Here is a 72089-nt window from a genome sequence, read left to right on the forward strand (position 1 = left end):
CGCAGGTACCTACTGAGTGCGAGTGACGAGTGCCGAGTGATGAGTGACTGTGAGGAAAGAGTGACTGTGAGGTTGGAGTGAATGGGAGGACTGAGTGAGTGTTACTCTGAGAGGATGTATTACTTTAATTATTTGCTGCATTTCAGCTGTCATATATCACTATTTTGGAAATTTTGGAAAACATTATTTTCTATTTCGGTCAACCTTGATATGAAATTTCAGTGAAATCTAAAATGTTGAGCTGAGAACATGCCTACTCTTTTATATTGAAAAGTATTGTATTTGGACTTAGCTGAGAAGATCGTCACTACTTTCAGTTCTTTATTTATTATTGTTACTTAGTGAGTTGGTTGTACTCATACTACACCCTGCACTTCGTGTGCAGATCCAGTCGATCTCGGATACATTGGGTGTTGATTCTTTCGCACAGTCGATTTTTTCGGAGATTCAGAGGTAGCTGCCATGTTTTGCAGACCTTGTCTCTCTTTTCCTATTCTTTTGTTATTGTATTTGGTCTCGAATTATTATTATAGACCGGATTTTTTCCAGACTTGTAATGTATAGATGCTCATGTACTCAGTGATACCAGGTTTTGGGTATGTATTTATTTCTAATGTTTGTGGAATTTACTCTTAAACTTAATTTTTATGTTTTCAGTATTTAAAAGAAATTGTGGGTTATTGATGTGGTCGGCTTTTATAGTATCGAGATAGGCGTCATCACGACGGGTGATATTTTGGGTCGTGACACCAACTCCAATCTTTTACGTTTCGAACATGGATAAGATGCAAAGACATAGTCCACCTTTCTCTCCCAATTGAGGTAGGCATTCAGACCATGAATTCCTTCAAAAAAGAATGGTATCGATATATTATAGTTTTTAAGGATCAAACTGTCACGACCCAAAATTAACCCATGTCGTGATGGCGCCTATCGTGGAACTAGGCAAGCCGACGCATTTCCAAAACAAACCGATATTTTCATTTTAAAGATAATTTCAAGGTTATTTGACATAAAACCTCCATTAAAAGAGTTCAAATCAAAGAAAAAAACAGAAGTGCGGAAAAGAAAAGCCCGACATCGGGGTGTCACTAGTCATGAGCATCTACTACAATCTGTCTAACAATATCAAGGCTAACCCAGCCTGAAAAAATAGCTAAATACAACTAGAGGAAGACAAGAGGGAGAAGAGCAGGGGCTGCGATCGCCAAACAGCTACCATGCTATCTCCAAGAAAATCTGCAACCAGAACACTCAATAACCGCTACCGTATCCAGCTACACCTGAATCTGCACACAAGGTGCAGGGAGTAACGTGAGTACGCCAACTCAGTAAGTAACAACATTAAATAAAGACTAAGCAGTAGTGACAAGCAATAAAGCATATAACGTTCATATCAGGAAATCTCAGTAAAATACCACATGCTTTTAAAAATCAGGATTTGAATCAAATTATCTAGTTTAAACCCAATTCCAGTAAAAATCATTTAAAGACATTTTTTTTTTCCAACAGTTTTTCAAACAACGGCTCAATGCAAAGGTGATCAAAAATGATGAAATCATGAACAACCCCTCAAGCAAAACATCACTCATATACAGCCCCTCGGGCAAACCTCACAGTCACTCGTGTCACTCGGTTTATACCTCACAATCACTCATGCCTCCTAGTCACTCAGCACTCGACACTCGCACTTAGTAGGTACCTGCGCTCACTGGGGGTGTGTACAGACTCCGGAGGGGCTCCTTCAACCCAAGCGCTATAATCTGCACGGACAACTTACGTGCTATAATAATAAAGTATGCTGCAGTCGGGCAGCCCCGATCCACACTCATTCTCACAATCAGGCCCTCGGCCGATATCAAACATAAATATGCTGTAGACGGGCAGCCCCGATCCACACTCATCCTCACAAATCAGGCCCTCGGCCTCACTCAGTCATAAACCTCTCAAGCCACTCGGGCATTTTAGTAAAACAGGGCATTCGGCCCAAAATATTTATATGCATCAAAATAAAGTCATAAAATTGAGTTATGGAGTAAACAAGTATAAACATGACTGGGTATAGATTTTCAATCGAAAATAATGAGAGGATGGTAAGAAACATCCCCTAAGGGTCCAAACAGCATTGGCGCAAGGCCCAAACATGGCATTCAGCCCAATTTATAGAAATTCTTTCTAAAACATATAAGTATCAAATGGTTTCAACAAAGTATGCAACTTTACAGTTGCTACAGGACCGACCAAGTCACAATTCCCCAACAGTGCATGCCCACACGCCCGTCACCTAGCATGTGCGTCACTAAAAATAGTAGAATGATACAAAATTCGGGGTTTCATACCCTCAGGACCAGATTTAAGAATGACATAACAGAGGTATTCCAATTTTCAGAATCGGATTCCGACCCTGATATCAAAAAGTCACCCCCCGGTCAAACTTCTCAAAAATAAAACTTTCGGCATTTCAAGCCTAATTCCTCTACGGACTTTCAAATAATATTCCGGACATGCTCCTAAGCCCAAAATTACCATACGGAGATATTAGAATCATCAAAATTCAAATCCGAGGTTGTTTACACATAGGTCCATATCCGATCCACTTTTCTAACTTAAAATTTTTAGTTATGAGACTAAGTGTCTCATTTCACTCCGAGTTCCTTCCAGACTAGAACCAACTAACCCAATATAACATAATATAGCTGAATAACACAAAAAGAAGTTGGAATGGAGAAAACAGGGTTATAACTCTCGAAACGACCGGCCGGGTCGTTACATCCTCCCCCTCTTAAACATCTGTTCTTCCTCGAACGGGTGTAGAAACATACCTGGAGTCTCGAATAGGAGTGGATATCTGTTCCACATTTCCCGCTCGGTCTCCCAGGTGGCCTCCTCCACAGGCTGACCTCTCCATTGCACCTTCACTGAAGCTATATCCTTTGACCTCAACCTTCGAACCTGCCGATCCAAAATAGTCACCGGCTCCACATCATAAGTCATATAACCCTCCAACTGAACCGTGCTGAAATCCAAAACATGGGATGGATCTCCAATATACTTCCGGAGCATGGAAACATGAAACACTGGATGCACACTTGACAAGCTGGGTGGCAAGGCAAGCTTATAAGCCACCTCCCCTATTCTCTGAAGCACTTAAAAGGCCAAATGAACAAAGACACATCACGGACCTTCCTATCCGCGTAGCTCTTCTGCCTAGACTGCGCCGTGCGAAGCTGCTCCTGAATCAATTTCACCTTATCTAATGCGTCCTGAACTAAGTCTGGACCTAAGAGCCTAGCCTCACCCGGCTCAAACCATCCAACCGGAGATCTATATCTCCTCCCATACAAAGCCTCGTACGGAGCCAAATGAATGCTCGACTGATAACTGTTGTTATATGCAAACTCCGCGAGTGGCAGAAACCGGTCCCATGAACCCCCAAAGTCAATGACACAAGCACGCAACATGTCCTCCAATATCTGAATAGTGCGCTCGGACTGCCCATCCGTCTGAGGGTGAAAGGTTGTGCTCAACTCAACCTGAGTACCCAACTCTCGCTGCACGGCCCTCCAAAACTGCGATGTGAACTGAGTACCCCTATCTGAAATGATAGAAATTGGGACACCATGCAGGAGAACGTTCTCTCGGATGTAAACCTCAGCCAATCGCTCTGAAGAGTAAGTAGTACCAACTGGAATGAAGTGCGCGAACTTGGTCAGCCGATCCACAATAACCCAAATAGCGTCGAACTTCCTCGAAGTCTGTGGGAGCCCAACTACAAAGTCTATGGTGATCCGCTCCCACTTCCACTCTGGGATCTCTAATCTCTGAAGCAAGCCACCCGGTCTCTGATGCTCATACTTAACCTGCTGACAGTTTAGACACCGAGCCACAAACCCAACTCTATCCTTCTTCATCCGCCTCCACCAATAGTGCTACCTCAAATCCTGGTACATCTTCGAGGCACCCGGATGGATGGAATACTGCGAGCTGTGGGCCTCCTCAAGAATCAGCTCTCAAAGCCCATCTACATTAGGAACACATATCCGGCCCTGCATTCTCAGCACGCCGTCATCACTAATAGTCACATCCCTAGCATCACCTCTCCGAACCTTGTCTTAAAGAACGAGCAAGTGAGGGTCATCATACTGACGCTCCCTGATACGGTCATAAAGAGAAAACCTAGAGACCACACATGCCAATACCCGACTAGGCTCCGAAATATCCAATCTGACAAGCTGGCCTACAAAGGTCTGAACATCTAATGCCAAAGGTCTCTCTACTGCTGGAAGATATGCTAAACTCCCCAAACTCTCTGCCCAGCGACTCAAAGCATCGGCCACCACATTGGCCTTCCCCGAATGGTACAAAATAGTGATATCATAGTCCTTAAGAAGCTCCTACCATCTCCGCCGTAAATTAAGATCCTTCTGCTTTAATAGATATTGCAGACTCCGGTGATCAGTATAGATCTCACAATGAACTCCATACAAATAATGACGCCAAATCTTCAAGGCGTGAACAATGGCTGCTAACTCAAGATCATGGATAGGATAGTTCTTCTCATGGGTCTTCAACTGGCGCGAGGCATAGGCAATCACCCTACCCTCCTGCATCAAAACACAACCAATGCCTATCCTCGAGGCATCGCAATACACGGTGTAAGAACCTGAAGCTGATGGCAGAACTAACACTGGAGTTGTGGTCAAAGCAGTCTTGAGCTTCTGAAAGCTCTCCTCACATTCATCCGACCACCTGAATGGAGCACCCTTTTGGGTCAATTTGGTCAAGGGCGATGCAATAGATGAAAATTCCTCCACAAAGCGATGGTAGTAACCCGCCAAACCAAGAAAGCTCCTAATCTCCGTGGCTGAGGACGGTCTAGGCCAACTCTGCACCGCCTCTATCTTCTTCGGATCCACCTGAATACCCTCACTGGACACCACGTGCCCCAAGAATGCTACTGAACTGAGCCAAAACTCGCATTTGGAGAACTATGCATAAAGCTTCTCCTTCCTCAATCTCTGTAATACAATCTTCAAATGCTAAGCGTGCTCCTCCTGGCTACGAGAATACACCATGATGTCATCAATGAATACAATAACGAATGAGTCCAAATAGGGCTGGAATACACTGTTCATCAAATGCATGAACGCTGCTGGGGCATTGGTCAGCCCAAAAGACATCACGAAGAACTCATAATGGCTATATCAGGTCCTGAAAGTTGTCTTAAGAATATCTGAATCCCAAATCATCAGCTGGTGATAACCGGACCTCAAATCAATCTTGGAGAACACCCTTGCTCCCTGAAGCTGGTCGAATAAATCATCAATGCGAGGCAAAGGATACTTGTTCTTGACTGTGACCTTGTTCAACTGCCTGTAATCAATACACATTCTCATGGAACCATCCTTCTTCTTCATAAATAGAACCGGTGCACCCCAAGGTGACACACTAGGCCGAATAAACCCCTTATCAAGGAGTTCCTGAAGCTGTTCTTTCAATTCCTCCAACTCCGTCTGTGCCATACGATACGGTGGAGTAGAAATGGGCTGAGTGCCCCCCACCAAATCAATACCAAAGTCAATATCCCTGTCAGGTGGCATGTCCGGTAGGTCTGCAGGAAATACATCCGAAAAATCACGTACCACCGGAACAGAATCAATGACAGGAGTATCTGCACTAACATCCCTCAGAAAAGCTAAATAAGATAGGCAACCCTTCTCAACCATGCGTTGAGCCTTCAAATATGAAATCACCCTACTTGGTACATAATATACAGAACCGCTCCACTCAACCCTCGGAATTCCCGGCATAGCCAACGTCACTGTCTTAGCGTGACAATCTAGAACAGCATGGCATGGAGATAACCAATCCATACCCAATATCACATCAAAGTCAACCATACTGAGCAACAATAGATCCACTCGGGTCTCCAGACCCCCAATAATCACCACACATGACCGATATACGTGGTCCATAATAATAGTATCGCCCACAAGAGTAGATACATGTACAGATGAAACTAAGACTCACGGGGCATATCCAGAAAATGGGCAAAATACGAGGAAACATATGAATACGTGGAACCAGGGTCAAATAATATTGAGGCATCTCTGTGACAAACTGAGATAATACCTGTAATCACAGCATCTGAAGCAATAGCGTCTGGTCTGGCAGGGAGAGCATAGAAACGGGCCTGATCACCCCCTGATCTGCCTCCCCCTCTAGGGCGACCCCTAGCTAACTGACCTCCACCCTGAGCTGACTGGGCGGGTGGTGAGGTAGCTGGTGCTGTAGTCGGAGGTTAACTCCTCTGCTGAGATAGACCTCTGTGACAACGAGGACATTGCCTCCATATATTCCCCAACTCACACTCAAAACAACTCCCTGGTGCTGGTGGCAGAAACTGAAGGGAACCCCTAGCACCGGGATGACTGGTAGAAGAACCTGGCATAGAAGAGCCTTGAACAGGTGGAGCACGGGACAAACTCTAAACTGGAAGGGCACTAAGTGATGAGTGGCCCTGATGAGAACTATGAGAACCATGGCCAGATGATGCACCCCAATGAAATGGCCGAGCTGACTGAGCCTGTATGAAATGACGACCTCTACCATGCTGGAACTGACCCCCAAAAGGAGCACCGTTGAATCCACCCTGACCACGAGGCCTTTTGGCCTCCCGCTCAACCCTCTCCTAACCACGAACTATCTCAATCTCCAGAGCAATGTCGACAACCTCATCAAAGGTAGCACCTGAAACCCACTCCCTGGTCATGAGCAACTGTAGCTGATAAGTGAGGCCATTAATAAACCTCGTGATCCTCTCTCTGTCTGTGGGAACCAACCAGATAGCATGACGGGCCAACTCGGAGAACCGCATCTCATACTGCATCACAGACATATCACCCTGGCAGAGCCGCTCAAACTGTCTACGCAGCTCCTCTCTGCGAGATCGAGGCACGAACTTCTCCAAAACGACCACGAAGAACTGCTGCCAAGTAAGGGGTGCTGCACTAACAGGCCTACTCCTCTCGTAAGTCTCCCACCATCTGAGTGCAGCCCCAAAAAACTGAAAGGCAGTGAATGAGACCCTACAAGTCTCCAAAATACCAGCAGTACGGAGTATCCTCCGACACCTGTCCAAAAAGTCCTGATCATCCTCTCTCTTTGTGCCACTGAAAGCTGGTGGCCGAAGTCTCCCAAACCTCTCCAACCTACGCTGATCATCCTCAGGCATAGCAGGAACCACATAATCCTGAGCAACAGCAACCGGTTGGGCTGGTGGTACCTCTGGTGTCTGAAGTCCCTGAATAACCTGCTCGGATGTGTGAGCGATGGGAGTTTGAGTGCCTCCCCTGGCCTGAGAAGTGGTTGCGGCCGTCGAAATAGAGACCACCTGAGCAAGGCCAGTACACGCTGTCAGAATCTGTGCTAGGGCCTCCTAAAGGTTTGGAACCACAATAGGCACAGGTGGTGCCTGAGCTGGTACATCAAAAACTGGAACTTGGTCCTGATCTGAGACAACCGATAGATCTGTAGGTACTGCCCCAACTGCTGTATGGGCTACACCTCCACCCCTACCGAGGCCTCTACTGCGGCCTCGGCCTCTCGCGCCCTGGCTGGTGGTACTGGTAGCTGGCCCTCCAGACCGGTAGCACAAGTCCTCACCATCTGTGAGAGAAGGAAACAACAGATGTTTAGTTACTAGAATCAACAGATTCGCACGACAAGAATTCAAGAATGTGGGGTTTCCTAAAGGTTCTGCAGCCTCTCGAAGATAAGTATAGATGTATCCGTACCGATCCGCAAGACTCTACTAAACCCGCTCATGACTCGTGAGACCTATGTAACCTAGGCTATGATACCAATCTGTCACGACCCAAAACTAAGCCCTATCGTGATGGCGCCTATCGTGGAACTAGGAAAGCTGACTCATTTTCAAAACAAACCGATATTTTCATTTTAAAGATAATTTCAAGGTTATTTGACAAAAAACCTCCATTAAAAGAGTTCAAATCAAAAGAAAAAAAATAGAAGTACGGAAAAGAAAAAGCCAGACATCGGGGTGTCACTAGTCATGAGCATCTGCTACAATCTGTCTAACAATATCAAGGCTAACTCAGCCTGGAAAAATAGCTAAATACAACTAGAGGAAGATAAGATGGAGAAGAGCATGGGCTGTGATCGCCAAACAACTACCTTGCTATATCCAAGAAAATCTGCAACCAGAACACTCAATAACCGCTACCGTATCCAGCTACACCTGAATCTGCACACAAGGTGCAGGGAGTAACGTGAGTACGCCAACTCAGTAAGTAACAACAATAAATAAAGACTGAGCAGCAGTGATGAGCAATAAAGCATATAACGTTCATATCAGAAAATCTCAGTAAAATACCACATGCTTTTAAAAATCAGGATTTGAATCAAATTATCTAGTTTAAACCCAGTTCCAGTAAAAATCATTTAAAGACATTTTTTCCCAATAGTTTTTCAAACAAAGGCTCAATGCAAAGGTGAGCAAAAATGATAAAATCATAAATAGCCCCTCGGGCAAAACATCACTCATACACAGCCCCTCGAGCAAACCTCACAGTCACTCGTGCCACTCGGGCATACCTCACAATCACTCATGCCTCCCAGTCACTCAACACTCGGCACTCGGCACTCGGCACTCGCACTCAGTAGGTACCTGCGCTCACTGGGGGTGTGTACAGACTCCGGAGGAGCTCCTTCAGCCCAAGCGCTATAATCTGCATGGACAACTCAAGTGCTATAATAATAAAGTATGTTGCATGCGGGCAGCCCCGATCCACACTCATCCTCACAATCAGGCCCTCGGCCGATATCAAACATAAATATGCTGCAGGCGGGCAGCCCCAATCCACACTCATCCTCACAAATCAGGCCCTCGACTTCACTCAGACATAAACCTCTCAAGCCACTCGGGCATTTTTGTAAAACAGGGCATTCGGCCCAAAACATTTATATGTATCAAAATAAAGTCATAAAATTGAGTTATGCGGTAAACAAGTATAAACATGACTGAGTATAGATTTTCAATCGAAAATAATGAGAGGATGGTAAGAAACATCCCCTAAGGGTCCAAACAGCATTGGCGCAAGGCCCAAACATGACATTCAGCCCAATTTACAGAAATTCTTTCTAAAACATATAAGTATCAAATGGTTTCAACAAAGTATGCAACTTTACAGTTGCTCCGAGACGGACCAAGTCACAATTCTCCAACAACGCACACCCACACGCCCGTCACCTAGCATGTGTGTCACTAAAAATAGTAGAATGATACAAAATCCGGGGTTTCATACCCTCAGGACCAGATTTACAATCGTTACTTACCTCAAAATGTGAAACTTTTTACTCTGCTATGCCTTTGCCTCGCAAATCGGCCTTTGAATTCCTCGAATCTAGTCACAAATAATTCGTTTCGGTCAATAAAATTTATTGAAAGTAATTCCATAAGAAAATACTAATTTTTCATAAAAAACCGAAATTTAGCTCAAATATTGCCTGTAGGGCCCACGTCTCGAAACCCGACGAAAGTTACAAAATCCAAAATTTCATTCAACCACGAGTCTACCCATACCAATTTTACCAAAATCTGACCTCAACTCGACCCTCAAATCTACAAATCTTATTTCTAAATTTCTAAGTTCCAATCTCCGATTTACACCTCAAAATCATGTAATCTAGTCGGATTATTCGATGATAATTCAATATTATGGAGTAGAAATGATCACAAGGGACTTACCTCAAGTTTTCCTTGAAAATATATCAAAAATCGCCTCTCCTCAAGCTCTAATTTGTCAAAAATGGAAAATGGGACGAAGTCCTTGTTTTTATAATTCTGCCCAGACAACCTCGGTTCTGCCTCGATCTTGGCCTTCGATCGAGGTCGTCAATCCTGGTCCTCGATCCTGGCCCTCGATCCCGGTTCTCGATCTTAGGCCTTCGATCATGTCTTCGACCCGGCCTTCGACCGTGACCCTCGACCCTAGGCTCGGTCATGGCTTCGATCGTGGCCCTCGACTCTAGGCTTGATCATGGCTTCAATCGTGGCCCTCGTATTTGGGCTCAATCATGGCTTCGATCGTGGACCTCGACCCTAGGCTCGATTCTGAGAGATTTCTGGGCTCGAATCTGGCAGAAGAAATTTCCAACAGAAGGAAATTGCAACAGCTGTTGTAGTTTAATTTTTGATCCGTTAACCATCCGAAACTAACCCGAGGCCCTCGGGACCTCAACCAAACATACCAACAAGTCCTAAAATATCATACAAACTTAGTCGAATCCTCAAATCACCTCAAACAACGCTAAAACCATGAATTATGCCCCAATTCAAGCCTAATAAACTTTGAAATTTCTAATTTCTACAAACAACTCCGGAACCTATCAAATCAAGTCTGATTGACCTCAAATTTTGCACACAAGTCCTAAATGACATAACAGAGGTATTACAATTTTCAGAATCGGATTCCGACCCTGATATCAAAAAGTCAACCCCCGGTCAAACTTCTCAAAAATAAAACTTTCGGCATTTCAAGCCTAATTCCTCTACGGACTTCCAAATAACATTCCGGACACGCTCTTACACCCAAAATCACCATACAGAGCTATTGGAATCATCAAAATTCAAATCCGAGGCCGTTTACACATAGGTCCAAATCCGGTCCACTTTTCTAACTTAAAATTTTTAATTATGAAATTAAGTGTCTCATTTCACTCCGAGTTCCTTACGGACTCGAACCAACTAACCCGATATAACATAATATAGCTAAATAACACAAAAAGAAGCAGGAATGGAGAAAACGGGGTTATAACTCTCTAAACGACCGGCCGGGTCGTTACACAAACTTACCTTACTACCCTTGTAAATTATTTTTTCACGTTTTTCTTTCATGTTCCTTGATTCAACTCCCTATCTTCCATTACTAGAATGATGGTTATCATACTTATTAGTAACATACTCGTACGAATCATAACCATACGAATCATGATAAAGAACATACCATGTTTTGTCATCACTTGAGTCTTCACCTGAATCATGATAAGGAATACACCCATCGTACTCCTCGCCAGAATTACATGAATTGTTTCCTCCATCATCTTCGTCATAGGAATCCCAACATTCATCATCACTATATTCAACCATTCTTTCACCCCAATCGCTTGAATCGGCAAAAGACATGCTTATAGAAAAAATAATTAATTAATAATAAGAGGATCCCATAATAGCACACCTCTTGTAGTATGATTCAAATAAGCCCACTCAATCTCTTGTGTTTTATCTCATATTTATGAGTGTCACTCGTGTATAATCTCTGCCTCACTCCTTGAAAATCCTCAAACTTCGAGCTCAACTCACAAATCACCTATCCAAGACTTGAGTTTTCTTGAAAATAATTTAAGAGTGAAGTTTATATAATCAAGAACAAACTTTTAAAAACTAAGGACGGGAGCCAAGAAATTTATATGAAAATAACGAGAAAAGCGCGAACGAATTGGCACGAAAGAAATAGTCAGTTTCAAATATTAAGAATGATTTAAATGCGAACTAGCACTAATTCGTCCTTAAGAAGAATCCTCAATGAATCTTTCTTATCTAAAAGTAATCTTTCCCCAACAATCAACAAAAATAATTAAATAATTTTTTTCCTGGTTTTTTTTAAACTCAAGAACAATTTATTTTTTGTTTTCTTGTAAGCAACTCGACTAGGGTTTAGTCGAAAATAAAAACTATACTTTATTTGTCCTTTTTTTACTAATTCAGATCTTGATTTCATGACGGGGAACGTTGGTTTGTTAGAACAATACCCAAGACTTCACTCTGATACCAACTAATACGATCCGAGATCAACAATATAATGAAATATGAAAATAACAATAATTAAAGAAAAATTAATGATAGGTTTGATTAAAATAATTAAAATATTCTGAATAATGAAGTATAGAAGAAAATCTAGAACCTTAAGTGAATGTCTCAAGCAACAATCAAAATACTATCTGATCGCATCCCAAGAACGACAAATTAGAAAACCTAGATATAAAGAAAGGAGAAGAATATTACTATCAAGAACCTAAGTCTTGAAAACAGGTAATCCAAAATCAAACTCGAACCAAGAGGTTCCAAATCTCTCTCAAAAGTTTTCTTATGTCAAAATATACTAAGTGGCTAATGAAATAATCCTACGCTATTATAAATACCCAATGGGTAAAATAAAAAAAGTATCAAAGTTAATTTTCCAAAAAATAAACTCGCTAGGCCAAACCGTAACCTCAACTATAACATATAGTTGAACCGTGTCGAATTTTAGAAGCTTATTTTTTTCAGTTCTTTAGGACCCTCTTGAACCATAGCCAACGGTTGGTGAATCCGTGTCACACGGTTTAGCTTGGGATCTTAATTCTTCCATTCTCAAGACTCCAAACATTGTATTCTTTGCATGAATCCTCAAAGTGATTCTCCAAATAATTTCTAATCACTTGTTGAAGATCATGTAGCTCCTTAGCGTGCATCCCTTCGACGTTCTTGTACTTGGAACGGGTTAATGGTCCACTAGATAATTTGGGGTCATTATCAATATATCCATTCTTTGACTTAGAGCGGGTTAATGGTCCACTAGAAATTTAGGGTCATTCTCAATATTCTCTGTTCTTGGACTTCGAGCGGGTTTAGACGAGGAAATTAAGAGGCGTTTCTGGGAAGACCTTGACGGGTTGGTCCGTGGCATTTCGCACAACGAGAAGTTATTCATAAGAGGAGATTTCAGTTGTCACATTGGGGAGATCTCTGGGGTTATGACGGTGTGCATGACGACTTTGGCTTTGGAGGTAGGAACGGAGGTGGTACTTCCTTGTTAGACTGTGCTAAAGCCTTTGACTTGGTTATTGCTAACTCGTGCTTTTCGAAGAGGGAAGAGCTCTTGTTCACCTTCCAGAGTTTATTGGCCAAGACTCAAATTGATTATCTACTCCTCCGAAAGTGTAATAGGGGTATGTGTATGGATTTTAAGGTTATACCGAGTGAGAATCTCACGACTCAGCATAGGTTATTGGTGATGAATTTAAAGATCGTGAAGAAGAGGAAGAAGAGGGTTGTGTATGGTAAACCTAGGATCAGGTGGGGTGACTTGACTAATGACAAAGTGCAAGAGTTGGGGGAGTAGTTGTTGGTTATGGGAGCCTGGAGGAGCAGTGGGGACGCGAGTTGTATGTGGACCACGACAGCAGAGTGTATTAGAGTAGCTGCGAGAGAGGTATTAGGGATCTCGAAGGGTTTCTCTACCGGACACAATGGTGACTGATGGTGGAGTGAGGAGGTACACGAGAAAGTGGAAGCCAAGAACGTGGCGTACTTGAATCTTATAGAGAGCATGGACGAGGAGGTACTTCAGCACCTTTTAAAATGAATATAAAGAGTGGAAATATACAGAAAATAAAACTTATATTTCTACACAGATATAAACTCTTACATTAGGGTCGGTTATATATTCTAAAAACAAATAAAGAGAGTATATGAATTTGGTAAAATATAACTTTTATTTCACAAACTCTCTTTTTTAGTTTTATGCTAGGCATTAGCTCTAGTAACAGACTCATAGTTGCCTGCAAAATGATGTAACTGAATTCATTAAATGAAAGCACTAATTTTGGCTTGAGAGCCTTTTAAGGAAAAATATATAATTTGTAAAGAAAACCTAGTTACTTCTCGTAAATAGGAAATTTTAGTTAAAACGAGTAAATAAGTTTGTATTATAGTATATATAGGAAAAGATCCCTTCCCAAATCCCTTAGCAAATGTATGCAATGGGCCTGGGGTGCTTTTGCTGGGTCGAAGTATTGGGTCTGGCAAGTCCAGCAACATTCCATAGTTCGTAAAATGCTCTTTCTTCTCGGTTTCTATTTTCCGAGAGACAGACATTCGGAGCGACGAAGAAAAGGAAAAACCAGAAGAATCAAAGATGATTTACAGAAAATGGAGTTTACTAACTGGGCCACCTATTGTGCTGGGTGCTATCCTTGGTACAATCGTCGTCGTCAATCTTCTTTTCATCCAGAATGTATGCCCTTTTTCTTTTTTCCTTCTCAGTTTATTTTAAGCAAATTATTTACCATTATAGGAATTAAATGGACCGAATTAAGAAGAATAGTTATATACAGTGCCTATTTGATTTATAGATTGATTGATGCATTGTTTCTTCCCCATCATATGGAAGTGTTTCACTGAAAGATTAAGAGAGAATTGTCAACTTTGCTGTGTATAGATCTCTGTCAAAGACAGTGTTTATATACAAATATCCTATTTGTAAAATAAAATGTAAAAATATTTTTTTTGTACACTTGTCCTATTTGTATTAGCTAAGTATAACTAACTCTAACATATTTTATTCCTCTAGAAACTTCTACAAAATATAACAGTTGTACTAGTTTTAATCTGGACGGCTGTCTTTTAATTTATCAAGATTGTGACCAACGTCCTTAATGCAGCCACGTGTCTTATTCTTTTCAACACACATAAGTCTATTGACTTATTCGATGAAGACCTTTGTTCTCTTACATCCCCCTCAAGTTGGAGGGTATAGAAGTTGCCCCCAACTTGCTAAGAATGGAGTGGTGAGAAGGACCACAAAGGGATTTGGTAAAGATATCGGCAAGCTGTGAAACAGAGGGAATATAATAGAGTGTGATGAGGCCGGAAATGTACTGTTGGCGGACAAAATGGTAGTCCAACTCAACGTGTTTCGTCCGCTCGTGAAAGATGGAGTTTCTTACGATGTGAATCGTTGATTTGCTGTCAGAAAGTACAAGAACCGGCAATGATGGTGAAATAGAAAGATCTTCAAAGAACCTGGTGATTCAAGTTAGCTCTGCAACAATACGTCTCATGGATCTGTACTCCGCTTCGGCTGATGATAGAGAAAGAGAAGCTTATTTTATTCGATTTCCATGAGGCATGGGATCCACCAAAAGAAATATAAAATCCACTCATAGAGCGTCTTGTTTCCAGGTAAGAGGCCCAATCTGCATCGCAAAAAGAAAACAATTTGAGAAAAGGTGCTGAATTAAAGAGAATCCCTTGACCTGGGTCGGTTTGAAGATAGCGGAGAACATGTATAGCTGCAGTACAATACGAAAGTCAGGGACTTTGCATAAATTTGCTAATTTTAAGAATAGCAAAGGACAAATCGGGTCTCGTATGGGTTAAATAATTTAATTTTCCAACGAGATGTCGATAAACGGTAGGATTTGAAAGAAAGGGTCTGTGGTCTGCATGAAGCTTGGTAGAAGGCTCAAAAGGAGAAGCCACAGAAGAAGAATCAGACATATCAAACTCACGCAGTAAGTCCATGGTTAACGTTTTTTGACAGACAATGATCCCTTGTTTTTCCCTGATAACCTCCATACCTAGGAAATAATATAGGTTCCTAACTCTTTGACTTTAAATTTTGTATGAAGAAACGTTTTGATGGCTGCAATTTCTATTAAATTATCTCCATTGATGAGTATGTCATCCACATAGACGGATATAATATAAGTAAGATTCCCTTCTTTCTTAAAGAATAGAGAGAAATCATTCAATGAAGAAGTATATCCTTTTAAACCCAAAGCACCAGCAAATCGATCATACCACTGCCGTGACACTTTCTTTAAACCATATAAAGATTTTCTAAGTAAGCACACATGATTGGGACTTGGTGGGGATAGTCTAGCTGGAAATTTTATGTAAACCTTCTCTTGGAGAGTGCCATGAAGAAAAATATTACTTACATCCAATTGATGAATTGGCCAGCCCTTTTTGGCTACAATTTCCAATAGACACCTTATGGTGGTCATCTTAACCACAGGTGAAAAGGTTTCACTGTAATCTATGCCTTCTTTTTTAATATCTCCTCTAACTACCAAATGTGCTTTAAGTCTTTCTATTGTCCCATCTGATTTATGCTTAATCTTGTACACCCACTTACAAGGTAGGGCCTTTTTTCCAGTAGGCAACAAAAATTCATCCCATGTATGGTTGGCCTTTAAGGCCTCAATTTCTAAATCTATGGCTTTCTGCCAGCCTGGGTCCAAAGAGGCTTGAGAATAGCTGCTAGGTTCTGAAATTCCTGAAATTGAATTTATGAGATACTAATTTTGAGGTGATAAAGCTCCAAAGGAATAAAATTGAGACTTAGGGGGAAGAGCAAGATAAAAGTCAGTTAGGTCAGTTAGAAAAATATGATTGCACACATAATCATTAAGATGAACTGGCAATTTGGATTCTCTAGATGATTTTCTAAGCATCGGTGAGTTATGTGGGGTAGACACAGTTGGCCTAGGTAAATGATGAACTGGTGTTGAATCAATTCCAGGGGAAATAGGTGATGCAGGATTGTGGGGAGTGATATTGGTGCTAGGTGATATTTGATGAGAGGGAGATTCAAATGTAGTTGTGGTAGGTGAGTGAGATGTCTCAGACTCTAGTCTGAAGGGTGAAGAATAGTAGTACTATCTTGGGGAGAAGACAAAGGAAAATAATGTCTGGAGGTGAAGGATTAGATGCAAAAGGGTACGTGTCTTCATAAAAATGGACATCTCTGGACACAATTATTCTTTTGGAATGAAATTCCAATAATTTGTATCCCTTCTGTCCTAAAGGATATCCCAAGAAGACACAAGTTGTGGCTCTTGGATCAAATTTACCCCTTCCATTAGATAGAGTAGAAGCATAGCACAAACAACCAAAAGTCTTGGGATTGGCATAATCAGGTGGTTGGTTGAAAAGTATAGAATAGGGTGTCCTTCTTTTAAGTACCTTAGAAGGTAGTCTATTTATCAAGTGAGTGGTAGTCAACAAACATATATTCTCCCCAATAAAACAAATAGTAATCTTGGATTGAAATAGTAGTGCCCTAGAAATTTCCAACAAGTGCCTATATTTTCTCTCAACAATTCCATTTTGTTGAGGAGTAGCTACACAAGATGTTTGGTGAAGAATACCTTGAGAATGAAGGAAAGCAGACTCTTGAGTCCCTTTTTCAAGTTCAAAAGTATTATCTGTTCTCACAGTTTTTGAACTTTAACACCAAATTGTCTTTCAACCATAACTAAAAAATCTTCAAGACTCCAAAAGCATTGCTCTTGGTACTTAAAAGAAAAGTCTAAGTTCCTCTACTATAATCATCTACCACATGTAAGAAATACTTGAAACCATTATGTGTAGTGACTTTATAGGGTCTCCATATATCCACGTGAATTAATTCAAATACTCTCTTTGATTTAATCTTACTTAAGGGAAAAGGACTTTTAGTTTTCCTAGTTTGAGGACAGATATCATGGAAACATTCAGTATTAGAAGGAGAAGAAATAAAACTAAGATGTTTCATTGATAAAAAAGGCAAGTGCCTCAATATACAATGCCAGATATTTAATCGAAGATTGCATTTGCAGAAAAAGGAAAAGAAACTGTAACTTTATTGAGAACATTCTTTTTTGGAGATGAAACTACAGTTTCTTCAGACTTATCCTTAAAGTTGATAGAATTAGGCTCCAATATATATAGTCCCTCTCTTTCTTCACCAAAAACTTAAGCCCTCTTCATTAAAGAGGCTTGCAACATACATTTCCATGAAGAGAATGAGAGAATGCAAAAAAATTGTGAACAAAACCTATTAACTGATAATAGATTGTACCTGAAACTAGGGACATGAAGCACATTTTCTAAGACATAATTAGGTAAAACAGAAATTTTTCCTATGTGAGTGGCAGTTACTTTAAAAGAATTAGGAAGATTTATGTCTAAAGGAATATCTAGATAAGACAAAGAAGTGAAAGTATTTGAATCAAAACACATGTGTTCTGATGCCCATGAATCTATAATCCATTTACTTGAATTAAAAACTGAGAAACATGATCCAGAGTATTTGATAATAGTACCAGCCACAGCATTTGCATTGATTTCTGAATTTGAACTCCCTGTATTTGCAATTTTGACTTGCTTGATCAGTTGAATCAGATGAGAAAACTGATCTTTTGACAGATGTTGATTCATCACCTCCTGTTGTTTGTTGTTATCTTCTCCATGTTCCCCTGAAATAGTAGCATTGCTTCTGATTCCACCTTGTATGTTCTTCCATTGGTAAATTCAAAATCATCTGGGAATCCTATGATTCTGTAACAATCTGCCACTTTGTGTCCTATTTTCTTGCAATAGGTACATGAGACATTATGATTAAACCATGTCCTCTTTTCTTTAGGAGTTGGTGATTTCTGTGGTGCATATCCAGATCTTGATATAGGACTGTTGTTCTTTTGAAATTATCCTGAGATCTTTTGTTTTCCATTCCTTTATTAGAAGGTTCCTTGACTAGTGAAATTTGCTTGATTGCCCACCATGAAAAGTATTGGTATATGTGAGAGGATTAACATATATTTCTCTTTGATTTTTATCATGTAGAACCAGTGAATAGGCATGATTTATATTAGGTAAGGGGTTCATCATTAGAATGTTTCCCCTTGCCTGCAGTGGCAGAGCCAGAATTTTCGTTAATGGGTGTCAAAATATATAAAAATAAACATACGAGGGAATTAAGGGGAGTCAATACATAGTATATATATACATATAATATTTTTACCTACGTACACAGTGTATTTTTCCCGTGAATGGGTGTCAAATAAGGTGGCTCTGCCCTGCTTGCCTGTCCATATGCTTCATTTAGTCCCATGAGGAATTCAATGAGCCTTTCATCCTCTTGTGACTTTTCCAGCATTTTTTTACCTTCACAAATGCATGTACATGTGCATTTTACATTAGAATTCAGTGAGTCCAATATCATCCCATAATCGCGTGAGTTTAGTGAAGTAACTTGCTATGTCACTTATTTCGTGAGATAAACCTTATAATTCCTTTTGCAGATAGTATAATTTGGCACCATTGGATTGGCCAAATCTGTGTTCCAAGCTGATTCAGAGCTCTCTAGCAGAATTAGAGTATATAACACTGTCTCCAATATCTTTGGATAAGGAGTTCAACAACCAAGATGTAACCATATCATTGCATCGTGACCAAGGTTGATAATCCTTGAAAGTGATAGGAGGAGATGCAAATGTTCCATTGATGAAGCCCACCTTGTTCTTTGCTGAAAGAGCTATAAGGATAAATCTCTTCCATCCCTGAAAACCCCTTCTATCATATACAACATTGACAAGCCTCATGCTTGGTACATCATAAGAGTGAAGGAAATAGGGATGATTGAGATCGAGATTGACCCCATTTCCAGTTGAGGTTTGAGCCACAAAAGTTTCAGTGGAATCAGGCATAATGAAGAATATAGATGACTGAGAATGATGATTTCAGATAACCCAAAATCGAGCTAGATTTGCTCTGATACCATGAAATATTAAGATAAAGAATTGTGAAATTTTGTGTATAGATCTCTATCAAAGACAATGTTTATATACAAATATCCTATTGTAAAATAAAATATAAAAATGAATTTCTGTACACTTGTCCTATTTTATTAGCTAAGTATAACTAACTCTAATAGATTTTATTCCTCTAGAAACATCTACAAAATTTAATAGTTGTACCAATTTTAATCTGGACGATTGTCTTTTAATCTATCAAATTTGTGACCAACGTCCTTGATGCAGCCGTGTGTCTTATTCTTTTCCACACACATAAGTCTATTGACTTTCGATGTATCCGATGAGTGTTGTGTCTGAGACTCTTCTTCTTTCTTCTTCCTCTCTTCTTCTTTGAGAAAATTCGATGAAGACCTCTGTTCTCTTACATTCACTTGATTCAATAATCTAATTTGACTCCTATTTAGGAGCTTGATTACGAGTTTTCCAGTTGCCGAAATGCAAAATATTGATTGATTTTCAGGTATTTTAATTGATAATTCTTATATTTTTCTATAGGGAGTAGAGAGGTAATAGGAGCCGATAAAATGGAGTACAAGGTCTGCCTCAATCTAAGATGATGAGAATTTGATTTTTCTCTAGAAAAGTATAAAAGTGGAAGGTGCAAAGAAAGTTAATGGGGCTTGAACCGAAAAGCGGGGCATGAAGCGCATGCTTAAAGTGAAGCGCAAATTTAGTACTTTGATAATCAAATATCAATTAAATTAACTAATTTCAACATTCAATTTAGAATAATTGTGATATTTATCCAACTTCTCAAAGTTAAAATTCAAAGAATTGACCGTTTCTCAGTGGAATCACTTTGTCTGCCATTCTTTGAAGCGCGCATTTATGTGAAGTGCATGGCTTTGCCTATGAAGCTGTGACCCTTCACTTCGCATTGCTTTGTCGATTTTTTGGAGCGATTTTTTAATTCTTTGCTAAAGTCATAATTTTATTATTTAAATTAGTTTTCTATAGTTATATTTATAGTATGAAATTATTTTGGCTAGATTCGAGCTGATCGGAGTTGAAAAAATTGAGGGAAAGGCCTTTGTATTGATTGATTGAGCGAGGTTTGAGGTAAGTAATTTGTATAACCTTGTGTGGGAGAAATTCCCTTAGGATTTGATATTGTTGTGACAATTTGTGATGTTTGAAGGCCGCGTACACGAGGGGACGAGTGCGTAGACGGGCTAAATGTTGAAATTTCGATTTTTATCTAAGTAGTTTACTTTTTATGCCTTAACTAAGTTACTTTAGCATGTATAGTCATCATGTTTAGCCTATTTTCACCTGTCTACTTGTCTCATCTCTTATTTGCAAATTATACTTCATGCTTAGTCGAATTACCCGCTTTCTTGATTCCATATTCCTTATTTAACTATGGGATTCTTTACTTGAAATTTCTATCCTTGAAATATCGTTATTTCAGTTGTTATGTTTTGGTTTCTGTGATTATTGTTGACATGACTGTTTGGTTGTTGCACGAAGTTTCTGCCATGCGGTTGTTATTGTTGTAGGAGGTTTCTGTCGTGCAGCTGTTATTAGGACTTATCTTGAGTTGGGCATCCCTGATTCCATTCCTGACTAGAGAAGGGAATGCGGTGAATCACCAGATTTATACCGTACCGTTGTGATTATTGATACGTATGTGGTGGTATAAGGTCTGGATGTTTAAATGCATGCGGTGAGATAATGTGGGCTTGATATGTGTGACTAGTAGGGGAACTACTAGAATGCATGCGGTGTGATAAGGTTGGCTAAAACGCGGGATGCTATTTTGGGAAAATAATTTTCAAAAGAAAATATAAAGGCTTCCGCGGTGATATAAGAAAAGATTGTGAGATATTTACTTTTGGGACTACGAGGCGGTATCTCGGGAGTGCCCCTGTTGGTTTTCTCTATTTGTTATATTATTGTTGTTGTTGTTGTTCCTTCACTTGTAAGATTTTTGCTTTCCTTTCATGTTGTATTTGTCTTTCTTTGATTCCGTATTATTACCTTCCGTAAATTTTCATTACTTCACTTCTCTATCATTTCATTATATTATTATATCTTCTGCCTTGTTTCTTATTATTTCCAGTAGGGCCTGACCTGATCTCGTCACTACTCTACCGAGGTCAGACTTGGCACTTACTTGTACCGTTGTGGTGTACTCATACTACGTTTCTGCACATATTTTTGTGCATATCCAGGTACTGCCTACCAGACCAGGTACCCGTGAGCTAGATATGTTTTATTCGCATATTTTCATCTAACTAAGCATCTTTAAACACATTAACATAGAGTTCTGAATTCGCCTCTCCCCTGAAATATGAACTGGTTCCGGCAAGTCTTTAAACTCACAAGAAATGTTTTATTAAGCTCTGGACAATAAAAGGCTAGTGACAACGCCATAGCTGTTAAATATCGGGGGACACCTTGAATTCATTTGCCACATCAAATGCATCAATACCAAATAAATCAACCACAAAGGCCATTATTTTCTTGGATTCAATAATTGACCTAAAAACCTCACGAAGAGAAGCAAGAGAACGAGTAATAGTAAGGAAAATTCGGGTTTCAATTTTAACATCAAGGTGCAAATCGTGAAAATTAACTGGTGGAAGAAGTAGAAAATTAATGCTAGAGGGAAGGGCATTAAGGAAATTATTTTGAATTTTAGAGATGGGGCTATCAGTAGGAAGAACGAAAGTTACAAAGAAGTGTCGTTGTAAAACTAGTCGTTCGACAAATTCAACGAGGAATTAGGTGACCTATACCAGGATTTGGTTGCATAATTATATGGGGATTTTGTGATTGTGTTAGCATTTGAGTTTCAGCCATTGTGGTAGAGTGAGTAGAGCTTGGATAGAGTTGATTTATGGTCTTGAACAATAATAACAACATGACCAGTATAATCTCACATAGTGGGTATGGGGAGAGCAGTGTATACGCAGACCTTACTCCTACCTTGTGGAGGTAGAGAGGCTATTTCCAATAGACCCTCGGCTTAGGCAAGCATAGGTACCACAATTCTAACAAGAAAACATGATGGGACAACACCAAAAAATCATGTAAAAGCAGCATGGACTTGAGAGAGGTTAAAAGAGAGAAACAATGATAAAGAGAATAAGATGAACCAATCACTATAGGCATAGCTTTTCTCTTTGGTGGTAAATCGAGAATAGAGAAGACTAGGTGGAGGGTGTTATTATATCCCCAAGAAACAAATAGGATTAGTATTTTCTTGTAAAACAACACAGTTAAATTTATACGTGGTTTCTCGACAAGTGAACTAATTTGATCCTGAAATAATGCAATAATTGAAGAACTGTACAATACTTAGCCTTGAATTGTAGATGAAACATCATAGATGACATTGTCGGGAACAAGGTTTCCGGGCACAGCAATGATGAAAAGCAAGAAAGTAAGATTGTATTAAGCTTTGTATAGAATAAATTCGTATCATTTACAATGATAACCGAGCTCACTATTTATATCTATGTCTAGGGTAGAAGGTCCTAGGATTGTGCCCTCCTTTAATGTCAATTATGAGGGTCATTGATGAAGACGTAACGGTGAGCATAAATGCCAAATTCTATGTAATAGACCGTCACTCTTAATGCTGCATAATATTCCCTATTAAATGCTACGGGGCACAGAGCATTTAACACACCTTTATGAACGTTATCCTTTATGGTGATAAGCGGAATGGCTGTATTCGGTCTTCGGCCATCCCTGTCTTGGGTTCCGTGTGTCCTCCTTTTAGAGGACCTCGTGTCATATCATATTTCATCCTAAACAGATAGTCCCCCTACTTTCCGGTGACACAACTTTTGTATTATCGAGAAGTTGGTAGAAACACCCTCTGAAGGTTCCTGGCAGTTGATTAGACGCATGTCTCTCCGCATTTAATGCTCCGAACACGCATCATCCCATGATTCAGCACGTCTTTTGCCGATTGTCGTGGTAATCATGGCCATGAATTTAGCCACCAAAATTTTACTTATACGCTATATTCTTTTCCTTTGCGTTTCATAACTTCTCGAGCTTCTGATTTGCATCTTATTTTTCCATCCTTTCTTTAATTCTCTTCAAACTCAAAACCTTTTACTTCTTCTTTTTCAATGGATTCTTCCTCCAAGCGTGCTAGTTCTACAAAGAACAAGAACAAAACTAGGACTATGTTCCTCCAATGGTGGGTTCCATCATCCCAAGAAAACTTAGAACGACAATGGATCTTGAAGATAAATTCCCTACTGCTAACCCTCGTACATGGGTTGTTAGTAGGTACCCTTCTTCCAGTCATCCTTCCAGTATTCCTGTTGTGAATGAAGATTTCCGCTGCCATGAGTTGGATATCATTGCTCCTGATCTATCGGAGCGAGTGACCCTTCCCAAGGAAGAGTTTACATACTTTTACACGTATCCCTTTACTTTAGGTGCATTTTCTTTGAGTGGAGAGCTTGATTCCGTGATTGCAGAGTTTTGCCTTCACTACCAAGTGTGTTTGGCACAGGTAAGTCCTTCAGTGTGGAGGACGGTCGCCTGTCTTCGACGCTATTACCAGGAAACTGGAGAAGAGCTAACCTTAGCTCATATGATGAATCTCTATTCTCCCAAAGTCTTCTGTGGGGGAATGATAAACCTCTTCAAGCGTGGCCACCATGCTTTGCTGTCCAACATGGATGATGACAACGACTGTGGGGTGGATGGAACGGTCATTCCGACAACGACTTCATCCTTTCCGTCCGCTTGGAACCGCACTCATTAGTACTTTGTTTAGTATTTCTTAATACTAGATATTCCTTTATAGCTATATCAACTCTTCACCCTTCGCATGTTTCGACAACTCGATGGATCCCACCGGTGGTGGAAGGTTTGGACCAGTGGGTTTAGAAGATCTTGGACATCACGATGCCTGAAACTCGTTTGTGGAAAGAACAGGCCCTTAAATATGGGTGGAAGGCCAAAAATCATGGTAATTTTAATTTACCTTGATTTTATTTATTTTTTGTATATGAAGAACTTGGTTGACCCTTCTGACTTGTTCACGAAATTAGGTCTACCTGCGGGCTCTGTTGCTATCCCCGAGGAGGACATTTTGGCTGATTCCGCTGATGCGGTGAGGCTGCTTCAGGAAGCACTTACTCGAACAGGTATCTCCGGGCCTGTTTCGGGTGCAAACACTTCTTTATGGAGTCCTCGACTGGAGGATAAGCAACCAAAGAGAAAATGTTCCTCCGCGGCTGAAGAAAAGAATAAGAGAACAAAGACTGATGCCCCCGAGTCAACATCAGTGGCAATGATGACTGGTCCTCCTTTCAGGCCGTTCATAGACACCGTGATGATTGATGATGATGAAGAAGCTGGTGATGAGGAAGCTTCTCTACATAGAAGGCGATGATCCTCATCATCTCAACGGGATGCTCGACCTGTTGAGATAGTTACACCAACTGAGATGATGTCTCGGCACTTTGGGGAGAATCTGATTTGGTAGAAAATGCCACCTCCTATTTTTGGGCCCCAATTGTTGTAACCGGTGTTGCGAGGTTGAGTATCGGGTCCTTGCCGTCTTTGGTTGGCGAGCATCCAACAACCAACACTACATTTGATGCATCTGCTTCTCACTCCTCAACTCCATCAGCTTCGTCTCCACTTTTACCAATACCAGCAACTGCTACATCACCTCCATCGGTCACACCTGACCATGAAGAAGGTGTTCCTCTTCCACAGTCCCCAGTTCATGGGAATTTGGGGAAAAATTATGGTGCCCCTTCTGAAGATCCACAAAAGTGGAGGAACGTTACTCTTTCAGTCTCTACCGGATGCAACTTGCTATCCCGGCCGGTGAAGATTGCTAATTATCTGAAGCCTTTGGCTTCAGAAAAAGACTGGGAAATATTCAGGCACTCTCGAGAGAGTGCTTGTTGAACAATGTCATGCACAACGCCGCAGCAGTACGTTCTTTTCTTCCTTCATTACTTCTTTTAATTTTGTATAAATGTATTCTAAGTTTTACTTCTTCTAGTTTTGTAGGCCAACTTTCTTGCTTCTGAGAGCCTTCAAAGGTTGATTCGTGAAAAGGAAGAACTTACTTCCGAACGGAATTATCTTTTGGGGGAACAAGACCAAACTATTCTCCGCCTCTCGGAACTAGAAAGCAAAGCTAATGAGGCCGTTGTTTTGGAGGCTCGCTTGCAACAAAGAGAGCAAGAATTGGCAACCCTTAGCCAAGAAATTGTCCTGCTGATGGTTAGATTTAATGAGGCTAAGGCCAAATGGGTTGAAATTCAGGACGTCATTCTTGCTGCAACCGAGCGCGAGGCTGCTAATGCCAAAAAAGTAACTAATTTAGAAGCAGCCTTGAACTCCAAAATCAAAGAGCTCGCTGTTGTAGGGGCGAAACACGCCTAGCTAGAAAAGAAGTATAAGAAAACTATCGAGAATAATAGGCTCTTTAGTTCAACTGTCCGCGACCTTGACGTCATCCTCAAATCTGCTAGGTCCTCCCGGGAAAGCCTTTCTACCAAGGTTACCCGACTCAAAAAAGAACATAAGCGTCGAGCGGCTTCCCTCGTTATTGAAAAAACTTACTCCATGTACAGCATAAGGAGAAAAACCTTGGAGGAGGCCAAAGTTGGTATCATCGCCTTGGATGCCGAAATTGCTAAGGCCCGAGAGTTTGAGTTAGCTGCTAAACATGGACTCCTGATGCAGTCTGATGCTCCTAGTTCTTCTGGTTCCGATTCAGAGTTTTTGGAAACTGAAAAGGGATCGGAAGGTGACGATGCTGAAGACCAAACTAGGGAAAACGTCGAGCCATCGGTGGACTCCTACATCTCCCGGGAATGTGGACACTTCTCCTCCTCTTGGTTCAGGAGGCGCTGTAGTGTAGCTTTTCTTTTCTTTTTCCCATTTTAAACTTTTACCGTTTTGGCATGTTCTTGTAAATAAAGACATATTTTTGCTCAAGTATCGTTTGAGTCTTACTTCCGTTTGAATATCCATGCAAGTCTTTAATCTTTGCATTTGCTCAAGAGTTCAACGCACGTTTTCCTGTTCGTGCTTTCCTATGCGTAGTCTCGAATGTGTTTTCCTTGAAGCACTTTGGTTCCTAGCATTATCCCTTTTTATGTGAGGGTTTCTATAAGTATTTGCGCAAGTTTACTTTTTGCGTCCTTTTCATATGTGACTTCGTGTGTATTTTTTCCCTGAAGGTATTTTTAATTTCGGGCATAGATTCTTCCGGAACCAACCCTTTAACGTGAGGGTTTTTATAAGAGAGGGCCCTAGGATGTTTATGGTACTCTTGAAGAGGGTGTATCATGTTCATTACGTTACTAACATTTGAAGTACTTGTTTAACTTTCAAATTAAAAAGTTTATTCATCGTTCAGACAAGAAGCAAGATAAAAACTGAAGGATTTCATTTTATTCCTTCTATTTTCAAAAAATACATAAGCATTTGTTGTGCTGAAAAGAAATTGTCATTACTTGTGGCTATCTTGTACAACTTATTTCTACGGGGCTGGTTGTGCAGTCCTCGGTCCCGATGATGCGTTTAGTTTTCGGATTTTCATTCCCAGGTTGACGTGGCAGTCATTGTTGCCATATCCTCATATCATTTCCCCAAGTGTTCGAATGCGAAGAGTGCGAATTGGAACACTGGAAGTCTTGCATCCTCGAAGATTCCACTAATGAATTGCTAGATAATCCTCAACTTGGTAACACAACTTTACTTCCCCTCAGAAATGTATGCTATCAAGCGAAGAAATATCTAACAACCCTCTAGTGGTTTGTGCTCGTGAACGGTTGGGTAACCTTTGTTTGGTAGCAAACTTAACTTTCCAGTGGGAATTTGCTATTGAACCAAAAATTATCTAACCGTCCCCGAGTGTACGCTTGCATGTTTCCCTTGCTATCAAAGGTCTTATTTCCGTTGTCTTCTTAGTTTACTTTCTGTTGCTGCCTCATTAAATACCTTGCCAGAAAAATCCAATTGGGACAAAAACTGAACGAAGGGAAAAAGAGTGCAGCACACACTTTTCGCTTGAATAATGTTCATCAGCAATAATATCTTTTGAGGTGTGCCATGTTCTAGTTGCTAGGCAACTTGTCTCCATTCTGGTTCTCCAACTCGTATGACCCTTTTCCAGTGATAGCTTAAATCCGATAGGGACTAGGGGTGTTCGTGAAAAATCGAACCAAACCAAACCGGAAAAAAAACCCGACTTTGTTTTGGTTTGGTTTTTAATTTTAAAAACCGATTAATTTTGGTTTGGTTTTGACCGTAAAAAACCAAAAAAACTCGAACCAAACCGACTATATATTATTATATATAATTATTTTTAAAAATTATATATATATATATATATATATATATATATATATATATATATATATATATATATATATATATTTTCTTGTACTCTTGGGCTTTGTATTTTAATTGAATAGATTTGGGCCTTAACAATTTCAAATGCTTCAGCAGAGAATAGCCATATTCTAATACAAAGCACCAGCCCTCTCAACTCCCAATGTGTCTTAAAATTACATTCATTCCAAAGAAACAAACCAATAGACAGTGAACCCTAGCTGCTTCTTCTCTCAAGTTTCCATAGGCAACAGTGAACCATAACTCAAGTAGAGATTATTGTGACTGCAGACTGCAACTATGAGTAATGAGCAGGTTGTTTCCTTCGCTTAATTTTATTTTTAATTTTTGTTGTTCTTTCTATTATATTTTAAAGTGGGATTTTCTTCTACCATTATTTATTTCTCCTCTGTTTTTAGATTTAAATGTTCATCTGACTGTAATAATCTCATGTGGTGTTGGATCTTCAATAGCTTCAATGTTTATATGCAATTTTTTTTATGTATTGTCATTTTTGAATTTTGTTGTTTTTAACCGTTGTTACACATTTTGTCTCTCTCGCAGATGGAAACAACGACTTCAGAAGTAGAGGTGAAAGTTCTTTCAACTACATAGAAACTTCCTCAATTAGAAGGTAACAACACTCTTGTTGCCGATTCAAGTATATTCACACCTCCTAAAAAGCATAAAAGAACAACTCCTTCTGAAAATAATTCTAGTATCGGTAATGGAAGGGAAACATCTGAAATTTGGAAACACTTTACCAAATTTATTGATAAAGATGGTAAGTGCAAGGCGAAATATCATTTTTGTAGTCAAAGCTATTGTTCTGATAGTAAGAGAAATAGGACAACTACATTATGGAACCATCTAACTGGTATTTATAAAAAATCCCCTTTTAGATTCATTGATAGGAAGCAATCGACAATTAGGCCTATTCCTATTAAGGAGGGGGACAAGGAGGTACTAATGATACTTGTAAGCTGGAAAAAATTGTGTACAATGTCAATAAAGTGAGAAAAGCTATTGCTGAATTTGTAATCATTGATGAACAACCTTTTAAAGTCATTGATTTTAAGAAATTGATGTCAGTTGTTTTGCCTAACTTTGAGTTGCCCTCTCGTTTGACTGTTACTAGGCAGTGTTTGAAAATTTATCACGAAGAAAAAGAAAATCTTAGAAAGTTTATCCAGAACCAACATGTATGTCTCACTAGTGATACATGGACATTACTCTAGAACCTAATTTATATGGTTATAAATTCTCACTGGATTGATGATAACTGGAAGTTACAGAAGAAAATTTTTAACTTTTTTCAAGTTCCAGATTATAAGGGTGAAACGATTGCAAAGGGGATTGAGGCTTTTCTGTTAGATTGGGGGATTGAGAAACCATTCACTGTGACCCTAGATAATGCAAGTGTGAATGATGCTGCGATTAGACACTTGAAGGGGAGGATTGAGGATTGGAAAGGAATCATCTTGAGAAATAACTTTCTACATGTAAGATGTAATGCTCACATTCTGAATTTAATTGTAAAATAAGGGTTAAATGATCATAATGAATCCATTACTCATTTCAGGAATGTTGTAAAGTATGTTAAGTCATCTCCTGCAAGATTTGCTTCCTTTAAGTCATTTGTTGAAAAGGTAAAGATAGAGAGCCATGGTCTTTTGAGTTTAGATGTTGAAACTAGGTGGAACTCGATATATATGATATTGAGTGCAGCTATTAAATTTGAAAAAGCCTTTTCAAGAATGTATATTGATGATCATAAGTACCAAAAGCATTTTACAGAAATGATTGGAAGAGGCAGGCATCCAAATGGGGATGATTGGAAGAAGGTAAAAGATTTTATAAAGTTTCTTGACATTTTCTACCAGATTACTCTGAAATTTTCGGGGACTCTGCATGTTACTTTAAATTCTTTCTGCCATGAGCTTTTTAATCTTCTTAATTTTATTACAAATAATTCTCATGGTGATGATTCAATTTTGATTGATATGGCTGATAAGATGAAAGTCAAGTTTGAAAAATATTGGGGTGACTTTGATAATATGAACATATTATTATTTGTCGTTGTTGTGTTGGATCCCAGATATAAAATGAAATATGTGAACTTCATCTTTGCCAAATCTTATGATCCTTTGGTGGAAAATTTAAGGTCAACAAGGGTGATGAATGTTTTATCTCGCTTGTATGATTACTATAAAGATTCTTCTTCTCGAACTTCTGATGAGAATCTGGGAAGTCCATTTAGAATGATGAGTGAAAGTGAGAATGGTGAGATATGGCACTCATAATGGGAAAAATATGTGCAAGAGGAAGATGATGGTGGAAATAAAAATGATCTTGACAGGTACTTGATGGACGATTTGGAGTTGACCAAACATTTAGATATCTTGGCATAGTAAAAAGATGCAAGTAAGAGGTATCCAATTAATTCTATCTGCCATGAGCTTTTTAATCTTCTTAATTTTATTACAAATAATTCTCATGGTGATGATTCAATTTTGATTGATATGGCTGATAAGATGAAAGTCAAGTTTGAAAAATATTGGGGTGACTTTGATAATATGAACATATTATTATTTGTCGTTGTTGTGTTGGATCCCAGATATAAAATAAAATATGTGAACTTCATCTTTGCCAAATCTTATGATCCTTTGGTGGAAAATTTAAGGTCAACAAGGGTGATGAATGTTTTATCTCGCTTGTATGATTACTATAAAGATTCTTCTTCTCGAACTTCTGATGAGAATCTGGGAAGTCCATTTAGAATGATGAGTGAAAGTGAGAATGGTGAGATATGGCACTCATAATGGGAAAAATATGTGCAAGAGGAAGATGATGGTGGAAATAAAAATGATCTTGACAGGTACTTGATGGACGATTTGGAGTTGACCAAACATTTAGATATCTTGGCATAGTAAAAAGATGCAAGTAAGAGGTATCCAATTATTTCTAGGATTGCAAGAGATGTGCTTGCAATTCCTATTTCTATCGTAGCATCTTAATCGGCTTTCAGCATCAGTGGACGGATTCTTGATTCGTATCGAAGTTCTTTGTCGCCAAAGACGGTAGAAGCTTTAATTTGCACTCAACAATGGTTGAGGTCAACTCCTAAAAAATGCATTGTTGAAGATATTCTAGAGGAAATTCAAAAGCTTGAAATGGTTGAGAAAGGTAACTTTATATGTCTAACTCTTTATGAATATTTTTATATTTGTAAATTACTTAATGATATTTTTTCTTTCTTTCAGAATACTCCGACAGTGTTTTGAGCATTGATTAACTTGGATGATGGAACCAACTTCAACTATATCCTTGTTGCTTGGAATTTCGGATGTAATCTTGATATCATTGTTTTAGTTTACCATATGAAAGACTGAGTATTCTATTATGCCTTTATTATTGTAATGTCTTTTGTGAATTTTTTGATGTCATCTTTCTAAAGATGGTGTTGGAATATTGGTGTTAATGGTTGACACTTGACAGTACATGAAATCAAAGAGTATTTGAATGTATTTTTATGAGAACGTCTACAGATGTTTTATGAAAAAATCAATTTAGTAGAAGAATATATAGTGTTTTATGTTTTATGGAAGAATAAATAGTGTTTGAAAGTTTTATAGAACTATTTAGTAGAATGAAATGAGAGTGTCTGAAAGAATTTTCTAACTTCAGTTTAGTGGAACAGTTGGCATTTGAATGTGCAGAAGAATATTGAGGAGACTTGTTAAAATGTTAGATTTGGTAGTCCATATCTAAGGTATTTTTGCAGTAAAGTTTAGATGTACAATGAAGTGCAGGTCAATAGGGTGCTTCTGGGAGCTTGTTTTTAAAAAACCCAATAAAAACTGAAAAACCGATAAAAACCGACAAAACTGAATCCATAATAAACCGACTCAATTGGTTTGGTTTGGTTTTAATATTTAAAAAACCAATAAAATTGGTTTGGTTTCTCTTTATGGGAAAACCGGCCCAAATTGAACCATGAACACCCCTAATAGGGATCTTCCCACGTTAGACCTAGCTTCCCCGCATTAAGCTCCCGGGTGTTTTGGGTTACTTTCCTCATAACCAAGTCTCCTACTTTGAAATAATGGAAGTTGGCTCTTCGATTATAATATCGATCAATTCTCTGCTTTTGAGCTACCATTCTTACATGCGCCAAGTCCCTGCGTTCCTCGAGCAGTTCCAAGTTGATTAACATCACCCCGTTGTTCGATTCTTCATCTGCCCAAAAATATCTCAAAGTAGGTTTACCTACTTCCACCGGGATTAGGGCTTCAGCACCGTACACAATGGAAAAAGGAGTTTCTACTGTACTCGATTTGACCGTTGTTCGGTAGGCCTATAGGATTCCGGGCAATTCTTTGGGCCATTTGCCTTTTGCCTCTTCCAACCTTTTCTTGAGGTTTTGAATAATCACTTTGTTTGTTGACTTCGCCTAACCATTTGCGCTCGGATGATAAGGGGAAGATGTGATCCTCTTTATCTTCAAATCTTCGAGGAACTTTGTAATTTTTGCGCCGATAAACTGTGGCCCATTATCGCATGTTATTTCTTTTGGTATTCTGAATCTGCACATTATGTTTTCCTACAGGAAATCGACCACTTCGCGTTCTCCGATTTTCTGATAAGGACCTGCCTCCACCTATTTAGAAAAATAGTTAGTCAAAATTAAAAGAAACCTTACCTTTCTGGGAGCCGGTGGCAGCGGTCTGACGATGTCCATCCCTCATTTCATGAATGGCCATGGGGACAGAACAGAATATAGGGGTTTCGTTAGTTGGTGTACTAGTAGTGTGTAGCGTTGGCACTTATCACATTTTCGTACAAAGTCTTTGGCGTCTTGTTCCATGCGAGGCCAGTAATATCCTGTCGTACCAACTTCAACACCAAAGAATCTGCGCCCGAGTGATTGCCGCATATCCCTTCGTGGACTTCTCTCATGACATAATTAGCTTCTGACGCTTCTAAGCATCGGGCCAGCGGGCCTTAGAAGGATTTTCTATACAATTGGCCTCTCTTGAAGCTATATCGTGCAACTTTGGTGCGTAATGACCGTGATGCTTTGGAGTCTTCAGGAAACTTCCCGTTCTCGATATAGTTGATTATTTCATTTCTCCAGTCCCAGACCAGACTAGTCGAATTTACCTCATAGTAATCGTCCATATCCAGAATTGAGTTCATCAGTTGTACTACCGTCCCGGATTCCGATCCTTTTATTTTCATCGATGATCCTAAGTTTGCTAATGCATCCACTTCTGCGTTATCCTCCCTCGGGATGTGAGTGATTGACCACTCCCAGAATTGCGCCAAAAGAGCTTGGACCTTTACCATGTATTGTTGCATACGTTCTTCTTTGGTATCAAAAATCCCATAGACCTGATTTACCACCAGTTGCGAGTCACATTTAATTTCGATAACCTCAGAATCAAGTCCCTGGGCCAATTCTAGCCTTGCAATCAAAGCTTCATACTCTGCTTCATTATTAGTTAAAGCGATCGTTTTGATGGCCTGCCTTAGGGTTTTCCCCGAAGGCGTGATTAAGACTATTCCGAGTCCAGGCCCCTTTACGTTGGAGGCTCCATCCATAAATAAGGTCCAGACCCCCGATGTTGATTTTGACACCAATATTGCCTCCTTGGTTTCCAGAGGCAATCAGCCAAGACTTGCGACTTAATTTCAGTCCTTGGTTTGTATTCTATGTCAAATTCACTCATTTTAACGGCCCATTTGGCCAATCTGCCCGAGAGCTCGAGTTTATGGAGGATGTTCCGCAAAGGAAAGGTAGTCACCACAGCTATCGGGTGACATTGGAACTAGGGCCTCTGCTTCCGAGCGGCGACTACGAGAGCTAAGGCCAGTTTTTTCCAAATATAAGTAGCAAGTTTCTTCATCCGTTAAAATTTTGCTAACGTAATAAATGAAAAATTGTGTACCTTCATCCTCCCGGACTAAAACTGCACTTACCACAACTTCTGAAATCGCGAGGTAGACCAGCAATGTTTCACCTTCTTTTAGTTTTGAGAGAAATTGAGGGCTCGATAAGTACTTCTTTAGATCCCTCAGAGCCTACTGTCACTCCGGTGACCATTCGAAAGTATTCTTCTTTTTGAGCAGTGTAAAGAAGCAATGACATTTTTTCGATGATCAGGAAATGAACCTGCTCATAGCTGCTAATTTTCCTGTGAGCCTTTGGACTTCCTTTATGTTCGACAATTGATCCGGGATATCCTCTATGGCCTTGATGTTTGTCGGGGTTTACCTCAATTCCCTTTTGTGAGACCAGAAATCCTAGAAACTTAATGGAACTGACCCCGAACACGCACTTCTCGGGATTAAGTTTCGTGTTATGCTTCCTCAGGATGTCAAATGTTTCTTGCAAATGCGTAAGATGGTCACTTGCATTCAAAGACTTAACGAGCATATCGTCTATATAAATTTCCATAATGTTTCCTATTTGCTTTTCGAAAATCTTATTAACGAGCCGTTGATAAGTGGCTCCGACGTTTTTCAACCCGAAGGGCATTACATTGTAACAATATGTACCAAAATTCATTATAAACTAAGTTTTTTCCTAATCTTCCTGGTCCATCTTGATTTAGTTGTACCCGGAATAAGCATCGAGGAAACTCATCAACTCGTGCTCGGCTGTGGCATCAATCATTTGATCGATATTTGGTAGTGGGAAGGAGTCTTTTGGCATGCCCTATTAAGGTCTTTATAGTCTACACACATGCAAAATTTATTGTTCTTCATAGGAACTACTACTATATTGGCTAGTCAGTCTGGATATCTTACCTCTCGGACCGAACCGATTTTAGGCAAGCGGGTTGCCTCATCTTTGACGGATTTATTCCTGGCCTCGGCAATAGTGCGTTTCTTCTGCCTTACTGGAGGTTGGGATCCAAACTTAACTTGTTCACGGCTATTTCCGTCGTGATACCTGTCATATTCTCGTGCGACCATGCAAAACAACCAGCATTAAATTTAAGGAATTCAATAAAACCAGACCTGAGCTCCGGGTGCAGTCCTATCCCCAAATGGAATTTTCTCTCTAGGAATTCCTCGAACAATGCAACTTGCTCCAGTTCCTCCGCCGTAGATTTTGTTGGGTCCGTCTTTTCTGGAACTTGAAAATATCTTGCCATCTGATATTGTTTTGATGACTCTGCTTCCGGGCTAACTCCTTCTTGCTCGGGAGTAGGTGTCAGTTCCTGTAATTGCTATGACGTGCATTCCTTCCCTTTGCTACTGGAAACTAATATTGCATTCATCTCCCTTGTTGTCGGTTGATCACCTCTTATCTACTTGATTCCTTCCGGTGTTGAAAACTTTAGCAATTGGTGATATGTTGAGGGAACAACTTTCATCTCGTGTAACCATGACCTTCCCAAGATGATGTTGTATCCCATGTCACCATCTACTACTTCAAAGAGAGTTGTTTTCATTACCCCTTCCACATTTTTGAGCATCAAAATCTCTCCCCCGTTCGTAACGCTCGCAAGGTTGAATCCAGCGAGGAGCTTTGTTACCGGGATAATGCTTTAGGTGATTTTAGCTTACTCCAATACTCTCCATTGTATGATATTATCCAAACTTCCTGGATCTACCAGAACATGTTTAATCTTAAAATCTAACACATTTAAAGAAATTATTAGTGTGTCATTGTGTGGTAACAGCAATCCATCTGCGTCCTCCTCCGTGAAGGTTATATCGTCTTCCCAGAGTCTTTTACTATGAGTTATTGATACTTTCGTCTTCTTTGCTACCGAAAAGGTGACCCCGTTAATCTCATTCACCCCGAAGATCATATTGATCGTTTGGCGTGAAGGTTCTTATCCTGCTTTCGGAAGTTCCGCGTTGTCTCTATTACGACTATAATTGGTCTTAGCTCGGTCACTCAAGAATTCTTTAAGGTGACCGTTCTTCAATAGTGTTACCACCTCCTCTCGGAGGTGTCGGCAGTCCCCTGTCCGGTGACCATTCATCCCATGGTACTCGCACCATAAGTTGGGATCTCTCTGGCTGGAATCAGATCTCATAGGTCTCGAGAATCGTGCATCATTAATATTTCTCATGGCTGACATGACCAGCTCCACTATACTGATGTTGAAGTTATATTTCGATAACTTGAGGTAAGAAGGATCTCGAGACCCTGACGTCTCCTTGTCCTGGAGTGATCTATTTTTTCAACCACGATCGGTCCCTCCGTCAGCGATGAACTTGTTTGCTACCCGGAAGTTTCTGCCACAGCCTTCGGTCCTTATCTTTGACTCGTACCGGTTATGGACATCTGCCCAAGTTGTTGCTTGGAATTCAAACATGCACTCCTTCAGCTTCCGGGAAGCGTCTGGGCTTCTCGGGTTCAATCCTTTGGTGAATGCTTCTGCTGCCCATTCATCCGGGACAGCCGGGAGAAACATTCTTTCTTTCTGTAATCGGGTAACAAACTCTCGTAGTAATTCGGATTCTCCCTGTGCGATCCTGAATATGTCGGCCTTCCAGGATTGTACTTTTCTGGCTCCGGCATGAGTCTTGATGAAAAAATCCGCGAGCATCTCAAAGGAATTTATGGAATGCTCGGGTAATAATGAATACCACGTTAGGGCTCCCCTCGTGAGAGTTTCTCCAAATTTCTATAGCAGCACAGATTCAATTTCGTGAAGAGCTAGATCATTTCCTTTTACCGCCATTGTGTAGGCGGTAATATGCACCTATCGGTCTAAAATCGCGTCATACTTTGGCATTTCAGGCATTCTAAACCGCTTCGGGATTAGTTCTGGTGTCGTGCTCGGCTTGTACAGAAATTGAGTATACTTCTTCGAGTCAGGGCCTTTCAATATTGGCAGCGCGCCCGAGATTTGGTCCATGCGGGTGTTTACTTCCCTCATAAACCGTAAAAGTTCATTCTTGAATGGGTCACTCTCGTTGTTGAGACTGGATTTTCTCCCCCGGCTCCATCAGAGCCCACTTCGCCCCTGGGAGTGTTGTTGTTGACTCTCTGTGTCGTTTGGTTTGCGGGAACACCGAGAGGAATTGGATCTCGTTAGTTTGCATTATCCGAATCCCCCAATAGCGCCTATTTCAGTTCTGTCATAACCTGATCTTGCCGCGTGAGATGGCCTAGAATGATTGCATGTTGCTGTCGCAGGATCCTCACCGCATCCACAACATGTTCCTCATCAACATCATCGAGAGTTGTCTCTCGAACTTGTCGAGGGTTCTGCCTGTCATGCATCGGCGTGGCGTCATTTTCCTCATTGCGGGTGTCATTGATTGAATCCTCGAAATGAGGTTGATCCCCTCGAAATTCAGGGTTGTGCGTGTTGTTAACGGTGTTATCTTCCATTTTGTATGAATTTTTCTAAGACAAATTAATCAAATTGTGTTAGTAAAAAGGTAAGGATCAATTTAATTGCACGGCTGTCTAGGCCCCACGGTGGGCGCAAAAACTATTTGCCCATAAAACAGTACAGTTGAATTTATACGTGATTTCTAGACAAGTGAACTAATTTGATCCTGAAATAATGCAATAATTAAAGAAATGTACAATACTTAGCCTTGAAATGTAGATGAAACAACAGAGATGATAGTTCCGGGAACAAGGTTTCTGGGCACAGCAATGATGAGATCAAAAAGCAAGAAAGTAAAATTGTATTAAGCTTTGTATAGAATGCAATATATGTTTAGCCAGAAAATTCGTATCATTTACAATGATAACTGAGCTCACTATTTATACCTATGTCTAGGGAAGAAGGTCGTAGGATCGTGCCCTCCTTTAATGTCAATTATGAGGGTCATTGATAAAGATGTAACGGTGAGCATAAATGTCAAATTCTATATAATGGACCATCGCTCTTAATGCTGCAGAATATTCCCTATTAAATGCTACCGGGTACAGAGCATTTAATACACATTTATGAACGTTATCCTTTCTGGTGACAAGCGGAATGACTGCGTTCGGTCTTCCGCCATCCCTGTCTTGGGTTCCACGTGTCCTCCCTTTAGATAACCACGTGTCATATCATATTTCACCCTATACAATTAGCATAATGGATGTCGTGAGATGGATGAGAATTTTTTATTTGTGAGTAATATCTTTAGGAGCCCTAAGAATGATAATAATACTAAAAGAAATTTTTGTCTAATTTTCGGTGTAGTTTGTGATAGCAAGTTATTAACATTATTATTTATTAGAAAAAAATTATTTATAATTAAGTTAAGAGTTGAATATACACTATAGTGTAAATAACTTTTAAAAATATTTGGTTCTCGAAGAATGTCTTCAATGCTCAAAATATAATTACTTGCTACAATAGGTAAAGTTGAACTGATGGTGTAACATTTCCTACACTAATGATGTACATAACTCTTACCTTAAAAGTGACTTTGTGTATAATTTTGTTTTTACTTTTATACGGTAACTATGTAAAACAAATTACACTAATAGATCACCTAAAAATAAATACATATAAATGCATTAATAAGTTCAGTTAATGATACGATCCAAGATAAACACAATAACAGAATATGAAAATAATAATAATTAAAGCAAAACTAATGATAGGTTTGATTAAGATAATCAACGTAGTCCGAATGATGAAGTATAGAAGAAAATCTAGAACCCTAAGTGAATGTCTCAAGCAACAATCGAAATACTATCTGATCGCCTCCCAAGAACGATAAATTAGAAACTTTAAATATAAAGAAAGGAGAAGAAGATAAACTCGAACTAAGAGGTTCCAAATCTCTTTCACATTACCCCTCTCAGCCTATCCTTCCGACTCTATTAAATTGTGAATTGTCACTCCTTTACTCCTCTTTTTCTTTTTTGTCTCGCTTGCTCACTTTTATTTATTTCAGATGGAGTTAAACATAAAGAAGAAGTTTTTGTTAGAAGCTCTCCTTTTGGAAGGCTTCCATGCTTTGATGTTCTTGGGTGATCAAAAGAAATATATTTTTTCCTCTTGGAAGTCTCATTCTTCTTGTGCCCCATAACTTTTAAACTCAAGGGTGCAAACTTGCTTCTTAAATGAAACTTTATTGTATCCCAAGTCTCAATGGATGGACAAAAAGTGACTTTAAAGGTAGTTTCATGATTGTACCACCACAAATAAATATTCACATAAAGTGTTTTAATAACCAGCTCCAATCTTTTACTTTTCAAACATGGATAAGATGCAAAGACATCGTCCATCTTGCTCTCCCAATTAAGGTAGGCATTCGGACCATGAATTCTTTCAAACAAAATGGTATCGATATCTTATAGTTTTCAAGGATCAAACTTACCTCACTACCCCTGTAAATTATTTTTTTACGTTTTTCTTTCATGTTTCTTGATTCAACTCTATATCTTCCATAACTAGAATGATGGTTATCATGCTTGTTAGTAACATACTCGTATGAATCATAACCATATGAATCATGATAAGGAACATAACATGTTTCGTCATCACTTGAGTCTTCACCTGAATCATGACAAGAAATACACCCATCGTACTCCCCACCAGAATAACATGAATTGCTTCCTCCATCATCTTCGTCATAGGAATCCCAACATTCGTCATCACTATATTTAACCATTCTTTTACCCCAATCGCTTGAATCTACAGAAGACATGCTTATAGAAAAAATAATTGATTAGTAATAAGAGGATCCCATAATAGTACACCTATTATTGTTTGATTTAAATAAGCCCACTCAATATCTTTTATTTTATCTCACATTTATGAGTTTTCACTTTTCACTAGTGTATAATCTCTGCCTCACTCCTTGAAAATTCTCAAACTTCGAGTTCAACTCACAAATAACATATCCAAGAATTGAGTTTTCTTGAAAATAATTTAAGAGTGAAGTTTATGTAATCAAGAACATACTTTTAAAAACTAATGAAGAGAGCCAAGAAATTTATATGAAAATAACGAGAAAAGCACGAATGAATTGGCACGAAAAAAATAGTCAGTTCAAATATTAAGAATGATTTAAATGCGAACTAGCACTAATTCGTTCTTAACATGAATCCTTAATGAATCTTTCTTACCCAAAAGTAATCTTTCCCCAACAATCAATAAGAACACTTCAATAATTATTATTTTTTCTTCTGATTTTTGTTTTTTGAAACTCAAGAACTTGTTTTTCATTTTCTTGTAAGCAACTTGACTAGGGTTTAGTCGAAAATAAGAAATATATTTTTTTTGTCCTTTTTTTTACTAATTCGGATCTTGATTTCATGACGGAGAACGTGAGTTTGTTAGAACAATACCCAAGCCTTCACTCTGATACCAACTAATACGATCCGAGATAAACAAAATAACAAAATATGAAAATAACAATAATTAAAGAAAAATTAATGATAGGTTTGATTAAAATAATCAAAGTATTCTGAATAATGAAGTATAAAAGAAAATCTAGAACCTTAAGTGAATATCTCAAGCAACAATCGAAATACTATCTGATCGCATTCCAAGAACGAGAAATTAGAAACGCTAGATATAAAGAAAGGAGAAGAAGATTACTATCAAGAACCTAAGTCTTGAAAACAGGTAATCCAAAATTGAACTCGAACCAAGAGGTTCCGAATCTCTCTCAAAAGTTTTCTTATGTCAAAATATGCTAAGTGGATAATGAAATAACCCTAGGCTATTATAAATACCAAATGGGTAAAACAGAAAAAGTTTCAAAGTTAATTTTCCAAAATAACTCGCCAGGCCAAATCATAACCTCAACTGTAACATACAGTTGAATCGTGTCGAATTTCATAAGCTTATTTTTTTCAGGTCTTTAGGACCCTCTTGAACCATAGCCAACGGTTGGTGAAACCGTGTCACACGGTTTAGCTTGGGGTCTTAATTCTTTAATTCTCAAGACTTCAAATATTGTATTCTTCACATGAATCCTCAAAGTGATTCTCCAGACATTTTCTAGTCACTTGTTGAATATCATGCAACTCCTTAGCGTGCATCCCCTTGGACGTTCTTGGACTTGGAGTGGGTTAATGGTCCACTAAATAATTTGGGGTCATTCTCAATATTCTACGTTCTTGGACTTGGAGCGGGTTTAGATGAGGAGATTAAGAAATGTTTCTGGGAAGACCTTGACGGATTGGTCCATGGCATTCCGCACACCGAGAAGTTATTCATAAGAGGAGATTTCAATGGTCATATTGGGGTGACCTCTGGGGGTTATGACGGTGTGCATGACGACTTTGGCTTTGGAGTTAGGAACGGAGGTGGTACTTCGCTGTTGGATTGTGCTAAAGCCTTTGATTTGGTGATTGCTAACTCGTGCTTTCCGAAGAGGGAAGAGCAATTGGTCACCTTCCAGAGTTCATTGGCCAAGACTCAAATTGATTATCTACTCCTCTGAAAGTGTGATTGGGGTATGTGCATGGATTGCAAGGTTATACCGAGCGAGAATCTCACGACTCAGCATAGATTATTGGTGATGGACTTAGAGATCGTGAGGAAAAGGAAGAAGATGGATGTGTATGGTCAACCTAGGATCCGGTGAGGTGCCTTGACTAATGACAAAGTACAAGAGTTGGGGAGAAGTTGTTGGTTATGGGAGCCTGGAGGAACAGTGGGGACGCGAGCTGTATGTGAACCAGGACATCAGAGTGTATTAGAGTAGTTGCGAGAGAGGTATTAGGGGTCTCAAAGGGTTTCTCTGGCGGCCACAAATGTGACTGATGGTGGAGTGAGGAGGTATAAGAGAAAGTGGAAGCCAAGAAAGCAGTGTACTTGAAGCTTATAGAGAGCATGGACGAGGAGGTACTTCAACACCTTTTTTTTAATCTACAAAAAACAAAACTTATATTTCTACACAGATATCAATTCTTACATTAGGGTTGGTTAAATATTCTAAAAAAATAAAGCGAGTATAGGAATCTGGTAAAATACAACTTTTATTTCACAAACTCCTTTTTTTAGTTTTATGCTAGGCATTAACTCTAGTAACAGACCCACAGTTTCCTGCAAATCTGCCGCAGTGAGATGGACAGAAAAGGGGAAAAGGAGAATAGGGAAAAAAGAAAAATGATGTAACTGAATTCATTAATCGAAAGTACTAATTATGGTTTGAGAACCTTTTAAGGACAAATATATAATTTGTAAAGAAAACCCAGTTACTTCTCTTAAATAGGAAATTTTAGTTAAAACGAGTCATTAAGTTTGCATTATAGTATATATAGGAAAAGATACCTTCCCAAATCGCTTAGCAAATGTATGCAATGGGCCTGGCGTGCTTTTGCTGGGTCGAAGTATTGGGCCTGGCAAGTCCAGCAACATTCCGTAGTTAGTAAAATGCTCTTACTTCTCGGTTTCCATTTTCCGAGAGACGGATATTCGGAGCGACGAAGAAAAGGAAAAAGCAGAAGAATCGAAGATGATTTACAGAAAATGGAGTTTGCTAACTGGGCCGCCTGCTATGCTGGGTGCTATTGTCGGTACAATTGTCGTTGCCAATCTTCTTTTCGTCCGGAATGTATGCCCTTTTTTCTCTTTTCCTTCTCAGTTTTCTTTTAAGCAAATTATTTACCATTATAGGAATTAAATGGACCGAATTAAGAAGAATAGTTATATAGGATGCCTATTTGATTTATAGATTGATTGGTGCATTGTTTCTTCCCCATCATATGGAAGTGTTTCACTTGATTCAATAGTCTAATTTGACTCCTATTTTGGAGCTTGATTACGAGTTTCCCAGTTGCGAAAGTGCAAAATATTGATTGATTTTCAGGTATTTTAGTTGATAATTCTTGCATTTTGCTATAAGCCTCCAATTGAGAAAGATTGTGTGCTGTGTGTGTGTGTTTGGGGGGGGGGGGGGGGGTAGAGAGGTAATAGGAACCGACAGTGGTGAAGATAGGAATTTTTCCAAGGGTGTTCAAATTTTAAAAAAGTGAAAAAAATTCCTGATAAAGGGTGTTAAGTATGTGTTATATCCCTCTAAAACGTAATATTTTACCTATGTACACAGTGTAATTTTTCGACGACCTTATGACCATGTGGCTTCGCCACTGGGAACCGATAAAATGGAGTATAGGGTCTGCCTCAATCTAAGATGATGGGAATTTGATTTTTCTCTGGAAAAGTGTAAAAGTGGAAGGTGCAAAGAAAGTTCATGGGGCTTGAACTGAAAAGCGGGACATGAAGCGCATGCTTAAAGTGAAGTGCAAATTTTGTACTTTGATAATCAAATATCAATTAAATTAACTAATTTCAACATTCAATTTAGAATAATGGTGATATTTATCCAACTTCTCAAAGTTGAAATTCAAAGAATTAACCGTTTCTCAGTGGAATCACTTTGTCTGCCGTTCTTTGAAGCGCACATTTATGTGTAGTGCATGGCTTTGCCTATGAAGTTGTGACCCTTCGATTCGCATTGCTTTGTCGCTTGGCTTTAATAACTGCTCTGGAAAAAAGAAAAACGAGCTCACTCATTAGAGTTGTTAGGTTATTATTTCTGAAGTTCTTTTTTCCTGTTTTGGTCTGTTAGTTTTCTTACTTACAATACAACCCCTCTGCCATATTACTTACGTGATTTCAGCGGTACTCCCCTCACATGTTGAGTCCCTTTATATATAGCTACAATTCTCTATGCTGAGTATGTGAATGGAAATTAAAAAAAAATTTATTCTTCAATTCAGTTTCACTTCTCACTTCTGCCAATTTCTCTTGGGTTTCCTTGGTATGATCGCAATAGTTTGCATCACTCTTTCTTCATGTTGGACTCCTTTTCTTGCTCTCTTTGCTTTACTTTCTTTGATTTGTTTTTGAAAGCTCTCGACTTAGGTTTGTAAACTTGCTGCCAACTTTTGAGCTTCATTTTTCTTTTTAACTTATGAACTAGATATCTTAACAATCTCTGGCTAAGAGGCTGAAATGAAAGCATAGAAGCTGGCTGTTTGTGTTTCGTTGAACAGGGGTATGTCATTTTAAACATAAAAGCAGTATCACTAGGTTGCTGACCAAGTCCTAACATTTAGCCCGTTGTTCTGGGGGTATGGCTCTTTTGAGCTATAAGGAGGTTCCATCTCTTAAACGATTATCTTGACGAGCTCTGGATATTTACGTGCACTTCCTGTTTGTATTTATTAATGGGGGAGTAATAATGGAATATTGGGAATGGAGTAATATAGAAGAAAGTATTCACACTATTACAACTTGTTGAGTAGTCACAGCGTCTAACTAGACCGGGTAGACGCTAATAGAGATATGAAGTTTTTAACACATGCTGTTTCTCCAGCTCAGTTGGTTCTAATCAAGAAGTACCTGGCTGATATAAAGCTAAGCATGGTTATTTCTCTTGATTTTGCAAGCTAGTGATATCTATTGTTAGTACTAACACAAGTTTGGACATTCTGCTTTCTAAGGAAACATTCTTTGACATGCTATCGTTAAAGGCACCCTCGTGGCAGTCATAAGCCCTGAAACCAGTGCAATGTATGATGAGCACTTCACCTCGTTTAGGCAGTGATGGGTATTGGCACAAAGGTACTAAGGCACACACCTCAGCGTCCATGGGCTCTTTCTCAAAGAGAAGACATTAAACAATGAGGGGTCGTTTGGTCTAGAATTTCGGATTATACTTATCCAGTGTTTGGTTATTGATATTAGTTAATATTGGTAGTAATATTATACTAAAACTTTGGTATTATTTTTCCCACATTGGATGCGGGATCCCTGAATAACTTTGTTCGCGAACCAAATGACTCCTTAAAGGTCATTGGCAAAATGATATATATTTTAATTAGGATTACAAAATTAAAATTTACTCTTTAAGAAAAAAAGGAATAGGAATTTAAAATACAATAAAAAGTAACCATTAAATCTGAATTGCAAACTTTAAATTACATATTTGTATCTGAACAAAAATAAAGCATATGGTATGAATTTGATTGGCATGATTTTACTTTCAATCTTTCTTTGTCCATATAATTGTTTTATCTTGTTTGTGCATATTTGTATATATGTAAGTATGTATGTGTGTGTGTATGCTATGTATATATGTACACACATATTATCTAGTATTGCAACAAAATGAACCCGAATAGATTATAACATGTATGTAACCTACCTTGCTCCCAGGGGCCAGGGGCCAGGACTTTGGTATAGTGGTAAGTATGCAACGCATGATGTGTAGTTTAAGTGCATGTCACATGTGCAAACCGTACCACAGACAAAGGTTTAGTATTTAAGTGGAGAGGGGTTGTGGGGCGAGTCCATTTTCCATCGAGTTTCAAACCGTGCTCTACTAGTTCTCGGGGATTTCTCGATTATCAAATAAATAAACAAACAAATAAATAAATAAATAAAAGATATTTGTAACCAACCTCAACTAATCTGAATTGAGGTATACTAGATTGATTGATATATTTGTTCATTTATATACTTTTTTTTTTTTGCGTGTGTGTGTAATTACACTTTACATTTAAAATCCTAGTAGATCTTGTGCGCTTTTTTCCGCTTTTCACCTTTGACAATATGGTATCATTAAGGATCAATAGAGTAGTGTACAGTGCTTTTTGCTTCAATTTGTTTTGGTGGCTGATAGTTTTTTACAGAGCAACTATGCATATCTGATGGTTGGCTTGCTGCATATCTCTGTCTTTAAGGTGGTTTAGTTATTTTGATATCCATCTCTCTATCTGCTATATCTTATTCAAAATTTAACTCGCAGGACCCATTCCTTAAGCCAGACCCAAGGAAGCAAGAGAAAGCAGCTTCAACCAAGTAGAGGGATATGTGTCATCTTTGTTGCTTTGAGGTTTCCCCTTTGTTGGATTCATATAATATTTCAGTCCAATAAAATGAAAAATTTCTAACAATAACGAAAATTTTCATTTTATGTTTTGCTGGCTTTTGGTATACTCTTTTAAATGCCCCCCCATGGGCTACTTTGCCAGTCTTATGATGTGATTCAGGCTATGGACAGAATATAAAAAGACCTAGAGATATGCCACATAAAGTTGGAATGTGACTGAACATTTTCTCTGTTTTTATGATGTTTTCAGGTCAGGGATAGAATATGAAAGCACCTAGAGATATGCCTCGATAAAGTTGATATTGAGCAAAAACTGATAGTTTTATGTGGGTTTAGTAATAATGCATCTTGTTATTGTTCCAAGTTTCATAGTACTTGTATAACTATCAATAGAAACTTTACAAGATCTATAGAAGAATGAAGTGGATAGCTATCCCAGTCAAAAGCAGGCATCTCTGTTTTTTTTTTTAACCATTCATGTCCGCGACCCTGATCTGAATAATCTATTTTCGCGCCATAGAAAGCCTATACAGGGGGAATTTAGCACCCCCTATCAAAATGACTTTATTCTTAGAGCTCGAATTCGAGAATTCTGTTTAAGGGTGGAGAAGTCTATCATTTCACCACACCCCTTTTGTCTTAAAAGCAGGCATCTCTGATGATATGATAATCCAATCTTCCACTTTGTCTAAGCAATTTTCTTGATGACGAGGGTGCAAAACTGATTGAGAGCAGCTTAGGCGATGAATAGTTGCGGTAAGTGCGACAGGGACGTTGTTGCCTGCTTTTCTGGTCTTTCGAAAACTAAGTTTTTAGCACGTGAACAGGCCAAAATATTTGAAAATTGATAAAAGAATATGATAAATGGTCGCCTATATATTACTCCATGTGCTAGTATTCTCCCTCTGGCTTTCAAATATGAAAAATGCAGAAATAAAAGGGAATCTCGTACTTTACAATTTATATCAAAGAATCTCCAAGAGAAGGGGTATATTATACATGAAGTGGAAATATATTTATTGAGCCAACTCTGATTTATGTGCAGCAACGCGGCCATCAATATTTGGAAGAAAAATGATTAAAGGCCATCTCAGATTCTTTTTCCTGTGCTTGTAAAAAAATTGCAGATGAATACAGTTCTCTGAGGAAAGAAAAGAATGATGCAATTCCCATTTCAACTGCTGACCAAAATCTCCATCATTAAATCATTCCAAGAATCTATTGGACCAGGCAAGCACCAATGTAGACAATCATTTTGAACTTTTGTGTGTCTATTGTCTCCTGCAAATGGCTGGAATTGCCTGTAGACTCCTGGGTGACCGTCTGGCCGATGCAACGAAAGGAAAGTGGTGTCAAACAACTTTATTGTCAACCCAACTTCAGAACCTACTCTCACTGCTCTCTCAAATTCTTCCAACTCAATTTTACGCATTACCTCATCGATGTCTCTAATGTCAATCTCGCCTTCTTTGAAGGGACCCGTTCTATTACAATAACCTCCAGTGTTCCATTCACCGTTTTCAAAGTGATCTGGTGTCGCGGTTCTAAAGAAAGTATACGCCTTGTGCTTCGATCTTGTGATGTATTTCAGGGTCGAATTCAATGCTTTGCGATATGCATACTCGAATCCAACTTCTGTTATGTTCTTACCAGGGCAATTGTGGCAACCAACAATCTTGCTGTTCTCGTAGTAAACTGCAGATTTCAGGTGCCATTTCCCTCCAGCAATAACTACATAATCGAAATTGTCAAATTGTCGAGTCCAAACATCATCGAGTTTGTCAAGGTGAAGCTGGGCTGTATCGGTTGAAACTCCATTGTTATCTTCGAAAATAGTGGCTTTTACAAGAAAAGGTGACCAAACTACTGAAAGAGTTAAGTCATGAGTTGGAAAATACCATCTTCTGCTTTTGTATTGTTTGTCATGGTAGACCTCATCGCCTTGTTCCTCCTGCACGACAACGTAAACATGAATCCAGATACTGAATTTTTTGATGTACTAGACAACCCAATATAACATAACTAGAACTTGACGTAATCCAGATAGCAATGAATATCCCAGAACGATAGGCAAGCAAACAATAAATGAAAGCGAAGAGCCACTTCCAAAAATACTCAATAGTGCTTCTGTGAGTAAGAGAGTTGCAAAAATACTCATTTTCAAAAAGATGCAGAATTAGCACCGAGGGCGGCTTAGCAGTATTTGTGGCCTAAAGCCAATGTTGATAAGAGGCCCTAAACTTTTTTTTTTTTTTTTTAAATCACACACACATACGTGATATATATATATATATATATATTTGAATTCTATTTTTTTAATATTTTGAGATACAAAATTATTAATAACTTTTTATAATCGATCTCTCCTAAAAATATTTTGGACAATATTAAAATAGTTTTTAACTCTTTTATTTTAGTTTTGAACAACTTGATTCATATTTTTCGTGGCATATTTAAATTCTAATAAATGAATAAAAGACAATATATAACTATGAAGTAAGAATAAAATGAGATGATAATAACACTTGAAAGTTATAATAATAGGATTTAATTCAAGAAAAATGATGACTTGATTTCAAGATATCTTTTTGCTCCTTCAATAACACAAAATGCTTGAAACTTCAGGAAAAAACAAAAAAGAATGCACGATATATGATATCAATAGTACTTTTAAGCTAAGTGGATTTTCGAATAATACTACTCCTACTAAGTTATCAGACTTAAACCCGAAAAAAGCAAGAAAGAGAATATATAAGAGTATAAAGTTATGCGAGCGATTAACTCTTGGACAAACCAAGAAAGAAAATGAATAGTGTAAAAATATGATTTAGTACTACATATTTTCTGATGAAAAAATGGGTAAAAAGTGGAATATAATAATTTCACTTGTTAGATTTTTTGTTCATACAAAAAAAGGTTTGAAAGAAATTCACATTTATAAAAAGTATTATGCTCACTTCAATTAGTTACACATCTATTCTTTCCTTTTATAAAAAAATATCTAATTTTCAAGGTAAAAACTACTTATTATTTTCCTAAAACGACCTATAAACCTATTTTGGTATTAAAAAAATAGGGCCCCCCAAATTTGGGGGCCTCAAGCAAATGCTTTAGAAGCTTTACCCTATAGCCGGCCCTGATTAGCACTACTCTACACTACCCAAAATACTCATTTTTCTTGGTCGAAGAGGAGCCTTGAGCAATGGTAAAGTTGTCTCCGTGTGACCTATAGGCCACGAGTTCGGAACGTGGAAACAGCCACTAATGCTTGCATAGGGTCTGCCTACATCACACCCCTTGGGTTGCGGCCCTTTCCCGGACCCGGCATGAACGTGAGATACCTTGTGCGCCCTTTTTTACTCATTTTTCCTGGTCAAAGGACATCATCACCCACAAGTGATGGAACATGAAAATTTGAGCTGTACTAGAATGGTTGAAGTAGTTTGGTATGATAATAAGTTTTAACTGATTAACAACTTGAAATGAAATGTTTTGACTAGAAAAACTTTACCAGCTGTATTCAAAGACAATATTAGTGTAGCTGAGAGTGACATTACTTATTAAAGCAGTGAGGGCCAATATGAGAAGGTAACCCATCTCCAAAGGAAGGCCAAAATTATGATTTGAGAGATACAACGCCAGCTTATTTAAAAAGACTGTCCCAACAAATTCTAGTGAGTAGTGAATATAACTAACAAGGACAAACAACTTTTCTTTTAGATCCATATTGACCATTTAAGAGCAATTATTGATGTTAATAAGTAGTTGAAAGAGAACATCCAAGTCATGACGAGTTTCACCAGCTAGCAAGTGTTGGACTTGACCATTATTGAAGAATGACATAAAAAGAACAAAAAGCTGGAAAGCAAAGATCAATCACAGATAACACACATAGAAGGCACCAATAAATGGACTTTCTTATTGAAACTTTTCGTCCATTTGTCAGGCTAACTCTAATTAAAGACATGTCTTATGCTGATCTAAACTTTAACTTGGTACAAACAGCAGAATATGCCCTTTTACTGGAATATTTCTTCATACAATAATGAGCTTTTGAGCCTGTTCTTGAGGGATTAGTTTGTCTCAAAGCAAATGAAAATGGTTGATTTGATGTTCTCCAAAAGGAGCCAAAATAGCTGTGGATGCAGAATTAGCACTACCCTACTCATATCTCACATTCTTTTCCTACACCCACGTTGTCATTTAGTTACTAAATGTCTAATTAGTACTAATTTCCTTCATTAAAGAGTTAGTTTGCCTTCTCACCTAGTTTGAGATCAGCCAAATGAGTGTTTTTTGCATTGTTTACTTGAAATTATTTTCATCTAGTCTGGTTTGCTCTTTTACATTTACTAGCGATGTTTTCGTTAGGTAAATTCTTTGCACTCTCAATCAACTAGTGGAATCAATAGATCAAGAACCTCTTTGGCCTCTGTTTTAGCTTTCCCTTACTGTCAACCCCATAACCTTGCAAACGCAACCTAGAACCACTACAGCCAGTGGCGGATGGAGTTCATACAGTACGGGTTCATTTGAAACCAGTATTTTTGACTCAGATCTTGAATATATTGTAAAAATTTCTCTAAAATTTTAGCAAATATGAACTACATTATGAATCCATAATTTTAAAAGTAAACTAGTTTAATGCTAAGAATCTTAAAACTTGAACTCCTAAAGTTTAAATCGTATATCTGCCTCGGACTACAGCCTCACCCCATACATAGAATAATAGAATTAGCCTAAATAAACAGACCAAGAACCTCTTTGGCCTCTGTTTTAGCTTTCCCTTGCTGTCAACTCCCACAAACTTACACCCATACAAAACTATGCAACCTAAAACCAGTGGCAGATCCAGGATTTTCACTAAGGGGATTTAGAATATAAGAAGTAAACACACGACGAAACTAAGAGGATTCATCATCTACGGTATATAATTAAAAAATAATATTGACCTTATAGGAAGGGGCTAGGACGAACCCCATTGCCCCCCACCCCAAAAAGCTCCGCCCTGCCTAGAACCACTGCAGCCTCACCCCAAACTTAGAATAGTAGAATTCAAGTATTACTCTGATAATCTTGGCTGTTCAAGATTGAAAATGTACCTGAGAGAGAATGCAAAGCAATGACTGTACATGATTGCGCATAATTGAATCACCAACGAAGGCTAATGATTTGCCCCGCATCATATGAAGGAACTTCTTGGGATTGAATTTAGGTAGCTCACAATCTTTGGGTTTCCATCTCCAGTAAAGATAGCCAGTATCAGGCCTCCCATTTCTCATACAATTTTGGTGAGCTTCAATTGAATAGCAAGTGTGATTAGTGTAAAATGGACCTGTGGTATCTGGTACCCAATCTCCTTTAAATAAATCGCATTTTCCTGCAAAATTATGGACTATCATCAGGTCAATAACTCTTCACAGAATTAACTTGTAAAATATTTACAACAAACCGATGAATGCAAGAAATCAAGGGGTGTCAGTTGAAAACCCTTCGCCGAAAATTACACGGTTTTAGATAGGTAAAAAATATTTTTTTTTATGTATATATACTATATATTGAATCCCCTCATGTATTTATTTCTTTAAACTTTAAAACCCCTTAAAGAAAATCTTGGTTCCGCTACCGCAAGAAATGGATCTTTCATAAGTTTTTTTTTTAATAAAAAAAAAAGAGGAAATATTAACTGAAAAAGTTAAGTTGGTTATCCCAGTAATCGTCTTTTACCATAATTATTCCTTTTTCCTTTTCTTGAGGGCTTTTCTCACAAAACAGCAGAATTTGATGAAAGACTTGTTCTTTCAACTCCAACAAACAGAAAATCAAGCACCATGTTTCTCTAAAGAAGTGAAAGAAAACCACCCACGTCATTTTTACAACAAAATTCAAATATAGAAAAAATATACTTAAAGAAAAAAATAAGGAGAAATTAAAAATGAAGAAGGATATTTGAAGAAGCAAATTTTTATAACAGTGGTAAGATTGAACTAACCATTTTGTGAAGTACTTCTGTCCATTGTAAGATCAGTGGATGTCTTGTTGGAAACAAACACTGTGTCAGTGGAAAACTGTACAAAGCTGGACAAGAATAAACGATAAGCAAAACCCATCAACAGAAAACAGACAGCAAACTTTACAAAAACTGCAGAGAATTGCTTCTTGTAATTAACGTTGTTGCTAATCACTGCCTTCATGATTTTTTGGTCTCTCAAAAGTGTCGATATGTTTTGAAAACAATAATATACTAATACTAAGATGATGTTGTAATAATAATATAATGGTATAAAGAAAAATGTGACAATTGAGTGTTTATCCCAATTATATTCCAAACTAACTTTTAATAAGAAAGGGAAAAAATATGGGGTTTGTTGAGAATGAATTCAAGGAAATAATAACACGAAAGAAGGAAGAGAAGGGTATAAAAGAATACTATTAATGTAGACTTCAGCTAAAAGCGACGTGGTGGACTAATGTGTATTCTCATGTTGCACCTCATCACGTGTTTGCGCTAAATTTGAAAGCTAGGACGAAATAGCCTACCTGATTTTGCTGTTTTATTTTCTTTTTGTTTATGCATTTATTTATATTTAAGATCCACTAACTCGATCGTAATTAAGGGTGGCATGTGGGCCGGGTCCGATCCTAAGTGGGTTTTGTGAGCCCGATCCTAAGTGGGCCGGTCCTATGTGGGTCGGTCCTAAGTGGTCCCGGGCTTTGCGGGCTTCTTGTTGGAACCGGTCTGGGATCGGGATCACGAACTAACGGTCCCGGGCCTATGTGAGCTGGTCCCGGGCCTATGTGGGCCCAAACGGGTCTATGTGGGCCTAACAGATACTTTTTATTTTTAAATTTTTTTTTATAGAAGTTAGAGAAAAAAATAGTAATAAAAATATCTAAGGCAATTCCTTGTAAATTATATTATAGAATTGTGACCTAAATTTTTTAATTCAAATTTAAAGACAAAAATAAGTTATATTCGATATATCGAATATAACTTATATATATATAGCTATGGCCCGACGTCGGACGTGGCAGGACATGGCCATGGCAGGACGTCGCCATGGCAGGACATGGCAGGGCGTGGTCGTACTTAGCCATGGCCCGACGTCGGACGTGGCAGGACATAACCATGGCAGGACGTAGGACATGGCAGGACGCAGGATATGGCAGGGCGTGGCCATGGAACGACGTCGGACGTGGCAGGACATGGCCATGGCACGACGCAGGACATGACAGTACATGGCAGGGTGTGGTCGTACGTGGCCATGGCAGGACATGGCAGGGCGTGACCATGGAACGACGCAGGACATGGCAGGACGTGGCCATGGCACGACGTCAGACGTGCCAGGACATGGCCATGGCACGACGCAGGACAGGACGGGACATGCAGGGCGTGGTCGTACGTAGCCATGGCCCGACGTCGGACGTGGCCATGGCAGGACGCAGGACATAGCAGGACGTGGCCATGGCACGGCGTCGGACGTGCCAGGACATGGCCATGGCACGACGCAGGACATGACGGGACATGGTAGGGTGTGGTCGTACGTGGCCATGGCCCGACGTCGGATGTGGCAGGACATGGCCATGGCATGACGCAGGACATGGCAGGACGTGGCCATGGCACGGCGTCGGACGTGCCAGGACATGGCCATGGCACAACGCAGGACATGACGGGACATGGCAAGGTGTGGTCGTACGTGGCCATGGCCCGACGTCGGATGTGGCAGGATATGGCCATGGCAGGACGTAGAACATGGCAGGACGTGGCCATGGCACGGCGTCGGACGTGCCAGGACATGGCCATGGCACGACGCAGGACATGACGGGACATGGCAGGGTGTGGTTGTACGTGGCCATGGCCCGACGTCGGACGTGGCAGTTGATGGATATATATATATATATATATATATATATATATATATATATATATATATATATATATATATATATATATATATAATTATAAAACAATTGGGGTTAAAACAAAGTTTGGGGAGGGGGGAGGTTAAATGATTATTTTATAAATAGCCAACGGCTATTTTGGCAGATAAAATGGTCATATTTTAAATTCCATAACGGCTATAATGTGGTAGATTTTTTTATAAAAAAAAAATTAGCCGTTGGGCCCGGATAGGCCCGTTTAGGACCGCTAGAACAAGCCCACTTCCCAACCGGTCCCGGTCCCGGTCTCGCGGGCCTCGCCTATGGGACCGGACCACTACCCAGCCCACTTCCTCACGGTCCTGGTCCTATCCGATTAGGACCGTTTAGACCCACCGCCCATTTGGGCTTGTGGTCCTGGGCCGGGCCCGGTCCTAACCGGCCCACATGCCACCCTTAATTGTAATGGAGCTAGGTGAAGAGAAAATGAATCAGTTGAATCGCATTTGTAAAAATTACATTGTATAATAAGATAAAGTATTCTTGTTATACACATTATCTTCCTCATATTTTACTTGTGGGATCAGGGGCAGATATAAAGTTTGGCCCTGTACTTGCAAAACAGAGCATAAATTTATGTGTAAAATTTATTAAAATTGCAACAAATGGTAGATCTGATTTTCTTTTATGCTTCTTTTCAACACCTCATTTTTTTTGTTGGTTTAAATCTAACTTGAATCTAGCTCTAGCTCGAGAGAAAATTGATTTCAGCTCTGAATGTTACATATTTTTTTTCTGTATTGAAATGGCATGTTAAACAAGTGGAACTTTTAGAAATGACTATTGTTTGGAGGCTTATTGCTGGGCGTAGCTATAATTTAGCTAATCACATTTTGTAGCTACTAATTGCTTGTCATGGGATGTATGTTATTGTATAATTCGATTGTATACACTGTATTCAATTCGGATGTATTCCGTTCTTATATATTTTATATTGTATTCAATTTCACTGTATTGAATTCAGTTGTATTCAAACAACAAAAAATCAAGAAATGGGGTGTATATCATTATTCAATTTGGTTGTATACACTATATTCACTACAAAAAAACTGGAATTAGCTACGAACGTCGTCGCTAATCTGTCGCTAAATCACCCGTAGCTAGCAGAATTTCTTGATAATCTGTCTCTAAATGAGATTAGCGACGGATTCTTCTGTTTAGCTGCATAATTTGTCCGTCGCTAAAACTAATTTTTTTAGTAGTGATTCAATTAGGCTATATTCATTCTTAACTATTTTAAATTATATTCAATTTGACTGTATTCAAACAACAACAAATCACAAATGGAATGATATTCAGTTGTGTTCAATTCATTATATTCATTCGTAGTTGCTTTTACACTGTATTCAATTTACTGTATTTAATTCGGTTGTATTCAAACAAGAAAAAATTAAAAAATACAAGGATCTACCATAAAAAATAACCTTCGAAATACATAAATACATGCGAAAATACAAAAAAATGTATTTGTATTGAAAAATACATAATGGACTCAATAGCAAAGAAGAGAAGAAAGTTCGTCGGAGATGGCGTCTTTCGGCCAAGCAAAACACTGTATACATTGTATTAAAACTAAAAATGAAGACGAACAAAGAAGGAGAAGAGGCGATAGATTCCGGAGAAGAAGACATGGATTCCAAAGAAGGAGAACCCAAGTACCAAAAATGGTTTTTGAGCGGCAAAACCAGATGGAAAAATGCTTCGTTTTGAGTAAATCGGAATATGGGTCAAAGGACGAGCAAAGAAGCAGAAGAAGCCATAGATTCTCGCTGGGGCTCTGCGCACTGGGAAATGGCTGATGCGACGGGAAACTGGCCACTAGTTACAAAGCTCCAATAAGATATTGAGAGGGCTATCACAGTCATGTGCGAATTGATTATCCCTATTTGTAAACTACCCCTATTCCTATTTAGGGAGTTGAGGCGAAAAATGGCTTGATGAACCGTTCGCCATGCACCTGCAACATTCACTTGCTTATCGTAGAGGTTGTAAGTACACATTGCCTCACAAGTAAGCTGTTTTTTCCTGAATTCCGGAGAAGAAGCCATGGATTCCAAAGAAGGAGAACCCAAATACCAAAAATGGATTTTGATCGGCAAAACCAGATGGAAAAATGCTTCGTTTTGAGTCAATCGGAAACTGAATCAACGGTGTTAGTGGGCCTCCGCCGGCGAACCAGATCTAGGATTTTAGAAAGAGAACGAAAGTTGAGGGAGAAGAGAGAAAGGGTTGAGGGATCAGTTGTATGCATATATTTGTACTTTGCTATAAAATATAAAAGGTAACTATAAATAATAGTAATATATTTAAAGTATTTTGGTTTATAATAAATATGGTGCATTATTTAGCCGTAGCATGTAAAATTTTTGTTAAACAATAGGAGTAAATAAATTATATCAAAAAGAAATTGAAGGGCAAAATCTTAAGATAATTACTGCTTTGTCCCAAATAAAGTTCCGGCATTCAGAGAACAAGAGTTAAAGCCTACTATTCATTCAAAAAGTATTTTGAAATAATAATTAAATATCTATATACGTATTACATAAAAAATATTGGCACTACAAAGTAATTTAAAATTAAAAAAGTTATTAGAATTATCATCAGAAAAAAAAACTAGCTCCTCTTGGGACTAAAGAAAAATAATTACAAATGTATGTCATTTAGGGAGCTCCAAATTTAGAGTATACCACAAGAGGACAGCTGGAGCTAATAACTGCATTAAACATTAACCTGGAACCATATTGTTCTTTACCCCATACTACGAAGGAAACGAGTCGAATTTTCTGTAAGAACCTATCGTATTGCATCTCCCTTTTTATTCACTATATAAATATTTATTTAAAAATTATAGTTAATAGTTTATCTTTATTTGAATCCTTAAGTTATTCATCATGTCTAATTCAATTGTAATCAAAATATCTTAGTAAACGACAACTTCTCTTGAAGATTAATTGGCCTTGGTTTATGCTCGAATATAGATATTAGAATATGTGTTTAGTATTGTATCTTATATATTTAAAAAGAACTCCGATAGCAACTGAAAAATTTGATAAAATCGAACCGATGAAGGACCGAATTAATTGGTTTGATTTGTTTTTAATATTTAAAAACCCGACTTAATTGATTAATTTTTTTTAGAGAAAATTCAATCCAAATCGAACCATAAGCACCCTCATATAGCTTAGTATCCCCTTGGATTACCCAGCTTTAAAAGTAAATTAACTAAAGTAAAATGCTTGAAAAGGTTTCATTACCAACATTCCTGTTTGTTTATTGCTTAATTAGTATCATCTTTTCTAATCCACATTACAAATGTCCAACGAAAGTACGAAGCACATGTTAAGAGTAGTTTGTAAATAGGGAGTCTCACATCGATGCATGGCCACAAGTCATTTTAGTTGGCTTTATAAAGCTTAGTCCATTAAGTCCAATAAAATGAACAATTGACATATTTAGAAGAATATATATATATATATATATATATATATATATATATATATATATATATATCTTATTTTCGTATTTTATTTTTGGAACAACATTTTGTTATTTAAAATTTAAATTTAAAATTTAAATTTTGAATTAACAGAAAAGTTGTGACTATTCGTAAAAAGGGGGCAACTAGTAAAAGTCTACTTTTACTCTCTATAAATACGAAGACATTGTTGAGAGTAACAAGACTTGAAGGAGTTGAATCTTGTATTATTTATATGTGGTTAGATAGATAAGCAAGTAGTTAGTGGAGAAGTTAATTAGTTAGAGAATCAGTTAGTGACAGCTAAGAGAAGTCGGTGTATATAACTCACGTGTATCTTTCATTTTTATTTTTTTAACAGAATAAAGAATGAAATAATTGCTCAACTGAGCTTTCCTTCTCTCTTCTTCTTCTTCTTCTTCTTCTTGTTCTCTGTATGTCATCTTCTTCACCTCTCTCTCTCAATTCTTCATGGTATCAGAGCAAGGAGCTATGAATTAGCTCATAATCAATTCGATCCAACACTTTCGCATTCTCTGAATTTTCTTCTCAATTTCTAGTTGTTAAATTCCTTCATCGAAACCCTAATTTGCTCAACAATAGCGGAAGATGATTTGGAGCTAGGAAATACAACTACTGTAACCGATAATCCTCAAATTTCATCTGATGATGAATTTGAAGAAGGAATTACAGTTGCTGCTAGTCATCATATGTATCTCGCCCCTGCAAATACCAGTGAAATTTTTCTTATCTCGTTTCAACTCACCGGTACAGACAACTTCTCGTTGTGGTATCGATCTATGAGAATCGCTTTGCTCGGTCGAAACAAGCTCGGAATTGTGGATGGCAGGTGGAAAAAGGAACGATTTCGTGAAAAGTATTGGTACCAGTGGGAAAGGTGCAATGCAATTGTGCTTTCATGGCTAATGAATGCAGTCGCTCCAAACCTAATCAGTGGAATTGCATATGCTACCAATGCACATGCAGTATGAATGGATCTACAAGAGCGATTTGATAAGGTAAATGATACTCGATGTTACAATCTGCACAGAGAAATTGCTACTCTCAGTCAAGGTACTTTCTCTGTTTCTATTTACTATTCCAAGCTTAAAGACCTTTGGGATGAAGTTGAGGCACTTGTGCCTAGACCTGGTTGTGACTGTGTTAAGTGTAGGGATTTTATTGTACATTTGCACAAACAGAAACTCTATTAGTTTCTCATGGGCTTGAATGATTCCTATTCACAAGCACGCAGCCAAATACTTATGATGAAACCAGTACCATCTGTAACTCAAGCGTATGCTATGTTAGTTAGTGATGAAAGTCAAAGAACTATAGCAGCAATATCTGGCATTCTAGGACCTCTACATAATGTACATGCTGGTCACTATGAATCTACAATATTTTATAGTGCTAAACCAACTGGCGGTCAGAAATTCAGGAAAAATTATAACATACAGTGTGAATTTTACAAGCTTAAGGGACATAGCAAAGAGAATTGCTACAAGATCATTGGCTATCCATCTGACTACAAATACAAGAAGAAAGGGGGAGCACCTACCACTGCCAGTAATGCTTACAATGTGCTTTCTAAGACTAACAATATTGTAAAGAATTCTACACCTCAAATGTATGTTACTACAGGCTGTACTCCAGAAGTACCTCACATGCACACTTCAGAGGGCAACACTAGAGGCAATGGTGCAACTTCATCTGCATCAATGAATGAGGAACTTCCACAGGCTCCATTAACTCTTACTAGGGACCAATATGATCAAATACTTTAGTTTCTCAACAAGACTTCCAGCTCTTATTCTACTGCCAATGTTGCAGGTATAAGCACTGCACTCTTTGCTACTGATAATATCCAAGAGTGGATTATTGACACAGGTGCAACTGACCACATGGTATCTGATCTTAGCCTATTAACCTCATTTAACAAAGTTAATCCTCCTTACTCTAAGAAGGTATTCTTACCTAATGGTGATGTTTCTTATGTTAAGCATGTTGGTACCAGTGCTATCTCAGACAAAAGTGTGATAAAAAATGTGCTTCATATACCACAATTCAAGTTTAACTTGATGTCTGTATCAAAGGTAACCAAAGAGTTGCAGTGTTTGGTTGCCTTTTATCCTGATTTTTGTATATTCCAGGATCTCTTCAGTGGGAGGGTGAAGGCGATTGGTAGAGAAGATAAAGGCCTCTACATATTACTCTCTTGGAGCTCATTAACTGTCAACAAGCATGCTACAGAAACATCACTAGCAGCCACACAAAATCAGGACATGTTCGCTAAGAGAACACCTACAAATGTAGATCTCAAGCTATGGCACAAAAGACTTGGTCATGTGTCCTCCTCAATTCTAAACAAACTATTCTTAATAAAACAGGAAAGTTGTATTTCTGTTGTAAAAAATTGTTCTGTTTGTCCATGTGCTGGACTGACTAGACTACCTTTTCCCAGTAGTACAAATAAGAGTGCAGCTTCTTTTGACTTACTACATTTGGATGTATGGGGACCCTATAATACTGCAACTGTTGATGGTAGTAGATGTTTCTTAACTGTAGTGGATGACTACTCTAGAATGACTTGGATTTTTCTGTTAAAACTCAAGTCAGATGTATGTGTTGTTCTACATGATTTTCTGATGTATGTGAAAACTCAGTTTGACAAACAAGTGAAGTGTGTTAGGACTGATAATGGATTTGAATTTGTCAATTCTGTCTGCCATGCCTTGTTCAAAAACCTTGGCATTATCCATCAAAGGACCTGTGTTTATACTCCTCAACAAAATGGAGTTGCTGAGAGAAAACATAGACATATTTTAGAAGTGTGCAGAGCTCTAAGGTTTCAAGGTTGTATTCCTCTAAAGTATTGGGGGCATTGTATGTTGGCAGCTGTTTATCTCATTAACAGGATGCCATCTTCACAGCTAGGTTACAAGTCACCTTATGAGTTACTACACAGGAAGAAGCCATTGCTTGGCCACCTTAGAGTCCTAGGTTGTCTATGCTATGCCAAGGTTGTCAATGAGACTGATAAGCTTCAACCAAAAGCTATCATTGCTGTTCACATGGGCTACTCTTCTACACATAAGGGTTACATTCTTCTTAACTTGTCAACTAACTCTTTTTTTGTCAACAGAGATGTAACATTCAGGGAGGATATCTTTCCATTTCAGCAGTTCTCCTCTTACAAACAGCATGTGTTTCCTGATACATCTTCCTCTACCTTACCACATATTACTGAGCAATGGTGTGCTCAAGATGCTTCAACAGACTCCAACCAGAACTCTCATGTGCATGACTTCTCAGTCCCAACACCTTCCTCTCCTAACAGCACTAACTCCAGTGCTAGTTCATCACTAGTTGCTATCTCACTAGGTGTTGAGGTACCTCAAGTTGGCCCTCCTGCTCTTAGAAGATCATCCAGAGACAAGCATCCACCATTATGGATGCAGGATTTTGTTTCTCTTCATGCAAATCCAAACACTCCTTATGGCTTGGCAACCTATATATCCTATGATCACATGTCTCCTCATTATAAAGCCTGTATTGCCTCTTTCTCTCTTGAGGTTGAACCTGTTTCTTATACTGAAGCAATCAAAGATCCCAGATGGGTGGCTACTATGAAGTCTGAGATTGCTGCGTTAGAGGATAATCATACATGTGATATTGTGACCTTACCTCCTGGCAAGAAATCCATTGGATGCAAATGGGCATACAAAATAAAGTACAAGGCATCTGGTGACATTGACAGGTTTAAAGCTCGACTGGTTGCCAAATGATATAACCAAAGAGAAGGCATTGACTATCAGGAGACCTTTTCTCCTGTTGTCAAAATGGTTACTGTGAGAACCATTCTCTCTATTGTTGCTATGCAACACTGACACATTCATCAAATGGATGTGTCAAATGCTTTCCTCCAAGGTGATCTGCATGATGAGATCTACATGGACCTGCCTCAGTGCTTTGTGAGTCAGGGGGAGCAGCAGGTGTATAGACTTATCAAATCCCTATTTGGTCTCAAGCAGGCCCCTAGACAGTAGAATGCAAAACTTTCAGAAGCTGTGTTATAGTTTGGCTTCACTCAGAGTCAGCATGATCACTCTCTGTTCATCAAAGAATCAGGAAGTGATCTTGTGCTCATCCTAGTCTATGTTGATGACATGCTAATTACTGGGAGCAATCTAGCAATGATTAGAGAAGCCAAATCTTCTTTGCAACATGCCTTCAAAATGAAGGATCTAGGAGAATTAAGATACTTCTTAGGGATTGAATTTGCAAGGTCCAAGCAGGGAATCTTAATGCACCAGAGAAAATACACTCTGGAGCTTATCTCTGAACTAGGACTGGGAGCATCAAAGCCAGCATCTACACCACTTGAAACAAATGCAAAGCTCAATACAAAAGAGTTTGATGATCACTTGGCTGGTCCAAGCCAGGGGGGATGAGTTACTATCTAATGCAAGCTCTTATCAGAGGCTTATAGGCAAACTACTCTACTTAACCATAACAAGACCAGACATTGCATTCAGTGTGCAGACCTTAAGTCAGTTTCTGCATCAACCAAAGAAATCACATCTTGAAGCTACCCTAAGAGTGATCAAGTATGTAAAAAATCATCCTGAACAAGGAGTACTTATGTCAAGTAAAGCAGACGAAAGGATCACAGCCTACTGTGACGCTGATTGGGCAGCCTGTCCACATTCTCGCAAATCTGTAACAGGATTTCTTGTCAAGTTTGGAGATTCACTAATATCCTGGAAGTCCAAGAAATAAAGTACTATTTCTAGAAGCTCAGCTGAGTCAGAATATAGAAGTCTAGCCTCCACAACGGCAGAGTTAACATGGATTTTGGGACTATTCAAAGAAGTTGGAGTAGAAGTAGAACTTCCAGTTAAGGTTCACATTGATAACAAAGCAGTAATGCAAATAGCAGCCAATCCAGTGTTCTATGAGAGAACAAAGCATATAGAGATTGACTGCCATTTTGTAAGAGAAAAAAATACAAAAGGGGCTGATAAGAACTGAGTACATCTCCACCAAAGAGCAACCAGCAGACTTGCTAACCAAAGGGCTAAGTAGAGTTCAGCATGAATACCTTTGTTCCAACTAGGAATGCTCAATGTGTTTGCACCACCTAGCTTGAGGGGGAGTGTTGAGAGTAACAAGACTTGAAAGAGTTGAATCTTGTATTATTTATAAGTGGTTAGATAGATAAGCAAGTAGTTAGTGGAGAGGTTAATTAGTTAGAGAATCAGTTAGTGGCAGCTAAGAGAAGTCGGTGTATATAACTCACGTGTATCTTTCATTTTTATTTTTTTAACAGAATAAAGAATGAAATAATTGCTCAACTGAGCTTTCCTTCTCTCTTCTTCTTCTTCTTCTCTGTATGTCATCTTCTTCACCTCTCTCTCTCAATTCTTCAGACATCTCAGAAGTAGCGTATTTAATTTGCACGTACATTTTTAGACTTTACTGTATCCTGATAAAGAATTGCTTATAATCCCTAAAGTATATACATGCAATAACTCTTAAAAAATAGTGATCTTTCATACCTTAAAGCCTTTAATTATCCGTTACTTACCTATTTTTCTAACAGCACATACTTACAAGATCAATTTTTCTTATGATGAGACCGTTTGATGAAATCGAGCCAATGAAAAATTTTGGTTTCGCCCCTAGGTATGATAATTCGAAGTTATTGTATGAGAGAATATTACTACTCCTATTAAAAGCACATCTTAAATTTGAAGGCAATATTTGTTTTGGAAATCTATTTGTTAATATAGGCATAAGGCTATCATTATCTCTTACATCAGACGCATAAATATGTCAAACTGACTCTTGAATTGAATTGAAATAAACTAATGCCCAATATAATATTCTAATTTCTCAAACAGGGAGTACATGACTAATTGAAATTCATTCTATTAAATACTTCCTGTCCACACTAAGTGACCAGTTTGCTTTAGGCATGCTCATTAAGAAAATACTAAATTCTATACAAAAATATCTAGTATGACTAAACTATCCTTAATTAAATATTAATGTGAGGAGTAAGAAAACTTTTTAGGGATATGCACATAAGGGTAAAAGAGTAAAAACAAATTGAATTTTTTCTTGATTACATAAATAGACATTTATTTTGGACCAAAATGAAAACGTAAATTAATCACTTATTGTGGATCGGAAGGAGTATTAATTATGCACCTTACGGAACTTCTCATTAAGGTGTCATGATCTTAGGTTTTGATTTTTGTGTTTGAAGATTCTTTATGTTGCAAAGGAATCCTTTTTTCTTTACTTATTAGTCCATTACGTTACACGAGTGAGTTGCTCTAGTGATGAGCACCCTCCACTTCCAATCAAAATGTTGTGAGTTCGAGTTGCCCCAAGAGCAAGGTGGGGAGTTCTTGGAGGGAGGGAGCCGAGGGTCTATCGGAAACAGTCTCTCTACTCCAGGGTAGGGGGAAGGTCTGCATACACACTACCCTCCCAAACCACACTAGTGAGATTATACTGGGTTGTTGTTATCATTGTTGTATTAGTCCATTACGTAAAACCCCTAACCCATTTAAAGAAAAATTTAAATGACAAAAAAACACACATATTTTTCTTAGACATTTCAACAGACCCTCTTTTTTACTAACTTATTAACATGCTGACACATGAAAGTGCAGTGATCATTTAGAGACTTTTGCCACTCAAGGGTCGGCAATAGAGTCCTTTCTTTTCTTTTCTTTATTTCGCCAGTCTAAGAGTCCAAATCTTATCATAGAGAAATTTAATTGTTACTTATTTGATCGATTCTAACATGATTTTTTGGGATATGACCTTCTCCGATCCCTAATTACTTGAACTTATCTTGACTCTTAATTTATAAACTATGTTTCTCTACGAAACTATGTGCTAAACTTATAGCCCGTTTGGACATAAGAAAATTTTTATTTTTTTCGAAATCAGTGTTTGACCATAAATTTTCAGATTTTCATTTGAAGATGAATTTTGGAATTTTTCGAAAATTTGAAAAAATTCTAAAAAACTATTTTTCAAAATTTTCACTCAAATCACTCACAAAACTTCAAAAACAACCCAAAATTATATTCATGACCAAACACAACTTTAGTTTTCAAATACCATTTTTCACTTAAAAAAAAAAATCACTTTTTTCGGAATTTTACCATTTTTATGTCCAAACGCCCACTTGAATTCGGTTAGAACTAAGTTTTGAAACATTGATTAGAATTGAAATATATACATAGGATATTGTAAATCAGACATGAACCCCTTTTTCATGCTGCTATTGGCAAAATATGGTATTTGCAACTAATTATTATTTTGCTGCATTATAAGTAAACCATACTCTAGTAGTTCTTGTCTAGATCACGAGTATCTTGCTAAATTACTTTAAGCAGTAATTTTGTAGTTCGTTAATTGAATGTTAATTCATAATTTCTTATCATACTTGGATGAAAAAAACAAGAAAACTTTACCTCCTCTAGCAAATGTATACACTATATTTATTATAAATCAAAACCCTTTTAAAATATTATTTTCTATAGCTACCTTTTATTTTTATAGCAAAATAGGTATTTATGGTATACACTACCGTTAAAGTGTTAAATACGCTATCTGTGTTTTTCTATTTCATTCTTTCAGTTATTCTCTCTCAAAATTTCAGCAAAATACTTCTTATTTCTCTCTCCACGATCTCTCTCTCTCTCTCTCTCTCTCTCTCTCTCTCTCTCTCTCTCTCTCTCTATCAACAAGTGTAACGACCCGGCCAGTCGTTTGAGAGTTGTAGCCCTGTTCCCCCATTTACTGCTCGTTTTATGCTTAATAGTTGCTATGTGACTTGCCAGGGTAGCTGGTTCGGGTCCGGAGAGGTTTCATAATGAGTTGAGACACTTAGTCTCAAGGTTGGGAGCTTTAGTTGAAAAAGTTGATCGGATATTAACTTATATGTAAACGACTCCGGAATGGAGTTTTGATGGTTCTGTTAGCTCCGTTGGGTGATTTTGGACTTAGTAGCATATCAGAATAGTGATTTGGAGGCTCGTAGTTGAATTAGGCTTGAAATGGCGAAAGTTGGAAAATTAGAAGCTTTGAAAATTTAGAAGTTTGACCGAGAATTGACTTTGTGGTTACCTGACTCAAATTTTGGTTCTAGAAGTTAGAGTAGGTCCTTTGTGTCATTTATGACTTGTGTGCAAAATTTGAGGTCAATCGGACGTAATTTGGTAGGTTTCAGCATCGAATGTAGAGGTTAGAAGTTCAAAAGTTACTTAGGCTTGAATCGATGCGCGATTTATAGTTTTAGCGCTATTTGATGTGATTTGAAGGCAGGAATAAGTTCGTATCGTGTTTTAAGATTTTTTGGTATATTTGGTTGAGGTACAGGGAGCCTCGGGTGAGTTTCGTATGGTTAACAGATCAATTTTTGGACTTGGAGAATTGCTGAAATTTTCTGGTGCACTGATCTGATTTCCTTATACGCGATCACGTGGGAAGGTTCGCGATCGTGTAGGCTAATTGGAGCAGTTGTGATATTTTTCTCACGCTACATCCTGTACTTCGTGTGCATATCCAGGTATTTTCGGGCACGGCAGTTGCTTATTCCTGGTGTTTTATCAGTTCAGAGATCATCGAGGTAGCTGCCTTGGCGTCCCCAGACCGTGACTCTCCTCCTTTATCTTTTAGTCTTATTTATACTATTCTATTTTCCTAGAAAGTGTTCCATTGGTTAAACCGTGTGGTTATGTAGATGCTTATGTACTCTGTGACACCCGCATCTTTTGGGAGAATTTTGTACTGAGTTACGATGTTTATATTTAGTTTTTTTTTCGAAATTCTTACTTATTTAAACCTATTTCCGTATATTTGGGATTTAAAAATATTGGTATGTGTGAGAAATCAGGTTGCCTAGTACCATGATAGGCGCCATCACGATATGTCGGATTTTGGGTCGTGACAAGTTGGTATCAGAGCCTAGGTTACATAAGTCTCACGAGTCATAAGCAGGTTTAGTAGAGTCTTGCGGATCGGTACGGAGACGTCTGTACTTATATTGCTGAACCCTTAGGAAACTTCATATTCTTGTATTCTTGTCGTTCGTATTTATTAATTCCGGGAACTAAACTTCTATTATTCTATTCTCTAATAGATGGTGAGGATAGGTGTTACCGGACATGACGGACAACCACCAGTACCACCGGCTAGGGCCACGCGAGGTCGGGTCGTGGTAGGGGCAGAGGTGCAACTCATACAACAGCTAGAACAACACCTGCAAATCCACTAGTTGCCCCAATTCAGGAGAAAGTTCGAGATGTGGTTGAGCCGGTGAGACCAGCTCAAGCACCACCTGTGCCTATTGTGATTCCAGGCCTTTAGGAGCCTCTAGCCCCAATATTGACTGTTTGCAGTGGCCTTGCTCATGCGGTCTCAGTTCCTGCCGCAACAGCCACTTCTCAGGCCGGGGGAGGTACTCAGACTCCCACTGCCCTTACTCCAGAGCAGGTGATACAGGGACTTCAGACACCGGGGGTACTACCAGCCCAGCTAGTTGCAGCTGCTCAGGCCCAGGTGGGTCCCGTTATGACTGATGATGAGCAGAGGAGACTATAGAGATTTGGGAGGATCCAGCCTCCATCATTCAGTGGGGTTGAGTCTGAGGATGCCCAGGACTTCTTTGACAGGTGCCAGCGGATTCTTCGCATGACAGGTATTCTAGAGACTAGTGGGGTCTCATTCTCTATTTTTCAGTTTATTAGGGCTGCCTTCATATGGTGGGAGGCCTATGATAGGCGCAGGCTAGTAGGTGCAACACCACTTACATGGCATGAGTTCTCCGTTCTCGTCTTGGAGAAGTTCATGTCACATACTCGCAGGGAGGAGCTGCGCAGACAGTTTGAGAAGCTACGTCAGGATGGCATGTCTGTGACCCAGTATGAGATGAGATTTTCAGAGTTGGCTCATCACACAGTTTGGTTAGTTTCCACTGAGAGGGAGAGGATTAGGAGGTTCATTGATGGCCTCACCTATCAGTTGCGTTTGCTTATGACTCGGGAGAGTGTATCAGGTGCTACATTTGACAAGGTGGTTGATATTGCTTAGCGGATAGAGATGGTCCGTAGTGAGGAGAGGGAGGCCAAAAGGCCTCATAGTTCAAGTGGTTTCAGTGGTGTTCCTTCTGGGGGAAGTTCAACCACAGCAGGGGTCGTCCTTATATGCCCGCTCATATGACTAGTCCAGTTCATCGTGGTGTATCATCTAGCCATGGTTCATACAGTGCCCGTCCGGGTCATTCATCTCTCAGTGCTCTCCCAGCTTAGAGTTCGTCCCGTGCTCCTTCAGTTCAGGATTCGTCTGCACCGGGTTCTTCTAGTGGGTATTCTGGTTCTCGGGGACCGATCTAGTCCCCACCACCATTGTCCAATAGGTTGCTACGAGTGTGGGGAGCTTGATCATATCAGGAGGTAGTGTCCCCGCCTCTTGGGAGGTCCAGTTCAACAGGGGGCCAGACTATGACTTCAACACCCGTTACATCACCACCCGCCCAGCCAGGTCAGGGTGGGGCTTAGGTAGCTAGGGGTCGCCCTAGAGGGGGAGGCCGATCAGGTGGCGGTCAGGCCCGATTCTGTGATATTCCTGCCAGGACAGATGTCGTTGCTTCAGACACAGTGATCACATGTATTGACTTTGTATGCCACAGGGATGCTTCTGTATTATTTGACCCTGGTTCCACTTATTCATATATATCATTGTATTTTGCTCATTATCTAGATATGCCCTGTGAGTCCTTAGTTTTATATGTTCATGTATCTATGCCAGTGGGCGATACTATTATTGTGGACCATGTATATCGGTCATGTGTAGTGACTATTAGGGGATTGGAGACTAGATTTGATCTCTTATTACTTAGTATGGTCGATTTTGACGTGATCTTAAGCATGAATTGGTTGTCTCTATTTCATGCTATTCTGGATTGTCACACTAAGATCGTGATGTTGGCAATGCCGGGGTTGCTAAGGATCGAGTGGAGAGGTTCTCTAGATTATGTTCCCAGCAGGGTGATTTCTTATTTGAAGGCCTAACGGATGGTTCGGAAGGGGTGTCTGTCTTATTTGGCCTTTGTGAGGGATGTGGGTGCTGATACCCCTACTATTGATTCTGTTCCGATGGTGCGATACTTTCCGAATGTGTTTCCTGCAGACCTGTCAGGCATGCCGCCCGACAGGGATATTGACTTTGGTATTGACTTGGTGTCGGGCACTTATCCCATTTGTATTCCTCCGTATCGTATGGCACCAGCTGAATTGAAGGAATTGAAAGAACAACTTCAGGAACTTCTTGATAAGGGGTTTATTAGGCCTAGTGTTTTGCCTTGGGGTGCACCGGTTCTGTTTGTGAAGAAGAAGGATGGTACTATGCAGATGTGCATCGACTATAGGCACTTGAACAAAGTTACAATCAAGAACAAGTATCCTTTTCCGCGTATTGATGATCTATTTGACCAGATTCAGGGAGCGAGGGTGTTCTCTAAGATTGATTTGAGTTCTGGATATCACCAGCTGAAGATTCGGGACTCGGATATTCTAAAGACATCATTCAGGACCCGTTATGGTCACAATGAGTTCCTTGTGATGTCTTTTGGGCTAACCAACGCCCCAGAAACATTCATACATCTGATGAACAATGTATATCAGCCTTATCTCGACTCGTTTGTTATAGTATTCATTGATGATATCCTGGTGTACTCTCGTAGCCAGGAGGAGCATGCCCATCATTTGAGGATTGTACTACAGCGGTTGAGGCAGGAGAAACTTTATGCCAAGTTCTCCAAGTGTGAGTTTTGGCTTAGTGCAGTGGCATTCTTGGGGCACGTGGTGTCCAGTGAGGGGATTAAGGTGGATCCGAAGAAGATAAAGGCAATTTAGAATTAGCCCAGGCCGTCCTCATCTACGGAGATTCGGAGCTTTCTCGGGTTACCCGGTTATTATCGTCGCTTCGTGGAGGGTTTCTCGTCTATTGCATCGCCTTTGACCAAATTAACCCAGAAGGGTTCCCCTTTTAGGTGGTCAGATAAGTGTAAAGAGAGCGTTCAGAAGCTCAAGACTGCCTTGACCACAACTCCAGTTGTAGTTTTGCGTTCAGCTTCAGGCTCTTATACAGTGTATTGTGATGCTTCTCGAATTGGTATTGGGTGTGTCTTGATTCAGGGGGGCAGAGTAAATTTTTATGCTTCACGTCAGTTGAAGCCCCATGAGAAGAACTACCATGTTCATGATTTGGAATTGGCTGCCATCATTCATGCATTGAAGATTTGGAGGCACTATCTCTATGGTGTGTCTTGTGAGGTATTTACAGATCATCAGAGTCTCCAGCACTTTTTCAAATAGAAGGATCTAAATTTGAGAGAGCGGAGATGGTTGGAGCTGCTAAAGGACTATGATATTACTATTATGTATTATCCCGGGAAGGCCAATGTGGTGGCCGATGCCTTGAGTAGAAAGGCGGTGAGAATGGGTAGCCTTGCATTCATTCCTATTGGTGAGAGACCGCTTGCAGTTAATGTTCATGCCTTGGCCAACCAGTTCGTGAGGTTAGATGTTTTGGAGCCCAGTCGGGCTCTAGCTTGTGTGGTATCTCGATCTTCCTTATTTGATCGCATCAGAGAGTGCTAGTATGATGAACCCCATTTGCTTGTCCTTAAGGACACAGTTCAGCACGGTGATGCCAAGGATGTTACTATTCGGGATGATAGGGTGTTGAGGATGCAGGGTCGGATTTGTGTGCATAATGTAGATGGGTTACGTGAGTTGATTCTTGAGGAGGCCCACAGTTCGTGGTATTCCATTCATTCGGGTGCTGCGAAGATATACCAAGACTTGAGGCAGCACTATTGGTGGAGAAGGATGAAGAAGGATATAGTGGGGTTTGTAGCTCGGTGCCTAAAATGTCAGCAGGTGAAGTATCAGCATCAGAGGCCGAGTGTATTTCTTCAGAGGCTTGAGATTCAGGACTGAAAATGGGAGCGTATCACCATGGATTTTGTAGTTGGGCTCCCACGAACTTCGAGGAAGTTTGATGCTATTTGGGTGATTGTGGATCGACTGACCAAGTCCACGGATTTTATTCCAGTTCGGACTACCTTTTCTTCGGCGCGGTTAGCTGAGATTTATATCCGCGAGATTGTTCGCCTTTATAGTGTGCTAGTGTCCATCATTTCAGATCGGGGCATGCAGTTTACATCACAGTTTTGGAGAGCAGTGCAGTGTGAGTTGGGCACCCAGGTTGAGTTGAGTACAATATTTCACCCTCAGACGGACGGACAGTCCGAGTGCACTATTCAGATATTGGAGGATATGCTATGTGCTTGTGTCATAGATTTTGGGGGTTCTTGGGATCAGTTTCTGCCGCTCGCAGAGTTTGCCTACAACAACAGCTATCAATCAAGCATTCATAAGGCTCCATATGAGTCTTTGTATGGGAGGCGGTGTTGATATCCGGTGGGTTGGTTTTAGCCGGGTGAGGCTAGGCTATTGGGTACTAACTTGGTTCAGGATGCTTTGGACAAGGTTAAATTTATTCAGGATCAACTTCGCACGGCGCGGTCTAGGCAGAAGAGTCACGCTGATAGGAAGATTCATGATGTTGCTTACATGGTTGGGGAGAAAGCACTGCTCAACATTTCACCCATGAAGGGTGTTATGAGGTTCGGGAAGAAGGGTAAGTTAAGACCTCGGTATATTGGGCCATTTGAGGTGCTTCAAAGGATTGGAGAGATGGCTTACAAGCTTGCGTTGCCGCCTCGTCTGTCGAGTGTGCATCCAGCGTTCCATGTTTCTATGCTCATGAAGTATGTCGGCGATACGTCGCCTGTTTTATATTTCAGCACGGTTCAGTTGGATGGTGATTTGACTTATGATGTAGAGCCGGCGGCCATTTTGGGTCGACAGGTTCGAAAGTTGAGGTCAAAGGACATAGCTTCAGTGAAGGTGCAGTGGAGAGGTCAGCCGATTGAGGAGGCTACCTGGGAGACCGAGCAGGGGATGCGAAGCAGATATCCACGCCTATTTGAGACCCCCACAAACGTTTGTTTGAGAGTTTTAGACCTGTTCCCCTATTTACTTCTCCTTTTATTCTGAATAGTTGCTATGTGACTTGCCGGGGTAGCTGGTTCGAGTCTAGAGAGGTTGATCGGATGTTGAGACACTTAGTCTCAAGGTTGGGAGCTTTAGTTGAAAAGGTTGACAGGATGTTGACTTATGTGTAAACGACTCCGGAATGGAGTTTTGATGATTCTATTAGCTTTGTTTGGTGATTTTGGACTTAGGAACATGTTCGGATAGTGATTTGGAGGCCGGTAGTTGAATTAGGCTTGAAATGGCGAAAATTGAAAAATTACTAGCTTTGGAAATTTAAAAGTTTGACCGAGAGTTGACTTTGTGGTTACTGATAAGTGAAGGTTTTGACGGCTTATTAGCACTTTTTACCTTTTTTTTTAGACTAAAAGCATTGAATTATGTTCCCGGCATTAATGAAATTGTGCAAAATTACAGGAATGCTGGAAGTTGGTCTCCTAAGATGAAATCCGACTCATAAAGGAGTAATCCGAAGCACAAGGCAATAAAGGGCGCAGAAGCACAAATGTGCTGTCCACAGAAGGAATTCTGTGGCCGCAGAAGAAATTGTTATAGCCGTTTTTCTTTACTACTTTAGGAAGCTTTACATTGCTTTGGTGTATTTACAATAGATTTAATCATTTTAAGCTTCCGTTAAGAGTTTAATTAGTTTTTCTTCCTTATTTTCTTTAAACCCCATTATGAGTAGCTAGACTTTTACTAGGGTTGTGACCCAATCCTAGTGTGTAAACCATATGGGTATCTAATTTAATGTTTGTTTATGATTGCGTGTTGATTATTTAGCTTAGTTCATACTTTAATTATAAAATTAATGGTTGCAAACATTAGTTCATGCCTATTTGACTTAGTATCTACTTGAGAAAGAGAGACCTAGTCTAGGATAACTAGGCTAATAAGGAATTGGTTCAATTGAGAGATTGATTAACCCAATTAAAGAGTTCAACCTAGAGATAGTAATAACCCGACTTGAGCTTTTATCA

General features: G+C 39.1%; 2 protein-coding genes and 5 long non-coding RNA genes across 10 annotated transcripts; 5 read left to right on the forward strand and 2 right to left on the reverse strand.

Annotated features, from left to right (window-relative positions):
• The first annotated feature begins 14677 nt into the window (after positions 1 to 14677).
• LOC138896825 (uncharacterized) lies at positions 14678 to 19501 on the forward strand. Its single transcript, XR_011410237.1, has 2 exons — positions 14678 to 15357; positions 18913 to 19501. It is a non-coding gene; the product is annotated as an uncharacterized lncRNA (long non-coding RNA).
• Positions 17654 to 18918, reverse strand: LOC104107550 (uncharacterized). The gene is made up of 2 exons (XR_688825.4): positions 18633 to 18918; positions 17654 to 18517 (listed from the first exon to the last, which is right to left on the reverse strand). It is a non-coding gene; the product is annotated as an uncharacterized lncRNA (long non-coding RNA).
• A 126-nt stretch (positions 19502 to 19627) lies between the features above and the next one.
• LOC104107549 (uncharacterized) lies at positions 19628 to 30152 on the forward strand. 4 transcript variants are annotated; one of them, XR_004509888.2, is made up of 4 exons: positions 19628 to 19885; positions 20415 to 20484; positions 28327 to 29606; positions 30122 to 30152. It is a non-coding gene; the product is annotated as an uncharacterized lncRNA (long non-coding RNA). The 4 variants fall into 4 exon arrangements; XR_004509890.2 differs by having other exon boundaries at positions 28327 to 29264; positions 29345 to 30152; XR_004509889.2 differs by having other exon boundaries at positions 28327 to 28396; positions 29089 to 30152.
• Positions 30153 to 30210: 58 nt separating this feature from the next.
• On the forward strand, positions 30211 to 31388 carry LOC138896826 (uncharacterized). Its single transcript, XR_011410239.1, has 2 exons — positions 30211 to 30948; positions 31026 to 31388. It is a non-coding gene; the product is annotated as an uncharacterized lncRNA (long non-coding RNA).
• Positions 31389 to 40006: 8618 nt separating this feature from the next.
• On the forward strand, positions 40007 to 41142 carry LOC138897179 (uncharacterized). Its single transcript, XM_070183138.1, has 2 exons — positions 40007 to 40018; positions 40732 to 41142. Exons 1-2 carry the CDS (start codon positions 40007 to 40009, stop codon positions 41140 to 41142), a joined length of 423 nt encoding a protein of 140 aa, XP_070039239.1.
• A 923-nt stretch (positions 41143 to 42065) lies between these two features.
• On the forward strand, positions 42066 to 45988 carry LOC104107552 (uncharacterized). The gene is made up of 3 exons (XR_688826.4): positions 42066 to 42258; positions 45460 to 45546; positions 45794 to 45988. It is a non-coding gene; the product is annotated as an uncharacterized lncRNA (long non-coding RNA).
• Positions 45989 to 46401: 413 nt separating this feature from the next.
• Positions 46402 to 51946, reverse strand: LOC104107553 (protein trichome birefringence-like 26). Its single transcript, XM_009616385.4, has 3 exons — positions 51536 to 51946; positions 50646 to 50923; positions 46402 to 47494 (listed from the first exon to the last, which is right to left on the reverse strand). The coding sequence occupies exons 1-3, from the start codon at positions 51735 to 51737 to the stop codon at positions 46718 to 46720; spliced, it is 1257 nt and encodes a 418-aa protein (XP_009614680.1). The 5' UTR covers positions 51738 to 51946; the 3' UTR covers positions 46402 to 46717.
• Positions 51947 to 72089: the final 20143 nt, after the last annotated feature.

This window comes from Nicotiana tomentosiformis, chromosome 8 (assembly GCF_000390325.3).
Source record: "Nicotiana tomentosiformis chromosome 8, ASM39032v3, whole genome shotgun sequence".
Lineage (NCBI taxonomy): Eukaryota > Viridiplantae > Streptophyta > Magnoliopsida > Solanales > Solanaceae > Nicotiana > Nicotiana tomentosiformis.

What these genes read in the sequence shown, in the direction of transcription:
- LOC104107553 (XM_009616385.4), bottom strand. Translation starts at nt 51,737, where the DNA reads ATGAAGGCAGTGATTAGCAACAACGTTAATTACAAGAAGCAATTCTCT. An exon ending in CAGAAGTACTTCACAAAATG is followed by an intron (nt 50,924 to 51,535) that starts GTTAGTTCAATC and finishes ATAATTTTGCAG; the next exon opens with GAAAATGCGATTTATTTAAA. An exon ending in TGCTTTGCATTCTCTCTCAG is followed by an intron (nt 47,495 to 50,645) that starts GTACATTTTCAA and finishes GTTGTCGTGCAG; the next exon opens with GAGGAACAAGGCGATGAGGT.